Raw genomic sequence first — 61,811 nt, forward strand, 5'->3', positions numbered from 1 at the left:
CGCCGGGCTCCAGTCTAGGATCATCAAAAAATTCAGGAGTAAATGGTGGTGCTGGCCATAGCAGTGTGAATGTACCTAATGCCACTGAACTGACCCTAAACATGCTCCACATGGCAAATTTTATGTTATTTATATCTTATCACAATTACAAAATAATTTTTAGGCCAGGTGCAGTGGCTCATGCTTGTAATCCCAGCACTTTGGGAGGTCGAGGCAGGTGGATCACTTGAAGTCAGGAGTTCAAGATCACCCTGGCCAACATGGTGAAACCCTGTCTCTACTAAAAATACAAAAATTAGCCAGGCGGAATACATCTGTAGCCCCAGGTACTCCGGGGGCCTGAGGTGGGAGGATCATTTGAGCCTGGGTGGTGGAGATTGCAGTTAGCTGAGACTGCACCACTGAACTATAGCCTGGGTGACAGAGCCAGATCCTGCCTCAAAAAGAAAAAAAAAAGAACGAGAAGAGAAGAGAAAGAAAGAAAAAGAAAAAGAAAGAAAGAAAAAGAAAGAAAGAAAGAGAAAGAACAAAAGTCGATCAAATCCCTGTATATAGGGCGGGACTTGGGGAAACCCAGCTGCCTTTCCCCAGGGGTCCCCTGCACCTGCCCACCTAGTTGGGGTCCCCTGCACCTGCCCACCTAGTTGGAGTCCCTGAGTTTCTCATGGGGACATCTCAGGCCTTGCAGGAGGTGGATGGGCAGGATGGCAGGGCCAGGGGCCATGTGCGATGGAGCTGCAGCGCTTGGGCATCCTCTCAGCCACAGTGGGGTTGTGATTTCTGTCACTCAGAAGCAAGGTGAGCCGGCTCAGAGTGGCTGACAACCGAGTGTGTGGTTGGCAAAGGCGGTTACCAGGGTCTGTTTTACAGATGAGGAAACCGAAGGTGAGACAGGGCGGTGACTTACCCGTGGTGATCAGCTGGGCGGTGCCAGAGCCAGCGTCTGAGCAAGCCCCAGTCTGATTCAGGTCCTGTGATCTTCCCACGTCCTTGCAGTGACCCATCGGTGCCCACACGTGTGCATTTCTGTCTTGGGCACAGCCCCCCTAACCTCTGCAGGGCCCAGGGCTAGAATCAAGATGTAGACATGAGAAGAGGCAGGAAGGTGTGTGCAATCATCAAAACAGATGCCGGCCGGGCGCGGTGGCTCAAGCCTGTAATCCCAGCACTTCAGGAGACCATGGCGGGTGGGTCACCTGAGGTCAAGAGTTCAAGACCAGCCTGGCCAACATGATGAAACCCTGTCTCTACTAAAAATACAAAAAATTAGCCAGGCGTGGTGGCAGAGGCCTGTAGTCCCAGCTACCTGGGAGGCTGAGGCCTGAGGATCGCTTGAACCAAGGAGGTGGAGGTTGCAGTGAGCCGAGATCACAACACTGTAATTCAGCCTGGGTGACAGAGCAAGAATATGTCTCAAAAAAAAAAAAAAAAAGAAAAGAAAACAGGCCAGGCACAGTGACTGACGCCTGTAATCCCAGCACTTTGGGAAACTGAGGCAGACAGATCACCTGAGGTTGGGAGTTCGAGACCAGCCTGACCAATATGGTGAAATCCAGTCTCTACTAAAAATACAAAAATAGCTGGGTGGCACATGCCCATAATCCCAGCTGAGGCACGAGAATGGCTTGAACCTGGGAGGCAGAAGTTGCAGTAAGCCGAGATCGCACCATTGCACTCCAACCTGGGCAGCAAGAGCAATGCTCCATCTCAAAACAAAACAAAAACCAAAATAAAACAAAACAGAAAAAGAAAACAGAGGCAACAGAAGCAGAACCTCAGATGTCAAGATGTGGGTGTCAGTAGACAGATTATTTAAAAATAACTCAGCAACATGTTACTAAAAACAGGAAATGCAGTCTAAAGGGCTGTCTACAGCTCCTTTCTCAGGAGGAGAGGCTCCTGCTCCAAGCCTGCCGTACAGCGTGTGCCCTTTCAGGCAGGGCCGCCGCCGCCTGGGTCTTTGGTTCTCGTCCTGGTCTGGCTGTTTTCCCATGTACTGCTTCTGCTCTGGGACTGCTCTGGGCATTCCTCCTACTACAGACGACGATATGGTTATATAGGAGGATTCTATAAATCGGCACTAAATGTGTCGGTACCGCTTCGACTACAATACCTATATGATTATATAGAAAGATTATATGGGACTAAGTAGTTATAAGTATTAAGTATGATGATATAAGCTAGATATATGTAAGCAGTAAGTTATACTTCAGGCACTAATTCTATAAACTAATACCTGATTACATATGAAAGGTTATATAACGGAAATAGCTGAGTAACAACACTATAAGATATTCTTTTTTTTTTAGTCTTATACATGGAAATATTTTATTTTCTTAATAAGTTGTCGAATTTTATTCAATAGTAAAAACAGCAAATTTAATTTTGTGAAGCAAATTAATAAAAGAATTAAATAAAACTAGAAGTCAAAATCACAGTTCTTCAGGCACTAATTGCGTCTGGGGTCTGGACAGTTCTCCTTCCTTGGTGACCATGGCAGGTGTCACCCATAGACCTGGAATACATCGGTGCCTTGATTTCTCCAGAAATGTGAGAAGCCTTTAGAAGCCACCTAGTCTATGGTAGTTATTTTTTAAATAGCAGCCTTAATAGACTAAGACACCCTCCCACCTTCAACAGCTCCTGAGTGGACAAGCTTAAATGGGACGACTGTTTTCATGTATGTGGCACCAGGCAGCCCAGGGATGCCGGGGAAACCTCAGGGTGAGTCCCTTGGTCTCTCCTAGTGGCAGCACCTCCTGCGTATAGGGCAGTCCTCCACGAGCGTCTCGTGCCCCCCACCTCTCACAGGGTTTGCCAGGAATGCAGGCCCTGAGCACTCTCCCCATGTCTCAGGGTGGTTGGCCCTGAGAGTCCCCCAGGGACAGGGAGCAGCTTGCTCACTGCTTGCTGCAAACAGCCGACTCCCGTGCAGGGTTCCTCAGTGGTCATAGAAACCCACTGACTGCACAGTGTCCACCCAGGCCCACCCACATGGTACCTGTGGAACTTGGGGGCAAAGAGAGAAGACCAAACACACAGGTGAGCACCTGCCTGCCATGCCATGAATGACAAAGTCCTTTGCCTCTGACCCTGGAGTTTCATGTCCTCTGTCAGCTCCTGACGCAGTAACGGGCCCGCTCTTCCCTTATATGAAAGCTAAAACCCAATCTCAGAGCTGACACCACCCCCCGAGAGGGAAGCACTCTTTCCTGCCCCCAGACAGCCTCTTTGGCCACATGACATGCTCTGGCCAGTGGCGTGCGAGTGGAAGTGACACGTCCCAGCCCTGCATAGCCGCTGGGAGAGCGTGGTGTGGCTTCTCCATCTCGCCTCCATGTCCTCCGCATCAGGAGAATGGCATGTTCCAGAGAGCCAAAGCTCGCTCAGCCCGGACCCCAGAATGAAGGAGGCATCAGGAGCTGAGCCAGCCTGTGGCGGACGAGAAACATGAGTGGGAGGTGAAACTTGGTTGCTGTGACTGACAGAGGCTTGTGAGAGAGCTGACCAACGCGTCACTGATGACAGAAAGCCGATGGGTGTAGAAGGAGCTGTCCCCTGAGGATGTCTGCACTGAACTGTGTTACACCTGAGAAGAAAGGAAGCAAACCTGTCTATTTACTTTAAATTGTGTGGGCCGGATCCGTACAGTGCATGGAGCTAAGATGCCACCCCAAAACAGGCTGTTCTGGCATATTCACTATTTGGAATTCGAGGAGGTTGAAAAAATAACAGGGGCAAAAAGATCATTCTGATTTCTTTTCTGTTTCTTAAAAGCAGAAGATGGAAATTCCCATGGGAAAGATGCTCTTCCTACACTAGAAAGCTCTGATGCTCACGGATGAGAAGCTGAGACCAGTGAGCGCTGCGCAGCCCCTGATTAATCGACTCACCTTTCTAGCCTGCCCATGTCATCTAGCTGCTTCCTGAAACCTCACTGCTCTCTGTGCAGTTCAGCACCTGAGTGACTGAGTCTGCTTCTCTGGGTCTTCATTTCCTTCTGAGGGCTCCTGAGCCACATCCAACTTGAATCAAATACACTGGCATGATGACCTGTCTTATCTTGATTTAACTCTTGGGCCCAGCCAGGACCCCAAAAGGATGGAGGTGGTTGTTCAGCCCCTACATATGCAAACACATACACGGCTTCTCAGCGTCCTGGCCACCTCTGCTCTGCAGCACTGGGCACCAGGAGGCTGTAAGCTCCTTCCCACTCTCCTCTGCCCGCTGGCTTCCTGGGAGGCTCCTGCAGTGGACGGCATTGGTGGGAGATGCCAAGAGAAGAACTGATCTCACATTCTTGTCTCTGGGGATGTCTCTGAAAATGGCTGAATCCCATCTGGGATCTCAGCTTCCCAGGAAGTGGCAGCCCCTCTTGAATAGCCAAGACAGCAGGGGCCTCTTCTTGAACACCCCGAGAAGGTAGAGGAGCCCCCTCCTGCTCAGCCCCAGACAGCAGAGGGGACCCTGCCTGCTCAGCCCCGCACGGTCGGTCGCGCAGCAGCTCTGGTCTCCGGGGGCTGCACTCCTGGGCTCTGGAGCTGCCACAGGTCCGCACTCCTAGTGCCTCCCCTTCCTTGTTTTGCTTTTTGCCCTTTCTGACATAGTAACACTTCTGTCTGGACCGTCACCACCCCAGCACCCTCTCCCGGGGTGAGGGCACAAGTGGAGGCAGCAGCACCCCTCCTGGGCCCCCCTTTATTTGGGGTTCTGTGGAATACAGTGTGGGGTCTCCCCCTTCCTTCTCCAGCTCGTCCAGGCACCCGGAGCTGTCCTGGAGCCTGGGGAGTGAGGCCCAGTGCCAGGAGATCAGACTGTGCCAGGCTGGGTCCACCCAGGTGGGAGCCCAGGCTGGGTGAAGCTGTGACTCTGCCCTCACCCGGCCTTGGTGATAAAAGCTGTCACCGCGCTGCAGGGGGAGGAACAGGACGCCTCTGCCGGGTGCTGGACCGCGGTGCACTTCTGCGAGCTGCGCTTATCTCCCTGGGTCCACTTTGCCTTAGGTTTGGGGTTAAAGCTGATACGCAACCGGCATGAAATGAACAGCATTTTATGATTAAAGACAACTCGTACATGTACAATTGAGATACCGCTGCATTTGCGGGGATTTTCAATCCAAAATCGGACCACATGGAAAGGCTAAGCCCTCGAACCCCAACTGCGGGTCACCCAAGCTCGAGACCTCTCGCTGGTCCCTTCCCCTCTACCCTGAATCCAGCTCAGTCACACGCGAGCCCGCACGGAGACCCCCGCCGCGCCCGGGACCACCCCTGGCCCCGCCGCCCCCCACGACCATCCCGAGCCCGCTGCCCGCCCCCCAGGACCACGCCAAGCCCGCTGCCCGCCGCCCCCCGGGACCACCCGGAGCCCGCTGCCCGACCCCGCCGCCTTCTGCACAGGCGCGAGCCGCCTAGCTCCGCCCGCGGCGCCGAGGGCAGGCCGGACTCGCATATGTAATGAGGTGGGCGTTTCCTTCCAACTCTGACCCAACAGGGAGGCGGGGCTGGGGGCGGGACCAGGATGCGGAACGGGGGACAGCCAGGCCGGGAGTGAGGAGGCGGGAGGGATCCACGCGGGCGGCGGCGGGATTTGGCGCTGCGATCTCCGGGCTTGGCCTGGAGCGGGCGGGGAAACCAGGCGGGACTAGGGGCGGATCCGACGGGGCGGAGCGGGGCTCGGGATGAGGCCGTGGTTGTGACCCGGCGCGCTGCGGCCATCTTGGGGCGGGGCCCGGGGCGGAGACTAGCCCGAAAGGGCGGTGCCTCTGCGGCAGCGAGAGAGGCGGGGCCCTGACCTCGGGGCGGGGCCAGGGCATCTCGGGGCGGGGCCTGGAACTGGATCTGGGAGCCGGGAGCCGGGAGCGGGGAACCATGAAGCAGGGTGGGCCGCGGGCGCCATGAGCACTGTGGATCTTGCCCGCGTGGGCGCGTGTGTCCTGCAACATGCGGTGACCGGGAAGGTGAGGCCGGGCGGGCGCAGGACTGGGGGCGCCCTGGCAGCGAGGGGGTGGTGGGGCCGCGGGGCCGGGCGGGCCCGAGGTCGGCGGGGCGCGCCCCTGATCCCGCAGCCCTGCAGGCTGTGGAGCTGCGGAGCCTGTGGCGGGAGCGCGCGTGCGGGTGGCCGGGCTGCGGCGCTTCGGGTGCGGGGTGTGCGGCTAGATCGCCCGGGACCTCGGCAGCCTCGCGGGGCTCCTGGAGCAGCCCGGCGTGCGCCTGGTGGGCGTGGGGCCCCAGGCCCTGGGTCTGCAGGAGTTCCTGGACGGCGGCTACTTCGCGGGCGGTGCGTCCTGTTTCAGCCGCAGCGGCGCGGAAACTCTTATCTAAACTCAGGGTGTTCGGGTCCTTCTTGCCAAGCCCAGGCTCTTCTGTCTCCTGGAGCGGCCTTGATATGCGCACGGGTCAGCGTCCCTCCTCTCTTCCTGCCTCCCCGCCCCCGAGCTGGTGGCCCGGTGGTGCCCTGCAAAGACCTGGGTCCAGCAGCAGAGTCTGGGCGAGCTCTGCCCCGCCGGTTCCCCCTGTTGCCTCTGGGACTCAGCCCTCCTCTGAGGATGGGGGACCCTCAGCCCTGTTTTGCCCCTCCCGGCCCTGGGTGGGTGGGCTGGGCACGGAGGTGGGCAGAGGAACAGAGAGGGTCGGATGCAGGAGGGTGATCCTTGGTGGTGGTGGTTGGGGGCTGGTTCCGGGCCTGGGCACACACCTGTGCCTTTTGATTTCCAGAGCTCTACCTGGATGAGAGCAAGCAGCTTTATAAGGAGCTGGGCTTCAAGCGGTGAGTGGGGGCGGGCACCCAAGGGGTAGTGTGGGGTGGAGGGCCCAGGGGTGCCCACCGCTCCCTGCCACCTCCTGTCCCTGCTGCCCTCTGCGGTGCTGCCCCTCGAGCCTTCCCAGGCAAGGCAGCTCTGGTGGCACCGCCGACCAGTCCTTCTGCCAGGCCTTCACTGTGGTGTAACGAGCCCCCCATCCAGGTCTTGCTCTCGGTGTCCAGACCACCGGGCGGGGAGCCTGGTGCCCCATCAGGGGCCATGCCAGCTTTCTGGTGTCTGTGCCACGGGCGACCTCCCCTGCTTGGCAGCTGCCAGCTGAGCCAGATCCCTGGGCCCACCCAGCCTGGGGCCCCATCCGTACTCCCTGCACCCTCTGTGGGCCCTTGGCCAGCAGCCATTGGGCTGGGGGTCCAACCTGCCAGTGGGCTGGGCTGACTGCTGATCCAGCTGCCTGTGCCATCTCTGAGCCCTGGTGAGGTGGGTGGGTAGGGTGGGGTGGGGCATGACTTAGGAGCTGGTCTCATGGCTGCTGGAGCAGGCTCTGGGCCCAGGCTTTTCTGGAATCTGGCTGAGCATGCTGGTGTCTTCACAGGTATAGCAGCCTGGGTGTCCTCCCTGCGGCCCTCGGGAAGTCCGTGCGTGATGTAGCTGCCAAGGTTTGTGCCGGACGGGGGTGGTGGGAGCTCCCAGGGGCCTTCCCTCTAGGTCTGACCCAGTGTGGGTAACCCCCCAGATAGGCACCGAGGAACGAGAGCTAAGCAGAACCCTGGCACAGTTAGGGCTTGAGGAATATCTCACTTTATAGTGTTACTACTTAACTATTTCCTGTTATATATCCTTTACATCATCATGTATTAGTTTATAGAAATAGGGCTTGAAGTCTCCCTTTATATAATCCTGTATATATAATCATTAATAGTTGATAGTAGGAGTGCCTAAAAAATATTTCCCTACATATATATCTATAATTATATCTTAGTTCATAATCGGAGGAATGCCTAGAGTGGACACAGTGCAGAGCATGAATTAAGGAATAAGCAGCTTATAGTCGGAGGAATGCCCAGAGCAGACACAGTGCAGAGCATGGTTTAAGGGAAAACGGTTATACCAGGACAAGAATCCATGGCCCAGGCGGCAGCGTTCAGTGTCGTAAAGATACCCGCTGAACGGCAGGCTTGGGGCGAGAGCCACTCCTCCTGATAAAGGAGTTGCAGGACCCTGCTCCAGTTCTCGTGGAAGGCTGCCCTCAGACCCGGAATCCACCTTGGTGACTGAACTTCATCAGCTCTTGCTACTGTGCTGCTCGAAAAGCATCTTCCCACAGAAGCCACTGGAAGCTGCCAGAAGGTGGCGGTAACCCTGACAGCTCTGTCACTGCTGTGTGACTTAAAGCATCCTCCTATGAATCTTCTTAGAAGTAGTTTCCCATAGATAGAAGTATCGCACACTTCACCCTCTTCACTGCGCATGGCCCAACTTCAAGCCTCGGTGACCTAATGGGGGTGGACCCCTGACTGCACACGGCCCTTGCCTTCATGGGAACGGGGCCCTTGCTGCGCGCTGTCCACCTCCCGGCCTAGGTGAACTAATGGGGGTGGAACCTATGTTTTATTGCTCACGACCATATCACTGTCCTTAAAGATGAGTTCACTCACTGCCCTGCCCCCAACCTATACACAATAAATACTCAGGCTTCTGGACATTCGGGGCCTCGCCTGACTCCGCTTATAGGTGGCGTCCCCCCCTGAGTCCAGCTGCATTTTCTTTGTACTTCTGTGTCCTGTCTCTTTATTTCTCGGATCCTGTGCCTCAGCACAGCATAAGGCTCACCCCACGACCCTGTGGGGCAATCAGCCTTACATCTGGTTCCCAACGTGCCCTACAGCCCAGGCTCTGCTCACTCCTGGCAGCCCAAGGCTATTGGCATCCAGGGGAACCTGTCTGGGAACCTGCCACAGAGTGGAGGGCTGCCGGTGGTCGGCAAAGGTAGGTTAAGGGAGGGCCCAGCTGCTGCCCTAGGGAGGGCCTTGCTGCACTTGGTGGCCCAGCCCAGGCACTCTCTCTGCCTCGTCAGTCTCATCACAGCCCCACTCTGCAGCGGGCAGGTTCCGCATGTCTGCCGGGCTGGGTGGGGCTGCGGCAGAACGGCTCACTCATCGGGGTAGCCAGGTGGGGGACATGGCCGGCTAGGGCTGCCCCGCTCTCCCTCCTCCAAGTACATGGCTGCAAAATGCAGGCTGCCTCCAGGGCGCCCTGACGGCCTGCCTGCCACTACAGGCGGTGACACAGGCAGCCTCTGGGTGCTGACGGCCCCCCCGCTGCTACAGGTGGTGACATAGGCAGCCTCTGGGTGCTGACGGCCCGCCCGCAGCTACAGGTGGTGACACGGGCAGCCTCTGGGTGCTGACGGCCCGCCCGCTGCTACAGGTGGTGACACGGGCAGCCTCTGGGTGCTGACGGCCCGCCCGCTGCTACAGGTGGTGACACGGGCAGCCTCTGGGTGCTGACGGCCCGCCCGCTGCTACAGGTGGTGACACGGGCAGCCTCTGGGTGCTGACGGCCCGCCCGCTGCTACAGGTGGTGACACGGGCAGCCTCTGGGTGCTGACGGCCCGCCCGCTGCTACAGGTGGTGACACGGGCAGCCTCTGGGTGCTGACGGCCCGCCCGCAGCTACAGGTGGTGACACGGGCAGCCTCTGGGTGCTGACGGCCCGCCCGCAGCTACAGGTGGTGACACGGGCAGCCTCTGGGTGCTGACGGCCCGCCCGCAGCTACAGGTGGTGACACGGGCAGCCTCTGGGTGCTGACGGCCCGCCCGCAGCTACAGGTGGTGACACGGGCAGCCTCTGGGTGCTGACGGCCCGCCCGCAGCTACAGGTGGTGACACGGGCAGCCTCTGGGTGCTGACGGCCCGCCCGCTGCTACAGGTGGTGACACAGTGCTGCTGCATTTCGTCCAGAAGTCTCCAGGTGACTACGTTCCCTGGGAGCATATCCTGCAGGTCCTGGGCATCTCTGCAGAGGTGTGTGCCAGCGGGCCGCCTCAGGTGAGTTGGGCTTTGGGGGCACTGCCTGCCAACCCATGCCATGCCCCCAGGTCCCCTGGGAGGAGCTCTTGGCCTGGCTGGGGGCTGAGCCACAGCCTCTCAGGTGTCATGCCAGTTGTGCCCTGGGATGTGGGTGCCACTGTGACCCCACTTGCAGTGGGGCCAGGCTGAGAGGGGCAGAAGGGCAGTGTGGCTGGATGGACAGGCACTTCGGGGCTGTCCTCAGAGGTGGGGGCTGCACACAGGCGGGGGCCGACGGGCCTGTCCTCTCCGCCTTTGGGGGGCTAGGATCATCTGAGGGACCTGTCCTCTCTGCCTCGGGAGGGCTAGGATCATCTGAGGGACCTGTCCTCTCTGCCTCGGGAGGGCTAGGATCGTCTGAGGGACCTTGTCAGGCATTGCTGTGGTCCTGGTGGCTGGCCTCTTATGTCCTGAATGGAGGGGAGTGACCAACAGGTCGGGCTGCCTTGTGTCCCTCCTGTTCCTGTCCCCGCAGTGTGACAGAGAGTTGTGAGGGAGGTGAAGGTCTTGGCCTCCAGGATCCAGGAGGTGTCTGCTGCCCTGGGTGAGCTGGAAGTCAGCCTGGAAAAACGGTTCTGGCGCCGCCGGGCCGGGCTGTGGAACTTCGGATCCGCGGACAGCACCGAACCTTCGGCCTGCGGTTCCTGGGCGGACGCTGCTACGCCAGCTCCGAGCCCTGCAGCCCCCGGGGCCCCCGCCTTGCTCGCAGGGCAGCTGTGAGTCCCAGGGGTCACCATCCTGCTTTGCGAGTGTCTCTGGAGACCTTGGGCCTTCAGTTCGTGTGCCGCTCGGGAGGGAATGGGGACCTCACTGCCCTGTCACTCCCTTCAAAGGCGATGGACCCCAGCGCATGTCGGGGGAGGAGTGTGGGGTCAGGGCGAGGCTTCAGCGGGGCGGGGTCGGTGCCCGTGGCTGGTGGGAGCCACTCAGGAGAGTGGGTTTTCAGGGCAGAGATGGGCTTGATTCCACCTGTTGGGGCCATGGACCCTGGGGACCCTCAGGTGATGGGTCAGCCCGCCGCAAGGCCCTTTCCTGATGTCAGAATCACTGCACCCGCTGCGGATGGTCTCTGAGGCCTGTGGGGCAGCGGCCTGGGGGGTCTTGGTCCAGTTAGGTGTGTCCAGCTTCCTGGCCACCTTTCCTTGGGGGTTCCCAACAAGTCCCGAGCAGAGCCCCTCACCTCCCAGGCCAGACTCCCTGCTCAGGGCCCTCCCCTCCCATGCAGGCCGATGACAACCGCAGCGCTCCTGGCCCCCCTAGTCCAGACTCGGGGACCACTGTGGCCTCCTGCTGGTCTCCTAGTTCCCTTCCTGCCCCCAGCCCCACCCTCGAAGTGGCCATTTGAAAAAACGAATAGCAGGGACCACACCCCTGTGTGTTCAGCCCGTCCTCGGGCTTTCAGTTATACAGCTAGGACTCCCCGCTCCGGCGGCAGCTCCGTCGGTCCCCCGGCGCCCCAGCGGGGCTCTCCGCATCTGAACATGCGGTCCCTGGGGGCAGGCACTCGGGGGCACCCTGGTCACTGCTGACCCTGGACTGGACCCTGGGAAATCTGGCTAGAACCGGCCCCCTCCCACTCAGCTCCCAGCTGTCACTCTCCCCCCAGCCCCCGGCAGCCATCTTGCCCGAGGCCACTGCCACCCGTCTGCCCACCCTAGTCTGTCCCAGACAAGCAAGGCCTCCGATTTCTTTGAAGCATTTACTTAGCTCAAGTCTGAAGCTGTGGACACTGGGAAACAGTGCGCTTTGGAGGGTGGGCAGGGCACAGCGGCCCGTCTGTGTAGGGCTGTGGTGGGGCGCTGAGCCCCGAGAGCGTCTGTGGAGGGGGCTCGGGGCCAGCTCTGCTCTGGACACTGCTCATCCCGGGGTGTCAGGCAGGTGGCTGCACTGGAGGCCAGGCGCAGATGCCTGGCAGGCAGGCTTGGCACGGCCGGCTGGGGCGGGGCGTACGCTGGGTCTCCGCCGGCCGCACCTTCTGCACACAGAGGCCTCCGAGCAGCGGGTGGGCGTGGGCCGCGCAGCGCGGCCGGGCCTTGGCTACCACACGCGGCATCGCTCCCTGGGGTTCATGGGGGTGCCCTGGGCGCAGTGGAATGTGTCTGCGAAGGCGGCCAGGTTCTGCAGCGAGCCCAGCACCCTGTGGGTGTGTGGATGGGCAGGTGAGACTAAGCGGGACCATGGCCATCGTGTACAAGCCCGGCCATTTTTAGTTCCCCTTGACTAGAAACCAGCCCAGCGTCAGCCTGATGGCTCATGTCAGCATGACCAGAAACGTGCCAACCGCGAGATGAACTCTCTCTGACCAGAAACGTGCCAACCGCGAGATGAACTCTCTCTGACCAGAAACGTGCCAACCGTGAGATGAACTCTCTCTGACCAGAAACGTGCCAACCGCGAGATGAACTCTCTCTGACCAGAAACGTGCCAACCGCGAGATAAACGCTCTCTGACCAGAAACGTGCCAGCCCTGCAGTAAAACTTCCCTCACACAGAAACGTTCTGAGCCTGCCATAGGCTCTCCCTCCCTAAACCCTTAGACCCTCTTAGTCGGTCAGAGCGTGCTCCTGAAATCAGCGAGAACGCCCTCAGGTTCCTTCCCAAAGTAAACCTGGTTTTCACTGTGGAGCCGTTTTTTTGTGCTGCTTTTTTCTTTAACTCTTACAGGCCACCGGGGTGGGGGTGAGGGGGTCATGGCTGGCAAGAGGGGGGTGTGGGCATTGGGAGCACTTGCCTGTATTTCAGGGGACTGTGGACGTCCGTCTTGATGGACTGGATGGCAAACTCGGGCCGGTAGGACCCGCACCATACCTGTGGGCGTGTGGGGGGCGTGGTTACAGACCACAGGGGTGGGGTGGCTGGGAGGGGTGGGGGAGGGTCTCCACCATCCCCAGGCTGCCCCTTCTAGGGTGGGGTGGGGGGAGCCAGTGGGTGTCCCTCTCCTCCCGTCAGCACTGGACTCCTCTCCAGCTCCCGCCCCTGCCCCTCATGCTTTTCCCCCAAGGGGCCTCCCACGCGGGGCTCTCGTCCCCAGAGTGGGTCCTCCAGAGATGAGCTGGGAATCTGGGGACGGTGGGACCAGGACTGTGGCTGCCACCTGGGCGTAGTTGATGAAGAAGAGCTGCTCGTGGGTGAGAGCTAGGCCGGGCAGCTGCTGGTCCTTGCCGCCCTCTGCCATCCACTTGAGGTAGGCCTGCAGGCAGCGGACGGGAGCTGGGCTCGGGCCTGCCAGCCTGGACTCCAGAGCTCCAGGACCTACGCCTGTGGGGGTACTGCTCCTGCAGGGACCCTGTGCAGGTCCCCTTTGCAGACCCCGTGGGTGCTCGCTCACCACCTCAGTCAGGGAACCCTGAGCTGGGCTCTGGGGGGATCCCTGGCCAGGCAGCCCACTGCACAGTGCCCGTCCTGAGCGAGCCCCGGCGCCCTCATCCCCTGCTGGGGTCCCCGGCGAGCCCCGATGCCCCATCCCCTGCTGGGGTCCCCAGTGAGCCCCGACACCCCGTCCCCTGCCGGGGTCCCGTCCCGAGTGAGCACCCCATCCCCTGCCGGGGTCCCCAGCGAGCCCAGATGCCCCGTCCTGTGCGGGGTCCCCAGCGAGCCCCGACACCCCATCCCCTGCGGGGTCCCCAGTGAGCCCTGATGCCCCATCCCCTGCCGGGGTCCCATCCTGAGTGAGTGCCCCGTCCCCTGCCGGGGTCCCCAGTGAACCCCGATGCCCCATCCCCTGTGGGGTCCCCAGTGAGCCCTGATGCCCCATCCCCTGCCGGGGTCCCCAGTGAGCCCTGATGCCCCGTCCCCTGCCGGGGTCCCCAGTGAGCCCCGATGCCCCATCCCCTGTGGGGTCCCCAGTGAGCCCTGATGCCCCGTCCCCTGCCGGGGTCCCCAGTGAGCCCCGACACCCCATCCCCTGCGGGGTCCCCAGTGAGCCCTGATGCCCCGTCCCCTGCCGGGGTCCCCAGTGAGCCCCGACACCCCATCCCCTGCGGGGTCCCCAGTGAGCCCTGATGCCCTGTCCCCTGCCGGGGTCCCATCCTGAGTGAGCGCCCCGTCCCCTGCCAGGGTCCCCAGGGAGCCCTGATGCCCCATCCCCTGCGGGGTCCCCAGCGAGCCCCGACGCCCCGTCCCCTGCCGGGGTCCCCAGTGAGCCCCGACACCCCGTCCCCTGCCGGGGTCCCGTCCCGAGTGAGCACCCCATCCCCTGCCGGGGTCCCCAGCGAGCCCAGATGCCCCGTCCTGTGCGGGGTCCCCAGCGAGCCCCGACACCCCATCCCCTGCGGGGTCCCCAGTGAGCCCTGATGCCCCATCCCCTGCCGGGGTCCCATCCTGAGTGAGTGCCCCGTCCCCTGCCGGGGTCCCCAGTGAACCCCGATGCCCCATCCCCTGTGGGGTCCCCAGTGAGCCCTGATGCCCCATCCCCTGCCGGGGTCCCCAGTGAGCCCTGATGCCCCGTCCCCTGCCGGGGTCCCCAGTGAGCCCCGATGCCCCATCCCCTGTGGGGTCCCCAGTGAGCCCTGATGCCCCGTCCCCTGCCGGGGTCCCCAGTGAGCCCCGACACCCCATCCCCTGCGGGGTCCCCAGTGAGCCCTGATGCCCCGTCCCCTGCCGGGGTCCCCAGTGAGCCCCGACACCCTATCCCCTGCGGGGTCCCCAGTGAGCCCTGATGCCCTGTCCCCTGCCGGGGTCCCATCCTGAGTGAGCGCCCCGTCCCCTGCCGGGGTCCCCAGTGAGCCCTGATGCCCCATCCCCTGCCGGGGTCCCCAGTGAGCCCTGATGCCCCGTCCCCTGCCGGGGTCCCCAGTGAGCCCTGATGCCCCATCCCCTGTGGGGTCCCCAGTGAGCCCTGATGCCCCATCCCCTGCGGGGTCCCCAGTGAGCCCTGATGCCCTGTCCCCTGCCGGGGTCCCATCCTGAGTGAGCGCCCCGTCCCCTGCCAGGGTCCCCAGGGAGCCCCGATGCCCCATCCCCTGCGGGGTCCCCAGCGAGCCCCGACGCCCCGTCCCCTGCCAGGGTCCCGTCCCGAGTGAGTGCCCCGTCCCCTGCTGGGGTCCCCTCCGGGCCTCACCTGGTAGGCTTGCCGCACCCCTCCATTGTCAGCAATGTTTTCGCCAAGGGTGTTGAATCCGTTCACCTGCGCACAGGAGCCAGGATTGGGGGCAGCTGCGGCCCTGACTCCCCTCTCCCGCGGGACAGGGCTGGGGCCCGGGTCCCCTCAGCCTGGTGCTGGTGGCAGTGCTCACGTTCTGCCCCTCTGCCAGGTCCCAGGAGTAGTTGCCGTACTGGTAGATCATGCACTCCGACTGCTCCCGGAAGTGCTGGCTGGAGAAGTTACTCCACCAGTCCATCATGTTGCCGTTCTTGTCGAAGTTCCGGCCTGGGCAGGGGCAGAGGAGGGCTGCCCACACAGCCCTGGCCGTGCTGTGCCCGGCGTCTCCTGCCCCCACTGCAGGCAGCCCCACCACAGAGAGCCCACTGTCCTGAGCAGGCTGAGCCTGAAGAGTGTCTCGGGCTCCAAGGGGCAGCAGCTGTCTGGGGCTACACAGCCCCCCAGAGAGGGAGGCCTTCAGTGGCCTCCTATGCCACCCCCTGAGGCCAGGGCCCAGCACCTGGGTCCTGAGGTCTTGAAGGCTCCGGGGTTTAAGGGCTCCTTCTGTGATGCCCAAACTCTAAGCCCCAGGTGAGGGGAGCACGTGGTCCCTGGGGACATGGGGCTGCCCACGGAAGGTCCTGATGGCTGAGCCACAGGGGAAAATCAGCCGGGGCCCCTGTCCCAGGTAGGGTGGTCCCCCCTGAGTGGCAGAGGTCGGCATGGCTATGGCGGGGCTGGACACAGCCTGGGTGGAGGAGGCCGGGTCTGGAGAGACCCCCAGGCCGGGATCGGGGCTTCACTGCTGTGGTCCCCACGTCACAGGCCGAGGGAGGGAAGTGCCCAGTGCCAGGTGGAGTCAGGGTCACGAGCTGGAGTCCCTGGCTCTCTTCCTCTATGGTGGGAGTCGATGCCCCCATGCAGGGCCCCAGCCTGGCATTCAACGTCTGCCCTGCCCCCACAGCTCCCTGGGGACCTGGCCTTGGTGTCCCCACTGAAGCCACGAAGCAGTTGAACGGCCCCCCAGACCCCTTTCGGGCTCTTCTCCGTGGATGGGGAGGGCGCGTGTGGTTGGCGGGGACCCTCACCGCTGTCGTCGAAGCCATGCGTGATCTCATGACCGATCACCGTCCCGATGCCCCCGAAATTCAAGGCCTGCGGCTGCTCCTTGCTGAAGAAGGGGGGCTGGAGGATCCCAGCAGGGAACACTGTCCCCAGGGGCGGGACAAAGACCAGGCTGTGAGTGGATGCGTCTCCCGTGTGCCAGGCTCAGGGATGGCGCCGCCAGGGCTTCTGACATCCCATCCCACAGACCGGGAGGTAGAGGTCAAGACCCCTCAATTTACAGATGGGGACACAGAGGGTCAGAGGCTGGGCGGGCTCATGCCTGGCAGGCCCAGGACCCCAGTCCCGCCTCCTCCCACCTCCTGTGCAGTCCCTCCTGGAGCCACTCACGGGCACAGCAGCGAATGTTCCCCTGGGGGCAGCAAGGAGTGCCGTGGGACAGCGGGTGCCTGCTCCCCTTCCGAGAACAGGCTGGGGTGCCCCAGGAGGAAAGGTCGGCAGGGGTTGGCACGCCGCCCCTTCAGCTCTGGCACCAAAGGGCCCATGCGGGCGGGGAGGGGAGGAACTTACCGATCTGGTTTCGGTTTGGGGAGTAGAATGCATTGACCACGGCCGCCCCGATGATCCAGCTGTGATTGACAAGCCGGTCTCTGGGAGCCGCTTCTCCCGGGACCCTCTGGCCCCTCCCTGCCTCGATGGACCAGAGCCCACCCCAGCCACACTAGAGCAGGGGGCCAGGCCTATCCCAAGATCTGGTTTCTTCCTAGGGTCCCTGAGGAGGGGGAGACTTGGGCCCCAGAAAGCAGACTCCATCTGAGACGGGCCCAGTGACCGCCCCTCTGAGCTGCCACTGCACCCCAGCCACGCATCCAGTCCCCCCACCTAGCAGGTGGCCCTGCACGCCCTGCTGGCCACTCCCTGCCCCGCCCTTGCTGCGCCAGTGACGCCACTCACAGATTCGGGTCCACCTTTTCCCGAAGCTTCCGGAGGCTCCGCTGGGCGCCCACCTTGAGGCTCTGCAGACCGTTCTCAAAGTACAGGTGCTCCGAGAAGTTCAGCTGTGGGAGGGGGCCAGTCACTGCCAGGTGCTCGGCTGGACCCTCAGCGGGGCAAGGGGAGAGGTCCTGGGTGGTTGGGGAAGGACCTCAAGCCTTGCCAGGCATCCGCAGGTGGACAGCTGGCTGTGGGTGCAGGTGAACCCTGGCAGTGAGCGTTTACATGACTCCGAGCAAGTCCCTCATCCCTCCAGGCCTCAGTTTCCCCATCTGCACACTGAGGGTAGTGCTGGAGCCACCACCCTAGGGCGTGGTGAGGACAGTGGTGTTGGTGCCTGGGAGGAGGGCACAGAGCTTGGCACAGAGCTCCCCCCAGGCAATCTGGGCCTCATGTCCACGGTGTGCGGGGTGGTTTGGGACTGGGGTGGCTACAAGGGGACAAGCAGGCAGCAGTGTGTGTTGGGGGGCGCACGTTGGAGTACTCCTCGTCCAGGCGCTTGTTCCTCTCCTCCAGGATGTAGTCAGGGTGGCCAATCTGCTCCCGGATGCTCATGGCCTGAGTGGGGAGGAGGGGCCGGTCAGCGGCCGCCCCACTGCGGGAGGGGTCGGCCTGGGGATCTGGTCAGTGGCCGCCCCACTGTGGGAGGGGTCTGCTGGGGACCTGGTCAGTGGCCACCCCACTGCGGGAGGGGTCGGCCTGGGGCATCCTGGATGTGCTCTCCCTGTCCCGTGGGTGAGGGGCTGGGGGGCTCTAGGAGTGGGCCCCCACCTTGCAGGCTCTTGGGAGGTTCAATGGGAATAGAACATGGAGGGGCTCTGTCCAGCTGACTTAGAACCCAGCAGCCCTCCAGGGGTCCGGGTGGGGGTCCCAGAGGGGTCACTTGGCTGCCATCTGTCACTTGGGTCCAGAGGGGCTTCTGGTGGGTCTGACCCTCGCTCCCCAGGTCACTGCTACTCCGACTGGCTCCTGGGGAGCACTGGGGATGTCCCAGGCCTGGTTCCCACTCCCGCCTGCTTTTCCTCAGCTCTGCAGGGGGCAGGTGGTCCTGTCTGTGCCTCCCAGGGCAGCCCTCTCCCCGTGGGGGCCGTCGGGTGGGCCTGTCGGGGTGGCTCCCATGCCCGGGTCCGGTCGGGGCTGCCCGGCCTCTGCGAGCCGCACACCTTCTCTCGCGCCTTCTCCTTGGACAACTCATCCATCCAGCCCAGCTCATCCAGCGTCTCCACGAACACCGCCCGCACCTTGCCAATGAGCTCTCTGACCTGGGAGGCAGGCATGGCCCTCATGACCCAGATTCGCCCGGAGGGAAGGTGACCAGCCTTTGAGGGTTTTGGGGAGGTCTAGTCTGAGCCTCCCTGGGACAAGGCCCAGGGCCGCCCAGCTGGGAGCCTCTCGGGTGAGGTGTGGGGCGGGCAGGGGATGACCCCCCCTTCAGGGTCATCAGGGCCCTGGGGCAACTTGTACCACCTGTGCCTTTCCCAGCTGGACCCGCAGGGCCCAGGAGTGGGGCCCGATGGCAGCTGGGGTCGGGGGCACGGGGTTGGGAGGGAAGGGCTTCGATTGGCCTCCCTCTGTCTGGTGCACTGGAGCAGACGTGGCTCCCCCAGCCGCCCCTGAGCCTGGGTGGGGAGGCTGGGTGTCCCCGCGGAAGGCTGGCCCTGGTGGGCCATGGATGAGGTGCCCACCATGCTCTTGCTGTCTCCGGGGAAGGCCTCCCTGACGTAGAGGGAGCCCACGGCGCTCTCCATGTTGCTGTTGACGTAGCCCACACACTCACGCCAGCGCGCCTCCTCCACCATCGTGCCGAACAGCGCCTGGGGGCCACCGGCATCGCACAGGTACCCTCTTCAGCCTCCCCAGGCCTGGTGGGGTGCCCTGGGCTTACGTGGGGAGCAGACCTACCCATCCTCAGGCTCAGGGTACCCTGGGGCCTGGGGGTGGGGCGGATGGTCTCAGCCTCACCTCTGGGTGCTGCTGCAGCCAGGGAAGGATGGGGGTGCCATTGTGAGTAGGGGGGAACTCCCTAGATGAGAGCTGGGCCATTACCCTGGGGAGTTGGGGGTGTTCCTCCCCGGCCCCTGTCCTGGTTGTCTGGCTGGACTCTGCTCTCCAGGACTTCAGCTCCAGTCCCAAGGCACAGGGCTGGTGCTGACCCCGGAGCCAGGCCTGGGACCACGTCTCTCTCAGCCACCAGCTCCTAGGCCCTGCTCTCCCCATTGCTGAAGCAGCTGTGAGAACACCGCTCATCTGTCCCCAGGGGCACGAGACTCTGGGCCCCAGGCTCAGGCCAGCCCAGGGACAGCTGTGTCCATGGTCCTGCCACACCTCACGCTGCAGGATTTCCTGCCCTCCGGGAAGGGAGGCAGCCGTTCCTTCTCCCCAGAGCTCCTAGACTCAGTGCCCCCCGATGCTTGGCTCATAGATGTCTCTGACCCCCCATGGCAGCAGGAGGCTTGACCTGCCCCAGCTGGCCTGTGCCCTAGTCTCTCCATCGCAGTGGGGCCTCTGTCCCTCCCAGTACTCCAGCAAAGGTCTTGAGAGTCCCGACTCCCCTCTGCCCTTAGCCCCTATACCCAGCCCCTCAGCCACCGTGGCCCACACCTCCCCTGTCTGTCTGTCTGCCAGCGCCCTAGCCAAGCCTGCCACCTCCCCCGGTGACCACATCGGCCTCCATGCTGACCCTGCCCCCTACTCAGCTCACTCTCCCCAGAACAGCCAGAATGCCCCAGGGCCTCCCTGTCTCCACCCTCACCCCAGCCCCACAGCAGCCACAGTGACCACAGGAACAGGAATCGGACCGAGTCTCTGCTCTTAGCACCCCAGCGCCTTTCAGACGGGAGTACAACCCACACTGGTGGCTGCGGCTGGCAGTCACCTCCCCTCCCTCCCTGTCCTCTTTCTTCTCCTTCCTGGCCCTTGCTGATACCAGGTCCAGCCCCCTGGCCTCTGCCTGCTCTGGCCTCGGCCTCTGCCCTGGCCCTGGCTGTTTCTGCTCCTTTAGGTCTCAGATGTCACCTCCCCGGAGCAGCGCCCCTGCCCTCGTCCTCCCTGACACATCATACTCTGTGGTTCTGGCAGGGTCGAGTTCTGCTTCGTTGACTGCTATGGCCCACCCTCCACCGGGGTGGGTGCCTGGCCCCGCCTGGTCCCTGGCTGGGGCCCTGGTGTGGACCTCGGTGCTCGCCCACAGCATTTGCTCAGCACTGTGGCAGGGATGAGTGAGTGAGGGGCCGGGCTCTGGGCGGGGGCGGGCTTACCCTGCGGTAGTGCACTCGTGTGTCCTTGAACCTCTGACTCAGGCTGCCAATGCGGTCCTGCACCAGGCGCCAGACCAGGTAGTTCTGTATGGTCCTGGGGCAGAAGGCAGAGGGTTGTGGGGGGACAAAGGTGAGTGGTCTCTGCAAGGGAGGGGATATGCTTAGGGCCCCTGGCCGGCGTGTTCCACCCCAGAGTTACGGGTGCTGGAGGAAGCCTCCAGGACAACCATCTCCAGACCCAGCCAGTCTGCCCCGGACGCTTGGGATGCGACACACCTGTAATGTGAGGCTCCACTGGCCACGGAAAATTAACCCCTCCGGTCCCACGCCCGCAGGGCAAATGCTTCATAGGGTCCCCTCCTGGGAGCAGAGGCTGCGTTGCGGAGGATGGGAGAGCAGGGCCAGCGCCTTTGGGGCCTTCCCTGGGCCTCACCTGGCTGAGTAGGTGTCGAGGATGCTTCCAAGGTTGTGCAGGTAGGGGGTGCCGTACACCACCACCTCCTCATCCGGCAGCAGCTCGATGTCCACAGAGGATAGCACGGTTTGTATGAAGAGGGTCCAGTTAAATCCCTGCAGACAGAGGAGGCGGGGAGAAGGGGGAGAGAGAGGGAGAAACAGTTCCCGGGAATCTAAGAAAGCAAGCCAGCCCCCACTGAAGAATGTTCCAGGAGTAAGAGAGGGGGTGCCGGCAGTTGGAATCAGAAAAGGGGGGTGGCATGATCGCAGAACTTCCTACAGCTATAAAACCAGAAGCGATTGTGCAGATACACGCAGACGCTCAGTGTAACGGGCAAATTCCTAGAAAAACGCGACTTAGCAAAAATGAAAAAAAAAAAAAAAAAAGAAAAGAAAATATGAATAGTCTTCTGGGTTAAATCAATGGAATCTTTAATTTGAAAGATTCCCAGAAAGAAATTTCCAGGCCCATCTGGCTTTATCAGTGGATTCTATCTGATATTTAAGGAAAACTGCCATCTTACTAAAACTTTCCAGAGATGAGAAAATGCTTTTCGACTTGATTTATGAGGCTAAGAATAACCTTAATACCAAAATAAGAATATTAGAAGCAGAGCAAATGATAAGCCAGTCTTGTTTATGTTATAGGTACACATGTTCTAACCCAAATATTAGCAAATAGAACCTAGCCATACTTCTACAAAATGATAATACGTCACAGCCAGACTAGATTTATTCAAGGAATACAAGTTTGGTGTAACAGTTGAAAATCAAATCAGTGTAATTCACCAGGATAACTGAATCAAGGAGGAAAGTCAGGGACAGTTTCCACAGATGCAGAAAAGGCATTTGACAAAAAATCGGGGCGAGAGATCCAAGCTGGCTGACCACCAGCAGCTCGGGATTGTAGCTCCCAGTGAAAGCGCAGGGAACGAACGAGAGGCCGCCACACCTTCACGTGAATTCTTGCTGCTCACGCACCAGGAGATTCCCAGTGGAGGAGCCCCACGGGTCGCCAGCGCGACTCTTGTGACCGGAGAGGCGGTTTTGCCGGCGCCTCGGAGCGTCGGTTCTTGGTGCAGAGTCAGAAAAGCACCATCAATCTTAACGCACTGATTTAGTCGGTGCAGTGGGTTGCTCAGATTTCGGCGCTGAGAATCAACAAGTCGGACGTCCACTCAGAAACCCAATTACAAAGACGGTAAATACAAAGACCACAGATGGATAAATTTATAACGAAGGGAAGAAACCAGCCTAAAAAGGCTGAGAATACCCAAGATCAGAACGCCTCTCCCTCAGCAGGGGATCCCAGTTCCTCATCAGCAACGAATGAAGGCCTGATGGAGAACGAGTGTGTTCCAATTACAGAAGCAGGCTTCAAAAGGTGGGTGATAAGAAACTTCTGTGAACTTCTGTGAATTAAAAGAACTTGTTCTAACCCAATGCAAAGAAACTAAGAACTTTGAAAAAAGTTTTGATGAAATGTTAACAAGAATACACAATTTAGAGAGGAATATAAGTGAATTGATGGAGCTGAAAAACACAAGAACTTTGCGAAGTATGCACAAGTTTTAACAGCCGAATTGATCAAGCAGAAGAAAGGATATCAGAGGTCGAAGACCAACTCAATGAAATAAAACAAAAAGACAATATTAGAGAAAAAAGGATAAAAAGGAACGAGCAAAATCTCCAAGAAATATGGGACTATGTGAAAAGACCTAATCTACGCTTGATAGGTGTACCTGAAAGTGATGAAGAGAATGAATCCAAGCTGGAAAATATGCTTCAGGATATTATTCAGGAAAATTTTCCCAACTTAGTAAGGCAGGATAATATTCAGCTCCAGGTAATACAGAGAACACCACAGAGATATTCCTCAAGAAGAGCAACTCCAAGGCACATAATCGTCAGATTCACCAGGGTTGAAATGAAGGAGAAAATACTAAGGGCAGACAGAGAGAAAGGTCAGGTTACTCACAAAGGGAAGCCTATCAGACTTACAGCAGATCTCTCAGCAGAAACCCTACAAGCCAGAAGAGAGTGGGGGCCAATATTCAACATCCTTAAAGAAAAGAACTTTCAACCCAGAATTTTATATCCAGCCAAACTAAGCTTCATATGTGAAGGAAAAATAAAATCTTTTGTGAACAAGCAAAGCACTCAGAGATTTCATCACCACCAGGCCTGCTTTACAAGAGCTTCTGAAAGAACCACTACACATAGAAACGAACAACCAGTATCAGCTTTTCTAAAAAATACCAAAAAGTAAAGAGCATCAACATAATCAAGAATTTACATCAACTAATGGGCAAAACAGCCAGCTAACATTAAATGCCAGTATTAAACTCACATATATTATTATTAATTCTAAATTTAAATCGACTAAATCCCCCAATCCAAAGACACAGATAGGCCAAAAAAAAAAAAAAGCCAAGACCCATTGGTATGCTGCATCCAGACCCATCTCACATACAAGGATACACAAAGACTCAAAACAAAGGGATGGAGAAAGATTTACCAACCAAACGGAGAGCAAAAATAAATAAATATATGAAAAGTAGGAGTTGCAGTTTTTGCTGATAAAATAGACTTTAAAGCAACAAAGATCAAAAGAAGCAAAGAAGGATATTACATAATGATGAAAGGATCAATGTAACAAGAAGAGCCAAAGATCCTAAATATATACGCACCCAATACAGAAATACCCAGATATATAAGACTTATTAAGAGACTTAGACTCCCGCACAATAATAGTGGGAGACTTCAACATTAATATTAGACAGATCAATGAGACAGAAAGTTAACAACGATATCCAGGACTTGAACTCAGATCTGGAACAAGTAGACTTAATTAACATCTATAGAGCTCTCCACTTTAAATACACAAAATATACACTCTTATCAGTACCACATCACACCTACTTACAGGTTTAAATGAAATATTGGTGGGCTGCTTGTTAAAAAAAAAGGCATTTGATAAAATCTGCCATCTATTCATCATAAAAACTCTTGGCAAAGTAAAAAGAGAAGGGGCCGGGCACGGTGGCTCATGCCTGCAATCCCAACACTTTGGGAGGCTCAGGTGGGCAGATCACCTGAGACCAGGAGTTCAAGACCAGCCTGGCAAACATGGCGAAACCCTGTGTCTACTAAAAATACAAAAATTAGCTGGGTGTGGTGGCGCACACCTGTAATCACAGCTACTCAGGAGGCGGAGGCACAAGAATTGCTTGAACCCAGGAGGCGGATGTTACAGGGAGCTGAGATCACTCCACTGCACTCCAGCCTGGTGACAGCAAGACTGGCTCAAAAAAAAAAAAAAAAAAAAAAAAAAGGAAAATTCTATAATCCGATAAAGGAAATGTATGAAGCCGCCGCAGCAGCAAAAACAACTCCATAGCAAACATAAAATTTATTCATTTATTGATTGATTTATTTTTGAGACAGACAAAAATTACCACACCTGGCTAATTTTTGTATTTTTAGTAGAGACGGGGTTTCACCATGTTGGCCAGGCTGGTCTCGAGCTCCTGACCTCAGGTGATCCACCTGCCTCGGCCTCCCAGAGTGCTGGGATTATAGGCGTGAACCACTGCGCCCAATCAAACGTAAAATTTCATGCTAAGATGCTGCGGGCGTTTCTTCCAACGTCTACTGTTGTGACGTCAGCGTATGCTCAAAGTTCTGGGCGGCCCAGTCAGAGCAAACGTGAAACAAAGCCGGTAAGAACTGAAAGAGAATAAATAAAAACGGACTGGGCGGGGTGGGGGCAGGGGGGTCATGCCTGTAGTCCCAGCACTTTGGGAAGCCAGGGTGGGAGGATTACTTGAGTCCAGAAGTTTAAGACCAGCGTGGCCAACACAGAGAAACCCTGTTTCTGCCAAAAAAAAAAAAAAGAAAAAAGAAAAAGTCTGCCAGGGTGTGGCGTGGTAGTGTGTCCTGTAGTGCCAGCTCCTCTGGAGGCTTGAGCCCAGGGGGTCAAGGCTGTAGTGAGTGGTGACCGGGCCACTCCACTCCAGCCTGGGTGACAGAATGAGACACTGTCTCAAAACAAAACGAAAAAACCCAAAGCCCCCTGTTGTTTTTCACAAATGCCATGTTTCTGTGTATTCTACAAATAAGACTAAGACTGGCTGTGTGCAGTCGGCATTTCCACATACAACAGCAAATAAGAAGGTAAAGAATGATTCTATCTATAGTAGAAAAACCAAACACCCAGGAATATATCTAATAAATTATGTGCAAGAACTTGGCGTCGAAAACGTTAAAAATTATGAAGAAAAACTGAAGCATAAATGGAAGCATGTACCAGGTTCATGGATGGGAGACTCGGCCTAGCAAAGATATCAATCTTCGCCAAATTGATACAGAGATTCAAAGCGATTCCTCTCCAGTTTCCAGCAGGGTGGGTGTGTGTGTGTGTGTGTGTGTGTGTGTGTGTGTGTGTGTGTGTGTGATTTTTATTTTATATGAAAAAGCAAAGGACCAAGGATGATCAAGACACTCCTGAAGAACAAAGTTGACACACGTACTCCGCTGAGTGTCAAGACATTGTAAAGCCGCAGGAGTGATGGTGGAAGGGATTATCACTTGGACAGATAAAGAGACCAGTGGGAGGGAAGAGAGTCCAGAAATACACATATAGGCCCCCGCATAGGCTCACAGGGGCAGCTGATTTATGACATGGAAGTCACCCAGACCAGGGGCTCACAGGGGGTTCTTTTGAATAAACGGCGCCGATTATCTGGAAATTCATAAGAAACAAACAATTCCTGCATCACTCAAAGTAGATTGTAGACCTAAGCAAGCTTGAGGGTAGGCAAAGAGTTCTTCAGCAGAACACGAACAATACAGACCAGGAGGAAGAGCTCAGCACATCTCTGCTGAGTCAATCCATCGGACCATTCAGTAACCTCCTTCGAAACAAAGAAGCCCTCATGGGAGGAAAAGGGCAAGCTGCCCGTGGGGAGAAGGTTTGTCCGCATAAGTTCACCAAGGCATCACATCGAAAACAGGTAACTAATAATCAACGGGAGAAAGACCGCTCGATAGAACCAATGGGCAGGACTGGAACTCACGTTCCAGCAGGGACCGCATTGGCCGGCTGACGGGAGGTGGCGTTCAGCGTCATCGGCCTTGGGGAAAGTCATGTGGAACCCAGCTGAAACCCCACTACCCAGGCCCAGAAACAGCGAAGGTGAGAACGGACACCGCCCAGCCTGGGTGAGGGTGTGGCGCCGGCCACTACCGGGGAACACCTGTCCATCCGGGATGACTCTGGGGAGAGACAGCGCCTGTCACTTGAACAGATGTGCGCGCTGCCCCCGGCAATTCCACTCCTGCCCACTTGCCTGCCACAGGCACGCACAGGGGTGGGCACCACATCACCCGGAAAAGGCCCAGAGACAGCACAGTGGGACACGAGTTGTCGGATGTTCAGAGTCAGAGGCCGCTCAGCCATCGAGAGGCCACGGCAGGGACGGGCCTCCCTCCAGGGAGAAGTCGGGGTCGTCTTCTCCAGGGAAGGAGGCGGGCACAGGGCTAGGCAGGGGCATGTGGGGGCTTCAGGGGTGTCGGTGGTGATGACGTCTTGATCTGAGCGGTGGTCGTGTGGACGTGTTCACTTCAGGGCGATTCTGAAGACCATAAACACACTGTAGCCAAATGTCCCCAAACCCTGGGCTCCCGGATACTTCTGGAACCTGCCCCTGTGATGTCTCCACGGCAACCTCAGGCCACCTGAGCTCTCTCCCTTCCATATTTAGTCTGTTTGCAAATGATGTTGGCTCTACTTCCAAAGTCAACCGCGAAGCCACCACGGGCACCCAGCCTTGGCAGAGCGGGGTCCCTTGCATGGCAGCTTCCAATCGGCCTCTCTGCCACCTGCCCCGACCCCTTCACTCACTCTTACTGGTGAACCAGGTCACCTCCTTTCACACTCCTCTTGGGCAGAGTCTGAGACTCTCCAGTGGACCCTGAGGTCAGACACGGGGTCTCCCACTTGACTTCCTACCTGCTCTCTCTCCAGCCCCAGCGCTCACTAGCCAGGAGCCCCTGCCGCAGACCCCTGGGAATTGCTGTGTGAGCCACGCTGGCCCCAGGTGGCCATGGCCCTTGGTTCTCTGCAAGGCTTCACCTCCTGCCTGCTGTCCTGCTTGAGCTCATCTGCCCCCTTTCCCGCTTTCCTCTCTCGCCCTGGAACGTAGGGGGCGAAGACTGGCCCCACTGCGTGTGTTCTGGGAGTGACGGGCTTTGGGGCCGGGGAAGGTGTGTCCCCGCAGGCCAGCCCTGGGGACCCGCACCCATTCAGGGACCACCAATGCTCTCGGCCGAGGCTCTCCACAGAGTCTGTCTTGCCCTTGGCGAGAGCTGTGGCTCCAGACACTCAGGGACATCCTCCGGTTGGGGGGCAGGGGTTTGGACCCCCTTCTGCTCTTGCCCTCCCCCCACTGACTTGGGTGTCCTTTGCGGCAGCCACACACTGTGTCTCCCGGGGACGGAGACCCTCGAGAAGGCCCACTGCTCTGAGTTGTCTGAGAGCGTGGGGGACTCGCCCCTTCCCAGGCTGAGCTGCTCCTCTCCAGCCCCCACCTCAGATCACAGGGCGGGGCCTGGCCTGGGCACTGGGGAGGAGAGCTCCTGAGGGGGTAGCCAGGGGGAGCTGCTCCATCTGGCAGGCAGGACCAGGAGCCGGCACTGTGCTAAGGTTCTGAGTGGGACCCGGGGTCCGAGAGTCGTGGGGGGGACTCTGCACACCCCCAAACACCAGCAGCCCCCGAGGCCTCCACCCTGCTCAGGAGACCAGGGTCATCGCAGCACCACACAGATGGGTGACTCTGCCCAGGATGGCGCAGTGGGCGCTGCTGTCCTGCCCGGCGCTGCTCTGAGCAGCATGTTGGTGATCAGTTACAGGGGCTCCCTGCTCGGGATGGGGATGTTTCTGAGCTTAAATTCAAGGCAAGGTGCCCCCTCAGAGGGCCGCTTCCACGTCCCCCACGAGTCCCCACCTGGTCAACACCAGCTTCCTGGGTGGTGTGGGCCTCACCTTCAGGCCAAACTGGCTTTGCAGCTCCTCCAGGCCCATCCGGTGGTACAGGGCGATGACATCATGCCTCTCCTCCTGGGGTACCGTGGCCTGCCAGGGACAGGGGTCACACAGGTGGGCGGCCCAGATGCCGCCTGGGGCTCCCTGCCAGCTCGCTGCTCAATCCCCGCCCGCCCGGCCCCTCACCTTGGCCAGCCACACCACCTGGGGCTCCCTGCCAGCTCCCTGCCCGATCCCCGCCTGCCCAGCCCCTCACCTTGGCCAGCTGCGTCTCCAGCTCCAGCACCTGCGCCATGTCCTCCCACACCCGGCGGCTGTCTCTGGGCAGGTTCTCGTCCTCCCTCAGCATCGTGGCCACTGACACCATGAGCTGCAGGTACGCTTCCCGCACCTGGGCCAAAGGACGCAGGGCGGGGCTGGGCGGGCTCGGCCACCATGGCCCCCGGGGCCTCTGTGGGGGTGGAGCAGGCGTAGGACATGGGGCAGCCCGGATGCTTGTCCACCCACCTTGGCCAGTGGGCTCTTGGGCGCACAGAGTGCCGAGGGGAAGCCTCTCAGACACGTGACCCGTGCCCGAGCCTCTGGCTGGGGGGACCCACCCCTGAGCTGCTCGGGGACTAAAGTGTGGGGGGTTCTGCATTTCGGGGACGGGGATGACTGTTCTGCCTCATGGAGCTGCCGCTGGGCAGAGATTGTCCCCGGGCCTGGCCAGCGTGTTGAGGGAACGTCTCCTGGGATGATGGCAAATGACAGGTTATGTCTGCCCGCCCCGCCTCAGTGCCGGGCTCACTGCCCAGGTGCTCCCTACACCAGCGCTGGGGAGTGAAGCAGGTGGGCGACGGGAAGGCCAGCCCGAGGGGTGGGGGGCCATGGGGGGTTCGGTGCTGCAGTGAGGCCCCACCCACCTTCCGGTCGCTGCCGCTGCTGAAGTAGTACTCGCGGGACGGCATGCCCAAGGTGGGCTGGTCTATCTGGAAACACAGAAGCTGTGACCCAGTCCAGGGGCCCAGAGTCCCCACAGCCTGGCTGAGGCGGGCAGCAGCCACCTACCCCCAGGACTGTGCCCCGTGGACCAGCGCTCTGCCCAGGAGCCGGTGCTGGACTTGGGAGCCCAGGCCCTGCTCTGGGCGATGGTGGGGGTGCTGGGTGGGGTGGGGTGGAGGGGCCCGCAGCATCCACGGCTCCCCCAGAGCGGGGTGCGTATTTGTTCCGTGTGCTTCTCTTCGGCCTCCAGCCCGGGGCCGGCAGTGGCTCCGCGAGGTCAGGCCGCCTGCCCTGGCCCCAGCCCTGCCGTCCAGGAGCCCCCGCCCTGCTGACCAGAGCCGGGTTCTGCTTTGACCGCCCGCTCGGCCTGGAGGCTCCACAGGAACTCCACAGCCCACGGCGTGGACAGGCGCGGGGAGCCCACCTGACCACCTGGCCTGTCCCCCTGCTGTGCTGCCAGAGCCCCAGCCAGGCTCGGGGGCCCTGCCCACCCCTGCCCACCGGCGCGGCGCGTACGTAGATGACATGCCGGCTGGAGTTCCGGTCGTCGTTCCAGACAAAGAGGTCGATGAGGACGCGCCTGTTGAACTGTGAGTTCATCAACGCCAGCTGCCGCTCCAGCTCCCACGTGAGGCCTGGGGAGGCAGCGCCCAGGCTGGAGACAGGCGGCCCTGGGGTCCCAGCCCGGCCCCTCATCAGTGAATCTGGCCTCCAGAGCCAGGAACACAGGCAGAGGGTGGGGAGCTCACCTGTGGGCCTTGGGGGCTGGGGCATGTGAGGGACACTTTCTCTAACAGCCCGCAGGAGCAACAGGCGGGCCCCCAGGTGATGGGCTGGGGTTGGGCACAACACCGGGTCCTCAGGGCTGCCAGCCACGTGGGGTGCCACTCCTGCTCCCGAGAGAACGGAGCGCATGCTCAAGAGTGGGGAGCCCTGGGGCCAGGGCTGGCTGGGGCCTGGGAGTTGATTCCTCCTAGGGGGGTGGGAAGGGCGCCCCTCTGCAGGGCTGGATGGGACTGGCCACGGACCACGGCCTCTCCAGCATGGAGCCTGAGCCACCTCCCAGGACCCTGAGGTGGCTGTGGCTGGGTTGGGCCTCTTGGGGCTTCCGAGAGCAGGCAGCTGGGGGATCGGGGTAGGGTCCCCTCCTGGCAGGCCTCGGCCCCAAGGAGCCCTGGCCGGTGTCCTCTTCTGTCTGCCTGGGAGGCTGCCACCAGGACTGGCCTTACCTACGGTCTCGTTCCACTCGTCCATGGCCACCGGCCAGCCTCCCACCACCTCCAGGGTGTGGAGCAGGGGCTGAGCGCCTCGCCTCTCTATCACACCTGAGGAGGGACGCAGTGGTCACTGTCCCAGCCTCCCCGTGGCTCACGCACCATGACACAGCCCTGGGGACGCGGCTGGCCGGGGCAGGCGCACACCGTCCCATCGCAGACCAGCATCACGGCAGCTCTGCAGCGCGGGAGGTGGAGGCTCAGACTGGACGCGGGTGCGGAAGGAGACCTGGGGGCTGATAAAAGCACACGAGCCCCGGGGGACAAAGAGGCTGACCGGTGGAAGCCCCTCGGGCCTGGGAGCCGGCCAGCAGGTGAGGAGCCTGGAGAGGAGGGGAGGCTCTGGGTGCAGGCCAAGCCTCTGTGAGGACTCGGCGGTGGCACCGGGCATGCTGGCACGGGGCGCGGGGTGGCAGGGGAGCCCTTGGGGCCCGTGTGTGTTCTGTGTCTCAGCTTAGCACGCTGGGGCCCCCACAAGCAGCTCAGGAGCACCGCCCTCAAAGATGAGGTGAAAGGTGGGGATGTGGAGGGAATCACCGTGGGAACAGGTGACGGCCACCCAGAGGGAAAATCGAAGCGGGGCAGGTGCCCCGTCAGACCAGAGGCCGGCAGGGAGCGGGAGGGCTTCCTGGTGGCACAGGGGAGACCTGGGTGGGCAGAGTGGGGGCCGCTGACCTGGGGAGGCTGTGGTGGGCTCACTAGAAGCCAGGCTCCTCTGGGCTTGGCTGGGGCCCTACGCTGGAAGCGGGGACAGGCATTACAGGGGAAGCTGTCAGTTAGGAGTTGGGTCCCTGCTGTTTTGGGCTGGATGCTGTGGGCAGTGCCATCTGACCCCCTGGGCTGCCCACTGCGGATAAAGGGCTGGGTTCCCGGCTGGGCCGCAGGGTCCTGAGTTGAGTTCTAGGTTTCCATATGGTCTGGCCCCTGCCCTTTGTATATTTAGCCTCTCAGGCCAAAAATTAAGTAAAGGTGGGGACACAGGACATTGTCTTCTTGGGGATATTGGGGGTATGGCCCAGACTGGGGGCCTGACCTTGTTTCCATGGGGAGGAGACAAGCCCAGTGTACCCAGGCAGGGGGTCTCACAGAGACACCCCCTAAAGCCAGGGTTGCCGTGAGTTCCACAGTCAGGTGGAGGCTCCACAAGACACCCCGGGGAAAACAGCCAGCTCTGAACCCTGGTGCTCAGCAGAGGCGCCGTCTCTCTGCAGCAACCACAACCACAGGCTGGGCCTGCACACCCCTAAGCGGGGGAGTTAAAGGGCGCTGGGAGGGGGTGCGTCAAGCACGTGAATTCCTTCAGTGGGAACCGAAACGTGGACAGTCTGTCCCCCATACCACACACACACATCCACATGCACACACACATGCACATGTGACACATACATATTCACATACACACAATACACACATAACGCATACACACATACACACAACATACACATACACACATACACACATGTACATGCAGCACATATATACACAATACACATACATATACACACACGCACATACATGCACACACAACACACTACACACATGCATATACACATACACACATATACACATACACACAAGTACACGCAGTACATATATACACAATACACATACATATACACATACGCACATACATGCATACACAACACACACTACACACATGCACACAATACACACATATACACGTACACACAAGTACACGCAGTACATATATACACAATACACATACATATACATACATGTACATACATGCACACACAACACACACTACACACATGCACATACACACATGCACACAATACACATATACACTATAAGCAATACACACATACATGTTACAACACACGTGCACACAATGCACATACATGTACACACGTGCATGTATATACATATATGCATACACATAACACAATACATATACGTGCATACACAACACATGTGCCCTCATAGACACATGCACACATGCACAAACCACACATATACATATACCCAGATACATGCATACGCACATATGCATTATACACACATATGTATGCACATATACACATAACACACACACACTCATGCATGCATGTACACACACACACACACACACACACACACACACGCAGTCTTCCTGCAACCTGGAACGTGTGGCCTGTGCTGGGCTTGGGGTGTGAGTGAGGTTGCAGGCCAGCTGGCATGACTGTGAGCCTGGACCCAGTGGCTGGGTGTGGGGTGCAGCACACAGGCCCTCTGGCATGAGTCCTGAAGGCATCCTGGGGGCAGCCATGGGGTCCTCGGGCTGTGCCAGGCCCTGCCCCGGTCCCCACCTCGGCCCCTTCCTGACGACCCCCACTCACTCTCGTTCATGCAGGAGCGGTACAGCGTCTTGGCCTTCTCCACAGCGGGCCGGTCCTTGGCCGTGGAATTCTCCAGCACCGCTGTGGGCACAGGAGAAGGTGGGACACAGGCCCGACGAGGCCTCAGGGGCCAGGTCACGGGTCCCCACACCCCTGCAGAGGCGAGAGGCGGCTCCCCAGCTGCTGGGCCCTTATTCCCTCTCCTCTGTGCACACCGGACCAAGGAGGAAGCAGACACAGGGGCGAGACACAGCCAGGCCCAACTCCTGGCCCAGTGCCGTCCCGTTGGGCGTCACCCGCTGCGCCCCCGCCGGGCTCTGCCACCTTTCAGGATGACCTCCAGCTCGTCGCGAAGGATGTCGAAGATGCTGTATCTCGAGTTGGTCTCGGGGATCACGTGGTGCCGCAGCCAGCCTCCGCAGGCGAACTGGTAGAAGTCGTCACACGGTTCTGTGGTCGGGTCCATGTTCTGGAGGATCCTGGCGGCTGCTCGTCCCCATGGCATGGAGCAGGGAGAGGGGAGACCGAGAGAGTTGTGGACAGCCCCGGAGACAGCCTGGTCCCTCGGGAAGGGGCTGCTGTGGGCCCCGGGAGAGTTAACCACCCTCTCTGAGCTGCAGAGACGGAATCACCCAGCCTGGGTTCGGTGCTAGGGTTTTCACTCATTTTTTTTAGAGACAGGGTCTCACTCCACTGCCCAGGCTGGAGAGCAGTGGCATGATCAGCTCACCGCAGCCTTGAGCTTCTGGGCTTAAGCGATCCTCCCACCTCAGCCTCCCAGTAGCTGGCATCACAGATGTGTGCCACCTTGCCTGAATACTTTTTAAAAAAATTTTTATTTGTAGAACTGTCGTAGCAGGGCCTGGCTGCTGGAGGCTCGGGACTGGGGACCCAGCGGGTGCCAGACGCCAGCAGAACACCAGCTCCCCCCACTCCACAGCGAGTCCGGCCCATGCGGCTCCACAGCCATGTCTGGGAGCTGCTCCCCTGGGCCTTGGACAGGCCCTGTGCCCGTGTCAGCCAGGAGCCCCCAGCCCCAGGGCAGGCTGCGGAGGGCAAGGGGGCGGGGCTTACCTGCCATCACGCAGCCGGGGGTGGTGCAGATCTCACTCCCCTCCTGGGACTCGGGGATCCCTGCGGGCAAGGAGCAGCCTGAGCACTGGAGCCGCGGAGAGGGCGGGGCAGGACTGGAGCGGGTGTGGGCGCGGCAAGCCCCGGTGGGTGTGGCATGGGGCCGGGCATAGACTGGGGTGGGCGGAGCAAGGCCAGGGTGGGTGGGGGCATGAGGGCGAGGCCCGGGTAACAGGGCATAGGCTGGGGTGGTGTGTGGCGTGGACCTCCACTCTCCATCTCCCACTCCCGTGGGTGGTCCAGCCTGGCAGCCCAGGTGGCCTGGGCCTGAGGCCTTTGGGGATGGTGAGCTTCGTTCTTCGTCCTTGACCCCTGCAGGGACCTGGGAGTCCCATACACCCTCTGCCTCTGTGGACCCCCACAGCCGTCCCAGGCCCCACGGGCTGAAACTGGCCATTCTCCCTCCTGCCTTCTGCCTAGCCCACACTCACCTGCTGCTAGGACCAGCTCCTCCAGGCAGCCTGCCCTGCTGCCCTCTCTGCACACCCTGCGTGGCCTGCCTCACCCCTGTGCCAGCTGGTGGAATTGAGTGTGCCAAGGCCACGTAGGAGTTGGGCGGAGCGCCCAGCAGATGCACCCGGCTGTGGTCCCTGCCCCGTCTCTGCCCAGGCCCCTCCTGCGGCATGTGAGGGTTGGGCAGAACCCAGCCTGGCGCCGGCTCCCTGCCCCTCCACGGAGTCCCCCGCCCCGTGGGAGGCCTGCGCCCACCTGCCAGGGCTACTTTGGAAGGGGAGACCAAGGCTACCTCGGGCTTTTCGTTTTACAAAGTTCCTCTCCTCCTGTAAGGAGCACAGCCGGCTAGCAAGGTGTGGCAGCTGTTTCCCTGGGGAGAAACGCAGAGCTCAGCCGGGGCCTCCCTGGAGTAACCCCCTGGCTGCTGGGTCCTCCCTGGGGCAGCACGCTGTTTCCCCACGGTGCTGGGTGCTGGGTGCTGCAGCCCCACCCCTGTAGTGAGGGCTGGTCCCCGGGGCATCGAGACAGGAGACCCGCAGAGGGCATGCAGGGGCTGCTCCACTGGCCTCCCGCTGGGCTGGAATGGGGGCGGTTTGCCCTGCCTTGCCAGCCCCCTTTCAATTCTGCCTCCACCCACCCCACGGTCCCGGATGTCCCAGGGCCTGGAGGGGTCCTGAGGGGCTTTCTCCTTCTGACAGCCTCCTCTACCTCAGGATCTTCCTGACCCCGGCCAGGCCCACACAAGGTGGCATGCTCCTGAAGTCCCACAGGGCAGGCTGGTTTAGAGGGACAGGGCCCCTTTGGAGGGGATGATTTCCTGCTGACTGATGACCCTCAACCCTAGCCCCGCACCCTCACTGTCTGCTGAAGGTGCCAAGCCACCTTCTCCATGCCCCTCCACTGCCTGCTGGGAGGGGCCAGCCTGGTCAGCACCGGGGGCTCCTGGGATGGCTGTCAACTGCCTGGAGAGAGGCGTGGGAGAGGACGGAGGGCTGGGGAGAGGAGGGACCCCAGGTTCAGAGAGTTGATAAGCCAGGCCTGGCTGCCCTCAGACCCGGCTTGGGGCTGAATTTCCCCTGCAGTGAGGCATTCAGAGGACTGAGTGGAAGGCGGGCCCCACCTCAGCAAAAGAGTGGATTAGAAGGGCATCTGACCTCCGACCAAAGTGGGGGCAAGGACGGCAAGGGCTTTCTGCTTCTGACTGGGATGTGGAAAGTTGAAATTGACTGTGGCCCCCACCCTAGCCAGGAGAGCAGGCTGGAGAAGCCACAACATGGGCACGTTTAGAAACCCACGAGCATCGAGGACACGGAGAAACCAGCACGAATCAAATTCCAGAGAGGAAAGAGGCCATCCCAGGAGAGGAGAGGTCGATGGCTGCTCTGCGTCGGGAATCAAAGCATGAGGAGTGGCAGACATGCCAGGCAAGGCCGTTCAAGCGTGGCAGGATACGTCTGTACGTCCAGCCACTTGGGAGGCTGAGGTGGGAGGATTGCTCGAGCCCAGGAGGTCGAGGCTGCAGTGACCTGAGATTGCCTCACTGCATTCCAGCCTGGGAGGCAGAGTAAGACCCTGTCTAAAAAAAACCCAGAAAACCAAAAACCAAAAAAAAAAAAGGCTATGAGCTACACGCTGTCTGATTCCAATTATGTGACATTCTGGAAAAACGAAACTTTAGATGAGAGATAGTGAATCGTGGCTGCTAGGAGTTTGGGGCAATGGATGTTGGATCGATGAAGGACAAGGGGCTTTGGGGGGCAGTGAAACAATTCTATATGACACCGTGATGGTGGATGGTGAATGCTTTTGTCAAAACCCACAGAACTTTATAGCACAAAGAGTAAACCTTACTGTACGCAAATTAAACAATCACTTAGACAGCCAGGAGATCCCAGGATGAAATGCAGAATGAGACTCGAGGTATATGACAGACGTATTAAACAATCTCACTGAAATGAATAGGGGAGTAAAGTGTTGACCTAAGTAACTTTTAGAAACGAGTAGAGTCTGTGAGACTAAAGGCAAAAGAAACTGGAGGTAAGTGCTGTACTCCGGTTGATAGGGCTGTTCTTCATGGGATCCCAGCTTAATTCTGAAACCACCACTCATGTGTACTGTAATGGAAAACGTAAGAGGACAGCAGGTGGCTGGGTGATTGCTGCTGCAGTGAGAAGTTACAGGGAAAGGAAAGAGGTTGGAAGGAGCCGTGCGGTGGTGGAGACATCAGTGTGAGCTCATTTTTGGCTTGATATGGAGGCAGATGGTGCATATAGAAATATTTACAGAGATGGGTGTCTAGAAACAGACACATTCCTGTGCTCTGCCAGGTGAGCGAGGCCAGGACTGGCGCTGAGCAGTGAGTACGACCTGGCCCTGGGTTTCTGCTTGTTCGTTTTTCAGACACCACCTTTTCCTAGAAGCTCTTGGTTTCTGACACCATTATCCAATAAAACGGGCTCCTTGGAAAATGGTCGATTATACAACTAGGACAGGAAACATATGGGATGATCTTGGGGCATGTGGAAGTGCCAAAAAGCAAGAAAGGGCTCTCTCCCCAAAACTCACCCCAAATTCACAGTAATGGGGATACGCAGAAGGTCACAGAAGCAGCTGACAACTCCCAATGGCCAGAGTTGGAACAATTTGAGCAACGCAATATAGTAGTGGATTATAATGCAAAGTATAAAATAAATTATTCACAAATCATTGAGCAAATAAATAAATGAGGGAGAACAGACAAATCTCTCATACAGAGGAATTCCAAATGTTTGATGTAGATCCTCTCCTCTAAGGATGTGGAGCATAGCTGCCCGCTCCTCAGGTGTGACTGAGGAGCACACAGTGACTTCCTTTCCAAGACTGCACTGTGAAGAAGGGAAAAAAGTAACATTCAGTGCAGAAACCAGACACCACCTCCAGCCAGGCAGTTAAGGTTCACATCAACAGTGGGAAGTCAAGTCATTGAGGGTGTGCACCTGTGACCTGTGGCCTTCCTCTCCAACATGAGTGACCCCAGTCCAATCACGAGAGGACCATTAGACTAATTCCAACTGAGGGTCATTCCACCTGACCAGTAATCCTCAAGACTGACAAGACCATACAAAACAAAAACAAACAGGAAAACAAAGAAAGTCCGTGACGCCATCACAGCCACGAGGAGCCTGAGAAGATGTGGTATTCTGGGTATGATCCTGTGACAGTAAGAAGGCATGAGGGGAAACTGGAAAATCGGAATTGAGAATGAACATTAATTAATAGTAACCTATCACTATTGGTTTATTACTCATGGCAAATGTATCATGCTAATGCAAGATGCAGATAATACGGGAGACTGGGTGTGGGGTGTGTAGGAATTTCTGTACTATCTTTGCAATGCTTCTGCAAATCTAAAATTGTTCTACATTTTTGAAACGTTAGTGAAGGAAATCTGAACAGAGGATCTCAGACCTGTAGGACAAAATTAAATGGCTTAACATATATGTAACTAGAGACCCACAGAACAGTCTTTGAAGAGATAATGGCCAAGACATCTTCAAAGTTGGTAAAAGCTATAAATCTACTCTGAGAAGTGCAGTGTATCCCAAGCTGGGGAAATACAAAGAAAGTCATACCCAACAGCATCATAGTCAAACTGTGGAGGACTAAAAGAGAAATTCAGAATTAAAACTTCAAGAAATACTTAAAAGCAATCAGTGGGGCAGGGCATGGTAGCTCATGCATGAATTCCAGCACTTTGGGAGGCTGAGGTAGGTGGATTGCTTGAGTCCAGGAGTTTGAGACCAGCCTGAGCAACATGCAGAAACCTCACCTCTACAAAAAAAAATACAAAACAAAAATTAGCTGGGCGTGATGGTGCATACCTGTGGTCCCAGCTATTTGGGAGGCTGAGGTGTGGGGATCGCTTGAGTCTGGGAGGGGGATGTTCCAGTAAGCTGTGATTATGCCATTGCACTCCAGCCTGGGCAACAGAGTGAGACCCTAGCTCAAAAAAGAAAAAGAAAAAGCAGAGGAAAAAAAAAGACATATTCAGGGGAACAATAGTAAGAACGATGGTGACTTCTCATCAGAAACAATGAAGGCCAGAAGATGATGGAATGAGCTCTTCAAGTGCTTAAAAAAAACCAATAATACACTACCAGCTTAGAATTCTATATCCAGCAAAAACATATTTCAAAAGTGAAAGTGAAAGAAAGGCATTTTAGACCAAAGCCAAAAGCATTTGACTCTACCAGATGCGTACTGCAACCGATGTGAAAATGTCCTCACTCAGAAGGGACACAAAAACGGTGGGAAGACCAGGTTGGTGGGCAGGAATGAGGCACATGGGGAAGGTTAAAGGGGGAGCAGCAAAGTGTTATTGGCGACCCAGACCCAAACAGTGCCTTGAGTTCTTTCTTTCCCATCCAGTCAGATGTATCCAGAACAAATCTGGATAACTAAAGATGCAAGTTGGTGCCTCCTTGATGCCTGCATCCCTCCTCAGCTGCCCCTGCTGCACTCCCAACATGGGATTCCCTCTGACCTTGTTGGGGGGCCAGGGGAACCCCCACGGAAATTCACCAGATGCTGCAGGTTAGGGGCTGCCTGAGGATGCAGTGAGCTCCTGCAGCAATGTTTTCAACATGAAGTTAGACGAGCGAGGCATGTTTTTACCCTTAACTTACAGTGTCTCATTTAATCAGCACAAGGCAGGCAGATCACTTGAGGCCAGGAGTTCGAGACCAGCCTGGCTAACATGGTGAAACCCTGTCTCTACTAAAAATTCAAAAATTAGCTGGGTGTGGTGGCACACACCTGTAATCCCAGCTACTTGGGAGGCTGAGGTGGGAGAATTGTTTGAATCCGAGGGGCAGAGGTTGCAGTGAGCCGAGATGGCGTCACTGCACTCCAGCCTGGGTGACAGAGCAAGTCTCCATCTCAAAAACAGAAACAAAAAAGAAGCTTGTGAGTTTGCCCATCTCTACTTTTCTTGGGAAACCTGTTGGGGAGGCAAGATCATACACCCAAGGTCACTTTCCTGGGGGGAATGGCAGGGTTTGGACCCCTAGACTCCATACTGGTGTTCAACATCTCTGTTCTTCTAAGAGAATAAGCAGAAACAGTGCGACCCTCTGACACCATGGCTGAGAAGAAACAAAGTCTTACCCTAATGTGAACTATGATCACTGGAAACACCATCACAAACTCTCCAGAAGCATATTTTTTCTTTTTCATAATTCCAAAAGGAGCAGCTTTCCTTAATGCTCCATGGACACAGGGTCTTCTCTTTATTCTTTTATATTTGCGTGGATAACTTCTGTAATAGGCCACTCATTTTTACATAGGCTTTCTGCATTTTAAAAACTATTTTTGACAACTCCTCTGAACATTTTCTTTTCCTAAAGCTTTCTGAATTCCTTGATTTGAATAACACCCCTGCCATGGTTTGGATATGGTGTATGTTGCCCCACGGAGTCTCATGTTGAAATGTGAGACCCAATGTTGGGGGTGGGACCTGGCAGGAGGTGTTTGAGTCCACTGAACGGCTTGAAAAGAGCCTGGCACCTCCTCTCTCTCTCTCTCTCTCTCTCTCTCTCTCTCTCTATCCCTCCCCTGCAGTATGACCTGCCCACATGGGCTCCCCTTCACCTCCCACCATGAATGCAGCAGCCTGAAGTGGATGGGAGCCATGCTTCCTGAGCCGCCTGCCGAACCGTGAGCCAAATCAACCTCTTTTCTCTGTAAATTTCTCAGTCTCAGGTTTCCTTTAGAGCAATACATATGGACGAAAACAATCTTGATTTAAATAATTTACATTTTTAAATTTCTCCTCTCTTCTCAATCCCTCTTTCAGAAGGAAAAAGCACCCAGAACTTCACAGAGCGAAGAAAGAAGCACCCTCCGCGGAGAGTGGGTGATCACAGGCTGGCTGCTCTGCAGTTGTCGGCCCCGAGTTTACGGAACGGTGTGGCCAAGGAAACCTTTCTCCGAGAAGCCAATTTAAAGAATCTCCAGGCTGCTCATGTCCCAAGGTTCCTGATGGAAACAAACCCATGTTCTCTGGAGGAAACATTTCTCAGCCCAAGTAACTCAGGAGCCCCATCGATAAAGCCAATCTGAATATGTACTTACATGTTCTAAAAAGAAAATCCTGCATTAGTGAGGGACACCAGCAACACTGGAACCCAAGCGATCTGAGCCAGAAGGCGTGGGGGACGGCACCACGGGCCCTGGGGCCCGACCCCTCTCTGCATCCGTGCCTCGGCCACGTGGCTCCACAGCTGCTCCCACAAAAGGGGCAAATGATATTTTTGCTTCTGTCTTGTGACTGTGGGTGGCCCATGTGACTTGCTTCGGCCAGCAGAACGAGGTGGGAATGGCAGTGTTCCCGTCCTGAGCCTGGGTCCTAAGAGGCCCTGCATGTTTTCACCTGTCCTTTGGATTTCTTTCATTGCCAGGAGAGGGGTCTGCACTGGCAGGCTTGCTGGCTCTCGTAGGAGGGTGACATTCACACAGACAGAGCACCCCAGCTGGGCCCGGCCTAACAGTGGAGGTGCCTCACAATGAGTCACTGCTTTACGCCAGTGAGTGTTGGGCTGGTTTTTAGGCCCCAGTTGCTAACATAAAATAAGTATGTTTGAAATGCTTTAAAAATAATCAAAACTAGGCCAGGTGTGGTGGCTCACGCCTGTAATCCTACCACTTTGAGAGGCCAAGGCGGGCAGATCACTTGAGGTCTGGAGTTTGAGACCAGCCTGGGCAACATGGTGAAAACCTGTCTCTACTAAAAAATACAAAAATTAGCCAGGTGTGGCAACGACCTGCAATCCCAGCTTCTCAGGGGGCCGAGGCACGAGAATTACTTGAATCCAGGAGGTGGAGGTTGCAGTGATTTTAGATTGCACCACTGTACTCCAGCTTGGGCGACAAAGACTCTATCTTAAAAAAAAAAAAATCAAAAACAGGAACAAGGAACAATAAAAAATCAATTTGAAAAAGAATGCATTGTAAATTCTAGAAATAAAACCACATAGTCGTTGAGATTTAAAAAACAAAAACTGCTACCAACCCAAAAGGCTGAATTGGGCAGCGGACGTAACAAAGCAGAAGAGAGACTTAGTGGAATGAAATGTAGTTCTAAAGAACCGACCCAGAAGGCAGGACAGAGTCAAAGAGGTGGAAATGATGGAAGAAAAGTGGACAGACAGAGGACGGGGGGAAACGGAGCGCACTGCAGCAGAAATGTGCAGGGGGGGAAAGAGGGCGCGGGGGACGGAACACCCAGGAAGACAGTGGGCCGTTTTCTCAAATCACTCAACGCCATCGGCGCTCAGCTTCAGGAATCACAACAAACCCACAGCAGGATAAATGCAAATGATGTCACAGCTAGACAACTCGTGGTAAAAATTCAGGGAGGAAAGATCGTTCACCCCACAGCGGAATGGCAGTTAGACGGCCAGCAGCCTTCGGAACAGCAGCAAGGGGAGTCATAAGACGTGGGAGCTAAACCTTCAAGATACTGAGAGCAAATGACAGCCCAGACTCATTTAACCAATTAAACCATCACTGAAGGAGGAGTGCCAGGTGAAGTTCTGTTCACGTAGACGAGAGCTAAGAGCTGACTGCCGATAGATTATTCTCAGGCAGGGCTCCTCCAGCTCGTCTGATCACAAGAAGGGCCTCGAATGTGTGTGGGATTCAGAGATCTTACCCTATAAGCTTCCTGCTCACTCTGCTTGGGGGCCATTCAGGATTCCCAGGTCTGACGCCGTTCGGGGCCAGTTACGGACTGACCTCGCGTTTAAAGCCCTAACTCCTCATGTGACTGGAGACAGGGCCTGTGAGGGGGTCTGAGTATCAGCTCAGCGGGCAGGGCTGGTGGGGTGGCATAACCCAGCAAGGCTAGTGCCGTCATGGGAAGAGGCAGACATTCCGGAGCTCACTGTCTCTGTCCACCGTGCAAGGGTGCAGCAAGAAGGTGGCCATTTGGTAGACCAGCGTGTTGAAGTGGAAACACATTTTTAAACAATAAAATAAAATTTAAAGAAGCGTGTGGCCTGTGGGAAAAGAGTGTAAACCAGAAATAAACTATGCCTCCCAAGCGGCTGAGGGACCCTCCCCTCAGCCAAGGGCATTCCAAAGTTCACCTGAAAAACTAGTTCAGGCTCTAATGGGAAGTGGGGGTTGGACATACCTCCTTGTAACCCCTCCCTTTGGAATTCAGGGACAGCTGACCAGCATTCACCTTAAAACAGACACCTGCCAGGTGGGGTGGCTCGCACCTACGATCCCAGCAGTTTGGGTGGCTGAGGTGGGAGGACTGCTTGAGCCTAGGAGTTCGAGACCAGCCTGGGCAACACAGTGAGACCCATCTCTACAAAAAATAGTAAAAAGTAGCCAGGTGTGGTGGTGCATGCCTGTGGTTCCGGCTGCATGGGCAGCTGAGGTGGGAGGATCACTTGAGCCCAGGAGGTCAAGGCTGCAGTGAGCTGTGATTGCACCACTGCACTCCAGCCTGAGTGACAGACTGAGACCCTGTCTCAAAGGCAAACAGAACCAGAGACCTTAAGACTGAGAGTCTTAAGACGAAGTCTGATAAGAACCACAATCTATTTTCTCTGAAGCCTGCACCTGGGGGTTTCACCTGCATAATAAGGACCCTGGTCTCCACAATCCCTTATTTTAACCCAGGCATTCCCTTCGATTGGTTCCAAGTCTAGGTAAACTCTCCAGCCAGCTGCAACCAGAAAACCTTTGACTCTACCTGTGCCCTGGAAACCCCTACTTGGACTTGTCTCACCTTTCCGGACTGAACCAATGTCCATCTTACACATATTAATTGATGTCTTACGTCTCCCTAAAGTGTATAAAACCAAACTGTCATCTAACCACCTAGGGTACGTGTTCTCAGGGTCTCCTGGGGCTGCGTCAAGAGCCATGCTATTTGGCTCAGAATAAATCTCTTCAAATATTTTACAGAGTTTGACTGTTTTCATCGACGAGAGGGTCTGATTCAGTTGGCATCCAGATCTTGGACTTCACAGCCTCCAGAACTATGAGAAAATACATTTCTGTTTTAAAGCCACCTAAGCGTTTTGTGGCTGTAGCCCAGGCAAACTGAGGAAGGACCCAACATCTGGATTTGTAACAATTTCCCCAGGTTATTCCAATTATCAAGCAAATTTGGTCAACCCTATTCTAAACCAGTGCTTCCCAAATGCTCATGTGCAGAAGAATCACCTGGGGCTCTTGCTAAATACCGACGCTGGGCCCCTAGCCTTGGCTGGACCTTGAGTTTCTGAATTTCTAACAAGCTCCCAGGCGATGGCTGACGCCATGGGTCTGTGGACCGCACTTTGGGTAGGAGACTCCAAAGTATGTATTTCAGACAGAAGAAAAATTATTTCATAAGAACTGCCCAAGAGGTAAGAAGAAAGCTGAATAATGGTATTTATGAGAATATGGGAATATCTGGGTTAACGCTGAGTGTATTAAATAATAACGTGGCCAATCAGCAGTAGGTAAAAAGCAAGATAGAAACCAAGTTCCTGGCCAGGCGTGGTGGCTCACGTCTGCAATCCCAGCACTTTGGGAAGCCAAGGTGGCTGGATCACCTGAGGTCAGGAGTTCGAGACCAGCCTGACCAATATGGTGAAACCCCGTCTCTACTAAAAATACAAAAATTAGCTGGGTATGGTGGTGGGTGCCTGTAATCCCAGCTACTCAGGAGGCTGAGGCAGGAGAATTGCTTGAACACGGGAGGCAGAGGTTGCAGTGAGCTGAGATTGTGTCACTGCACTCCAGCCTGGGTGACAGAGTGAAACTATGTCTCAAAAAAAAAAAAAAAAAAAAAAAAAAAGATGAAACCAAGTTCTTAACAGAAAAACATATGAACAAGATGGGGTAGTGATGCAAAGAGTTAAACTGTACTAAATGCTTGTATTGTTTGGAAGAAATAATGGAGATATTGATGAGTTTAATATTTAAGATAAATATGCCCATAAAAATTGACGGGAGAGACATTCTGCTTTTTGCCTAGGACACTAAAATCTACAACTGAATGTCATTTCCTTCCTAACAAGAAAAAGCCAAATAATCTACAAAAAGCACAACATTTTGGAGCCCATCCAAGACCTGAGGTCAAAGACAACAAGGGAAATGGAATTTCAGAGTGACAAGCTCTCCGAGGAAAGACCAGGCCATTGGCTATTTCACCTTGACCAAGACCCGACGGTAAGAGACGTGCCAAGTGAGTCAGAAGAAGCCGTCTAAAATTGTTCACATGTTCTCACAGGCCAAGTGCGGCTGGCACATGAGTTTGGAGTAGCCAGGAGCTCTCACCATGGAGAGTTTTTCACTCACCGCAAGCTCTGTCCATGGCCCTTCCCAGGCGCCTGTGAGAGAGCCTGGGGCGGGACTCAGGAGGCTGGGGAGAGCCTCCCTTGGTGGCCCAGGGATGCAGGCAGGGACCCGCTGCGGCTGAGGCATGAAACTATGCGCACCTGGGAGGGAGCAAAAGCTTTCAACCACTGAGATGGGGGGAACCCCTCTCGCCCGCGGGGACCGGGCCAATCCCCCGCTCTGTAGGAGGGTCAGGAGTAAAACCTCTCCCCGTGGAAGGGCAGGAAGTCCTTGTGGGCCCAGAATCCTAGACTGTCATCAAGACGTGGTCTTCTGTCACCGGGGGAGGGGTGGGCACCTCAGGCATGGGGGAAGCTTGGTTGACATGGGAGTGGGGTAGGGATGCCAAGAGGTAGATTCCCAGCCCAGGTACCCCAGGCCTGCCTAAGCCTGAGACTGGGCCGCGGCACCAGAGAGCCCCCACCGCCAGCACGAACTAATGCTGGCCAGCAACAGCAACAGTGGCCCAGCACTGGCAGAGGGACCCGGCTATGGAGGGGATGCCTCTGTGTCATGGGCATCCAGGCTGCCGAGGGCCAAGGCTAGAGCAGGGAGGAGGAGAGAACTATCTGGTCCCCAGGCTGACTTCTCTAAGCACAGGGAGCAGGAGCTCACTGCCGCGGAAACGTGCGTCTGTGCTGAGAGTAACAATGGCGGACAGGACCCCCAGCGCGACCCTACCGGGAGGCGTTCAGTCCCTCACGCTCAGGCGCTGACGGAAGAGGAGGGCGCCTAATTCTGTGTATTAGGAAACCTCCTGCCGCTACCATTTAAAAAAGCCCCATACGCCGAATGCAAACATTTAAACTGTTCATGAAACTCCTGTTGAATCGGTCAACCTACTTTATGTTTCGACAAATATCAGAGTCTGCAGAGAAGCGTCTCAGCGCCTCCCCCAGCTGCGTGGGGACGATCCTGCGGACAATGTGGAGTGTGCACAGTGCCAGCGGGAGCTCCGGTTCTTACCAGCGAGCCCCAGGCCAGTGCGGACGCTGCTCATCTCCGGCTCTGTTTGCAGGCGTCCGTCCCCACACTGCCATAGGGAACTACCCGAGACTGGGCAGTTCCTGAAGAAAAGGGGTTTCACCGACTCACAGCTCCTCAGGCTGTGCTGGAGGCGTGGCCGAGTCCTCAGGAAGTTTACAGTCACAGCAGAAGGCACAGGGGATGCGAGCGCATCTTGCCATGGTGGAGTGGCGGGGAGACACGCGAAGGAGGAGGTGCCGCTCACTTTCACACGACCGGATCGCACGAGAGCTCACTGTCACGGGAGCGGCAAGAGGGAAGTCCACCCCACCGTCCAGTGCATCCTGCCCGGCCTCTCCCGTGGCACGTGGGGATTACAGTCGGACAGGAGACGTGGCTGGGGACACAGAGCCATAACGCATCGTTCTGCCCCGGCCCCTCCCAAATCTCAGGTTCTCCTCATACTGTGAGACCAATCGTGCCTTCCCAACAGTCCCTCCCCGAAAGGCTTAACTCCTTCCAGCACTAACTCAAAATTCCGAGTCCAAAGTCTCATCTGAGACCAGGTATCTCAGGCCTGATGGGCCGATTTGGATTTTGGAGGCAGCACATGCCTCCCGTGGGTGTGTTACTCCGACCTATTTATCAAGTGACCCGAAAGGCTGCCAGCTTTGAGTGGGGTCCAGGACAGAGGCTGTGCAGCAGGTCCAGGCTGCGGTGCCAGCTGCTTTGCCACTTGGGCATATGACCCAGCAGATCCAGTGGTGCCTGAGGTGCCAGCGGCAGACGGGGATGCTGTGTGGAGCCTTCGGCGGCCCCCAGAGGTGAATCACAGCGATCACACACTGATGCATGGGCTGTGTGGAAGGAGAAGTGGCCGGGTGTGCAATCACACACTGATGCATGGGCTGTGTGGAAGGAGAAGTGGCCGGGTGTGCGATCACACACTGATGCATGAGCTGTGTGGAAGGAGAAGTGGCCAGGTGTGCGATCACACACTGATGCATGGGCTGTGTGGAAGGAGAAGTGGCCAGGTGTGCAATCACACACTGATGCATGGGCTGTGTGGAAGGAGAAGTGGCCGGGTGTGCGATCACACACTGATGCATGAGCTGTGTGGAAGGAGAAGTGGCCGGGTGTGCGATCACACACTGATGCATGGGCTGTGTGGAAGGAGAAGTGGCCGGGTGTGCGATCACACACTGATGCATGGGCTGCGTGGAAGAAGCGGCCGGGTGTGCGATCACACACTGATGCATGGGCTGCGTGGAAGAAGCGGCCGGGTGTGCGATCACACAATGATGCATGGGCTGGAGCCAGTGGTTTGGCTGGATCATCAGGGACTTGGAAGAAGTATGATTGGAAAATTGGTGACAAAGAAATATGGGGAAGAGGTGTGTGGATGGACCTCTCTGAGTGGTCAAAAACTATGAGCCTGGGTGTTAATCAGAATCTGGTAATGCCTCCTCATGATCTAAACTGTATGATAAAGCGAAGTGTTCACGGACCAGGTTTAGACATATGAGGGGTACATACTTCGGCCTGGGGGCTGGACTTTCTGTAAAGGGCCAGATGTAAATATTTGAGGCGTAGGGGCCACAGGCATGCTTCATCTCACCTGTTCCAGAAGGAAAGTAGCCATAGATTGTACATAAATGAATGAGTGTGGCTGTGTTCCAATAAAACTTTATCTACAAAAACAAGCAAGGGGCCAGATTTGGCCCACGGGCCATAATTCGCCACCCCTGTACTAGAAAATAAATACAGTTGCTTTGGAGGAGCAAAATTCTAGGATGGACATGGGACTGTATTTCTCACTGTCGTTTTGTAAAAACATTCGTTTTATGAAAGAAGGTTTATCTATAACTTTAAAAATAAATAACTAAAACAAAAAATCTAAGATAACTGTCAAAAAGGTAGAAATAAAAATCTTCTAAGTTAGTTGAGGGAAAATAGAGGAAATAATGACAGGCTGATCCCAAACAAGGCGAGAAAAGAGAAGAAAAGCATGAGGAGCACAGAGAAACAGTAGACATTTCAGTCAGCTGGCACATCCTCCGAGTAAAAGAAGACAGACCCCAAATCCAGCCATACGCCATTGCAAGAACCACATCTAACGCTAACGACACGAAATGTTTCAAAGAAAAAGAATGGGAAAAATAGACAAAGCAAATGCTGATGAGTAGCCAGTACGCACGTCAGACTCCATAGAATTTAAGGCAAAAAGCCTCGTTATAACAGAAATGGTGACTACACAATTGATTACATGCGGTGAAGGGCATATTAACTCCGTATGTGCATCTAAATAGAAGATTTATTGCATTGATGAAGCTGATTTTATAACTCATACCTGAATTTGCATTCACATAGTAATATAGCCTTAAATAGGTAAATTAGGTAAGATTTGATATAACTACCAGAATGGGTGATTCTTTAGTGCAAGATTTTAACATGTACACGTCAATACATTATTTCAAGAAATCATTCTCTTGATCCTTCAAAGTCTATTGTGGGGAACAGTCCCGTGTGAGACCCCTAAAAGGCGTGAGTCTCACTATACGGTGAGTTTGATCCCAAACACAGTTTCCTACTGGAGGCAGTCGAGCTATCCGGAAATATAGGAACTGAAAGATGAATGATCAGTTTCTAATATCAACCACAATATCGTTTGGGCCTAAAACTATGCGTTGCTGCTAGACCAAGTAACCCCCTACCAGCAACCGGTTCCAGCTATGACCTTTTTATGACTTTAAGAATAAGTTTTAACCTTTACTTACCTAACTGCCTTGTACCCTAGATAATGTTTTGATATAAACAAGTCTCCTGAATAATGTTTTGATATAAACAAGTCTCCTGAATAATGTTTTGATATAAACAAGTCTGTGGACAATGTTTGGATATAAACAAGTCTTGTGAACAATGTTTGGATATAAACAAGCTTTGAGAATGATGTTTGGATATAAACAAACTTTGTGATTGTAGAAAATTTTGTTACTTTTTACAACCATTGATCGCATATCTGACTTCTCTATTGTATAGGCCATGTGAGGCATACATTTACATTCCTCTTACTATGACGTAGACCAAAGCCAAGAAAGTGTATTTATTCTTGGCATTTGAAAAATAAAATTTGCTGTTTAGGCACAGCCTATCAGCCCTCCAGACGCCTCGCTTTCTCTCTCTCTGTCTTTATTATTTTCCCAGGCGCACTCCCTCTTCCAGGTATTGGGACCCTCTTGCAGGTCGAGAGACCCCCCGGGCAGACGTGCCTACCCGTCCGGACGGTCCACGACAGTCTATCATTCTTTTGAGATCAAGAGATGGAAAAGGCAACTAGATAGTAGACTTGATTTATCTCGCAGGCACTGTCACCCGGCGTTTAGTGATGGAGCCTGTTCCGCAGCACAGAAGGGTTATTTATAAAATTGATCAAGTGTTAGCCACAAAGCAAGCCCAGCAAATTTCAAAGAACCACATAAACAATGGCGCAGACATGGTTTCTGACAACACAATTAAGTTAGGAATCAATAATTTTAAAAAGGTAACTAAAAACTCATGTCCGGAGATTAAAAAGTTTCTAAATGACTTACAAGTCAACGAAAAAGTCTTAATGGAAATGAGAAAATATGTAGAAATAAATGATGATAACCGCTTAGAAAACCTTCCACAAATAACCCTAGACTGAGGCGGAGGTCAGCTGTGGGGTCATTCCTGGTGGGGGGCAAGGGGTCTTGACGGGGAACAGAGGGCCCTGCCACTCTGGAGGGAGGGGGTCAAAGGCCGGCTTCAGCTTTGGAGTGGGTGGAGGCAGACTTTGCTCCATGGCACCAAGGGGCACTCCCAGGCACTCCCAGCTGGGCAGGAAGGGTCTCTCCAGGAGGGGTGGGCTCAGGCCTCTAGGCAGGGCCCAGAAGAAGAGAGGGTCCCCCTCCTAGCCCACAGCTGGGGGTGTGTGTGATGTGGGGGGGGTTCACCTCTGTTTTATGAAAGTTGGAAAGCAGGTGTTTTGAGCCCAGCAGGCTCTGAACGGGGCTTCCCTGGGTTCCGGGCTCCTCAGGGTGAGCGAGCCTTTCCCTCCCCCACCACCCACCGCCATGGAGGTAGCAGGGCCCCTCTCTCCCAGGCGGAGACCCTGGAGGGCCAGGAACGGCGGCCTGGGAGCGGCCACACTGCACACGGGCCCCGCCAGGCAGCCCCGGGCCGGGGATCCCTCCACACCCACCGTAGCACCCACTTCTGCTCCACAGAGGCAGCCTCCCGCGGGATGGATGGGCGGACCCAGGCCGGGCGGAGGGCTCCAGACATGAGGGGCGTTCTAGTCACACAGGCTGGGCGCCCCGTAGTGGGATCTGGGGTGCGCGGTCCCCCGTGGGCTCTGAGTCCCCTGCCTGCCCGGGCCGGAGCACCCTGCACCTGTCCCGGGGGTGAGCGTTGCTCCAGATGCGCGCTGCCCAGACTCGGAGGGACTAGGGCTGGGCCTGCGGAGGGCCTGGCCGGGGCGGCTGGAAGGTGGCAAGGTCTGCGGGTACCTGGGAGCCCCTCACCCGAGAAGGGGGAGCGAGGGAGGGGCGGGGGGGCTGTTGTTCCTGGGACGGCTGAGGTCCCCTCGTGCAGCCATGGCCACGCCTCCGTCTCCCCGGGACCCCAGCTCGGCCCCTCCCCTGACCTGACCCGGCCTTGAGCGGGGCGGGGGGCGGGACGCCCTTCGGATCTCTCCGCAGGATGGCAGCGGGGAAGGGGGTGCCAGGTGCGTCCGGCAGGCGGGAGGGACACGAGGCTGCGCGGCCAGGCGGGGAGGGGCGGGGGCCGGGTCTGCGCCCTCCCGGGAGTTCCGCGAGGCGGAGGCGGAGGCGGGTGCGGAGCCGCAGAAGCAGAGCGCGCCAGTCCGAGCCGGGGCAGAGCTTTCTGGAGGGGGCTGCGGGCTCCGGCGGGGGCAGGCGGACCTGGCAGCAGGTGCAGCGGGGCGAGCGCCAAGAGCGGGCGCGGGGGCGGGCGGGGACGGCCCCCGCACTCACCTCTGCGGTCTGCGTAGAGGACGCCCAAGGCCACCAGGGCAGCGGTCACCAGCAGCAGCAGCAGCAGCAGCCCCCCCTCCAGGAAGCCCGGGCGCTTCTGCCGCGCGCGGCCCGCGCTCTCCACCGACTTCTCCATCGGCAGGGCTCTGGACGGGAGAGCAGGGAGGGCGGAGGAGCCTGCGGCCCAGGCCAGGGAGAGGGCCGAGGCGGGAAGGGCCAGATGCTGGCTGGGAGTAGGCGCTGGGTGCCTTTGCAGCACTCTGTTCCCGTCTCCCTCTCCAAGCCCGCAACCCCGACCCTGGGCGCTGGGCCCCGGGACTTCCCACGCCACCCCTGGGCGGGAGTCTCTGAGTGCATGGAGATTCTGGGACTGAGATGCTCCCAGCTCGGGGTCTCAAGCTGGACCCAGGAGGCTCAGCTCCTGGGCAGTCAAGGGACCCCCCTGCAGTGCAGCCGGTCTGGGCTCTTCATGCTGGGGTCCTGGAGCTGCGGGCCTGGATGCTGGGTCAGGGGCGCTGTCGGGGAGGCCACTTGGGCTTCCAGTGTCCCAGCCCACTCTTCCTGCTGGAGCCCAGCAGCCAGTGACGGGCGAGACTAGAAAAGCCGGTACCCACACAGGCAGTGACACCGTGGGCCGGGAAGGGGCCTGCAGGGCCAGGCAGCCTCGAGGCTCAGCCCTGGAAGCCACCGGGCTGAGGTGCAGTTCTCATCGTCCCCTGAACTGTGACTATGGAGGGGACCCCTCCTGGAGCTAGCTGAGCAGTGGGCAGCAGTGGGTAGCACCGGAAGACACACAAGGCTGGGGACAGGCTGCTGCTGTAGGCGGGACAGGGAGCTGGGCAGGCAGGGCTGGGGGCACAGGACACGGACTCAGAAGGCTCCCAAGGCTGCGTGCTCCCATGAGCATGTGAGTATGCATGTGAGTGTGAACTGGAATGTGCACATGTGTGCAAATGAGTGTGTGCACATGGTTGGGCGTGTGCATGTGTATGACTGTGTGTGCCTATGTTCTGGTGTATGATTGTGTGTGCCCACACGTGTGTACGTATTCCGGTGTGTGCATGTGTGACTGTACATGAGTGCACATGTGCATGTGTGTGACTGTGTGTGCATGTGTGCATGTGTGTGACTGTGTGTGGTGTGCACGTGTGTGTGCTCTTGCATGTGCATATGTGTGATTGTAGGTATGCATTTGTGTGTGTGCTCTGGTGTGTGCATGTGTGTGACTGGGTATGCACATGTGTGCATGTGCTCTGGTGTGTGCCTGAGTGTGCACATGCACATGTGTGTGCCTGTGTGGGTGTGCACGTGCGTGCTCTCATATGTGTATGATTGTGTGTGGGTGTGCACGTGTGTGTATGTGCTCTGGTGTGTGCCTGTGAGTGTGCATGTGTTCATGTGTGTAACTGTGTGGGTGTGCACATGTGCGCTCTGGTGTGTGCCTATGTGTGTGTGTGTGCATGGGTGTGACTGTGGGTGTGCACGTGCACGTGTGCTCTGGTGAGTGCCTGTGTGCCTATGTGTGCATGCATGAATGTGTGTGACTGTGTGGGTGTGCATGTGTGTGTGCTCTCATATGTGTATGATTGTGTGTGGGTGTGCACGTGTGTGCATGTGCTCTGGTGTGTGTCTGTGTGAGTGTGCCTATGTATATGTGACTGTGTGGGTGTGCACATGTGTGCCTGTGTGTGAGTGTGCACATATGGGAGCACATGCATGCGTGTGCACATCCCTCGCTGGCACTCAGAGCCCTGCCAGGAAGCTGTCCAGCTCTGGGGAATCCGCTGGGTGCTTTGGGCTCTAGCGCTTTCGGTGGTCACACGCAATCACCTGCTGTGCTGAGCCCCAGGCCGAGGCCTGTACCAGGCAGTGTGGATAATTTGGGAGCAGCGAAAGGAAGCCAGGCGCAGTCCTGCCTGTGGGCAAGTCAGGGACTGGCTGCTGAGACTGCCGGCTCCCAGGCTAAATGGGCTTCTGCCTCACCCCTCAGCTGTGGCCTTGCCTGGGTTCTAGATGTCCCTTAACCTGTCTGGGTGGCACGACCAGCTCATTTTGGCGACTCCTCCAGGGCTCCCTGACCTCTGGCTGTGTGAGGAGTGGGGCGGGGCCCTGGGCCTCCCTCCTCTCCTGTTCCCTCCCTGTGCCCTTCCTGTCCCCTCGGCCACCTCTCTCTCAGTCCCGGGCCCTGCGAACGGTGGCATTCACGTGTCGGCACACTGTCAGACACTTCCTTTGATGGCCTGGGCTGTGCCTCTTGACAACCCCATCCCGCCAGTGGCTGAAGCTGAACTTGGGAGTCGCCTGCACCCCTCGCCTGCCTCCACGCCCCGCTTCGGTCCTCAGCCTCCGAGGGCATCCCACTCGGACCCTTTCTCCCTCCTGCGCTCACCGCCTGTTCCAGGTCCCACCACTTCCCCTTGAGGGGTCTGTCTCCCCCACTGGTCCCTGGATTCCTGCCAACGTCCCCTTCCCATTGGGGCTGCCCCTGGCCTGGCCTCAGGTTCAACTTGGGGAGCCTCAGCCCCTCCCCTGCTCTGTCTCTCTAGGGACTCCTGGCTCCGCCGCTGCGTCTCCTCTCTACTTCTGTTGCCCCCTGGGAATATCAGCTCCATAGGGGTGGGGGCTCCCTCTGTGGGGCTGCCTCACCTAGGCTGGCACCCCCACCCCAGAGACCTCAGTCAGCCTCTGGCGGGTGTCTGAATGCATGAATGAATGAATGACGAATGAATCAATCATTTGGACAAGTCTGAGCTGGGCTTCCACGCGCTTCTTACTTTGATGGGAATTAATGAACCTGCTGTGCATTCTGAGTTCATTCTGTCCTGCAGGCACCCACCAGCGGCTCCATGTGCCCCAAAGGCACACCCGAAATAAACACCTTCAAATTGAGCCGAGGGCCCTGGGGCAGGTATGGAGTATCCGCTGAGGGAAGGCCCTGTGGCTGCCTGGGGACACTCGTGGCCTCTTCATGTTACTAAGGCTGGGGGATGGTGGGTCCTTTGGGTAAAGGAAACCATATGCCAGAGAGGGCTGCCTGCCTGGCACCTGCAGGATGTCCCCCTCGCCTCTCGAGAGGGGCTGGGTGCTTGGAGAGGGTTTCAAGGCCCAGGACAGTGGGCCAGGCGCCCTCCTTCAGCACAACTCACCTCTGCTCACTCAGGAGTGCTGCTGCCTACAGGCAGGCCCCTGGAGACTGGGTCCCAGTGGCTTGGAGTTGGGGTGAGCTGGGCCAAGCGGGTGGATTTCCAGGGACCGGGATGGGAGGACAGTGGCTTGGGGCTGGGTTGAGGCTGCCTGCAGGTTTCCAGGCCTCCTTTGTGATGTAGGCGTGGGCTTCCTGGAGGCATGACTCCTCACAATCAGGTTCCGCTGCGGCTGTGGAGTGGGGGGAGGGGCAGAGGGCAGCTTCCTGGCACCCGGCTGCCCTGCCTCATGGGTGCCCTACTCAGGGCTTCTGGGCCCTGCCTCCCAAGCCTCTCTCCTCCCTTGCGTTTGTCTTTTGATCTGTCGGTCCAAACGGGCCCCAGGGGCTGCTGGAAGGCCAGGCCCTTCTCCCCCTCCATACCCTCTGCTCTGCCCGACCACCCAGTGAGGGGGTTACAAAGGCCCCCCCATGAGTGTTCTTTACCTTCAGTCTCCAAGGAGGATTTTGGGTTCTGGGGGCCTTGCCTGGAAGCCTACAAGGGAAACGGGTGGTCCTGATGGGGTGGGCGCTGGCTGCCAGGGTGTTACCCACGCAGGGATAGTAGCCCGGGCTTGGCCGCCTCCCTCCGTGTATGGAAAATTCATGAGGTTCAGACCTCAAGCTACAGAGGGCGGGCAGCCCTGGCCGAGGAGCTGGCAGACGGGCTTTGTGGCTTGGGAGGGGTCCCCAGTGATCAGAGCGTGACCTCCACACCCAGCCCTGCTTGCAGATGGGGGTTCCAGGCAGAGCAGGCCCTTTATGATTCTCCGGGCCTGATGAGGTTCCCAGCTTCTGTTTCAGAATCTCTGGAACGAGTCCTCCTGCCCAGGGCCTGGTATGTGTCAGGGTATCTGGGTGGGGCTGGGCCACAGGGCCAGGGGTCCCATGGCAAATTCCCCCTGTGGCCTTCCCGGCTGGATCTCCCACACTGGTGCTGCTGGCAGCTTTGTCCCTAGCCCTTCAGTCTGGGCAGACCTTGGGGGAGAAAGGCCTGGAGCTGCAGTCAGGCTGGGATCCCATTCCAGACATTACCCCCCAGCCCGGGAAGGCGCTCCCTGGGGCCTGCTGGCTCTCCTGGCAGCCCCTGCCCTTAAGCCCAGCAACCTGCCCGGGAGCTGCAGTCTGGCCTGGAGGCTCCCTGGGCTGCTGGCCCACACGGAAACAAGGTCAAGGGGAGCCAAGCAAGCAGCTGGGGCCACCCTTTCTGGGGAGCTGGGAGTGGGCCACGGTCCAGCCTGGATGGAGGCTCCTGCCCTGGGGAGAGGCCAGAGCCCTTCCAAGCCCACCTGCCTCACAGCCCTGGAGCCACCAGGCCCTTTCTGGATGTCACAGTGTCCCTTGTCTCCAAGGTACAAAGCTGCAGAGGGAGAAACAGACTCGGGAGCCTGGCCTACTCTCAGCAGGGGCTCCCTGGACTCCGGACCCCGCAAGGCCGGCCCTATGTATGCTCCTCCTTTCTGAACCCCAGACCTGTCCCAGCCCAGCAGCCCCCACCTTGAGCCAAGGCCACCTGGCGACCTGGGCTGTGAAACTTGGGATCCCTTATTCCCAGATTCTCCCTGCTTCTAGGTGAAAGCAGGAGGCTTGGGTCCTGGCCTGGTACCTGCCAGCCAAGAGAGACAGGGACAGGAGGGGACGGGGCCAAGGGGCTACAGAGCCCGAGACCTAGCCCAGTCACACGACACTCACGGACTGGCCGGTGCCACAGCAGTGCAAACCCAGCCCCCCAAACACCCGCACAGATGGCTGTCCCCCAAAACCGCACAGATGGCTGTACCCCAAAACCCGCATACATGGTTGTCCCCCAAAACCTGCACAGGTGGCTATCTCCACAAACACCCACATAGATGGCTGTCCTCCAACACCCATACAGACAACTGTCCCCCAAACACCCGCACAGATGGCTGTCCCCCTAAACACCCACATAGATGGCTGTCCCCCCAAACCCGCACGGATGGCTGTCCCCCAAAACCTGCACAGGTGGCTGTCTCCCCAAACACCCATACATACAGCTGTCCCCCAAAACCTATACAGATAACTGTCCCCCAAACACCCGCACAGATGGCTGTCCCCCAAAACCCATACAAACAACTGTCCCCCAAACACCCACACAGGTGGCTGTCCCCCAAAACTCCTACAGATGGCTGTCCCCCAAACACCCGCACAGATGGCTGTCCCCCAAAACCCACACAGACAACTGTCCCCAAACACCCGCACAGACGGCTGTCCCCCAAAACCCATACAGACAACTGTCCCCCAAACACCCACACAGACGGCTGTCCCCCAGAAACCCACACAGATGGCTGTCTCCCCAAACACCCGCACAGATGGCTGTCCCCCAAAACCCGTATAGACAGCTGTCCCCCAAATATCCGCACAGATGGCTGTCCCCCAAACACCCGCACAGACGGCTGTCCCCCAAAACCCGCACAGATGGCTGTCCCCCAAAACCCGCACAGATGGCTGTCCCTCAAACACCCGCACAGACGGCTGTCCCCCCAAACACCTGCACAGATGGCTGTCTCCCAAAACCCATACAGGCAACTGTCCCCCAAACACCCACACAGATGGCTGTCCCCCAAACACCCACACAGACCATCCCCCCATACACCCGCACAGAGATACCTGCCAGACCCTCTCCCCAAACACCTGTACAGACTGTCCCCCTAGACACTGGCACAGACCATGCCCCACAAACACCCACATCGTCCCCGCAGACACTCGCATAGCCAGAGCTCAGCACCTCAGAGGTGGACGTTCATCCTGTCTCTAGGGGAGTTGGGGGGAAGTGGGTGTTCCCTGCCTGTCTTGCTCTCGGCGTAGCTGTGGGACGTGGCGATCTGGGGAGCAGCCCCAGCTCAGGGGTTTAAGGAAGCAGGTGGGACGGGGGTTGTCGAAGTTCTTCCTGTAGCAGCCCTGGGGTCAGGGTGTGCCTCGAGGGCACTAGCCTTTGTCCACACTGCTGTGGGGGCTGCCTTCTTCCACCCCGATGCATCCATCTGCTGTGGGGGCTGCCCTCAGGCCCTGCAGATGCCTGCCTGTGACTGCCCCACACTCTTGGGCTGGGCTACTGGTGGCAGGTCCTGTGCTCTGCTGCAGCCCAGCCATGCCCAGTGGGATCAGAGCCTCTCCTCCAGGTCTGCCCAGCTACACTCGGGAGGCATGAGGTGCCCCACTTCGAGAAGACATGCACAGGTTGGAAAAAGGTTGCCGACGTTTCTGAGGCACGCAGGGTGCTGGGACCACAGCCAGGCCTCTGGGGTCCCCCACCTTCCTTGCCAGCTGCCTTCTGAAGTCAGGCCCTGGGGATCCAGGACAGGAGGGAAGGGGCCTGGTGGCTCTGCTGCCCCAAAATCGGTGTCATTGAGCCACCAGCCCATCCCCAGTAGCTGGAGCCTCTGCTCCCTCACCTGTCAACTCCAAAAGTCTGAGACAGGTCTCAGTCAATTTAGGAAGTTTATTTTGCCAAAATTAAGGATGTGCGCCTGTGACAGCCTCGGAAGGTCCTGGTAACCTGTGCCCAAGGTGGTCAGAGCACAGCTCAGTTTTATACTTTAGGGAGACCTGAGACATCAATCAACACACATAAGATGAAGCTACATTCTTCTGAGTTTCTGATTAGCCTTTCCAAAGAAGGCAGTCAGATATGCGTCTATCTCAGTGAGCAGGGGAGTGACTTTGAATAGCAAGGGAGGCAGGTTTGCCTTAAGGAGTTCTCAGCTTGATTTTTCCCTTTGGCTTAGTGATTTTGGGGGGCCTCAAGGTTTATTTTCCTTTCACTTTCTTAAAATTTTTTTTTTCTTTTTTCTTTTCTTTCTTTCTTTTTTTTTTTTTTAATGGATTTATTGCAGAGTTGAATGCAAGCAAATGTGTGCACAGTGCCAGGCAAAGATGTGGTCAAGATTCACCTGGGAGAGGAAGGGGGCGGGTGCAGAGGAGTGTGGCCACCTGAGCTGAGAGGCTGTGTGGCAGGGGACTGTTGTCACCGGTGCCCCGGCCAGGTCACTTGTCTGAATTTTGCGGTTGCAGCCTCCATGATTCCCTAGAGCTGTTTTTACCCAGAGCTAGTGAACAATTCTGCACACTGAATTCACGCTATTAGAATCACTGTGTGGCTTCTGTCTCACAAGCAGACCCCAAGTGACACATAAACTTGTACTTAGGAGGGTACCCGGAGACAGACCCTCAAAGTGACAGAAGACAGACCCTTAGAGTGACACAGTCAGGTACCTCTTTGGTCACTTTGCCAGCCAGATACCTCTGGCTGGTGATGCCCCCGCCGGGGCCTCACTTGACCATGCTACCGGCTGCGGGAGGTGGCCTGCCCATCCAGCCTGCCTGGGCCACACCTGGCTTGTGCACCAGCTCAGCTTGTGGCTGGGCTGGGTGTGCCCCAGTCCGCTTGTGTTACAGTTTGTACCCATGAACAGTGTTTCCCAAGTGCTTGTCCCATGTCCAGGAAGAATGAGGAGATGCTGCCAATCGAAGGGTGAGGAGGGCAGAGAAGAATTTTACTGAATGACAGAGCAGCTCTCAGCAGAGAGGCGGTGTAGGGGTGTCCCTCACCTGAACTCAGGTTACGGGTGGAAAGTCTCATACGTGCCAAAGCACGAGACTGAAGCCTCGGCAGGTTCCTGTTTAATAAATGCAATATACAAAGAAGAATCTAGTTAGGAATAAGTAGCGTGAGTGATTAGATATCAATCTTATTAACATGAAGCCTTGATTAAAGCCTTCTTGGACTTCATCCATGATTATCTAGGAACTTCTAGTTGCTGTGGTCAGGGACAGATGGGGACACTACAGAATGTGGCATGAGGCAAGAGCATTAATATCTGTCAGGCGTCGACTGGTGGTGCCCAGCAGAGATGACCTGTGGAATGCTGCAGGCCAGCCCTCTGTCGCACCTGCATCAGGGTGGCTGGAGGGCACCTAAAATCTCTGCATCAGTGCCAGTGCTTGGGGAGGCAACCGCTGCTCAGCAGACCTTAGAAGGGAACATCCCTGTCCTCGGGTAAGTTGGAGAACACTCTACGCCCCCAGGCTCTTGTGGAAGGGCTGCTGTCAGTCAGCCTGACCGCAGCCACCCGGGAGCCCAACTGTCTCTGTGTGGTGCTGTGTCTGTGGTTACAAACTGTGTCTGCTTTCACTCCCTACTTCTGCACCCGGTTCCCCTTTTGTAGACGGTAAGAATTTGCATAGTTCTTAAAGCCTTTGTTCTTACTCGATAGGCATAACGTAAAGGGCTGATGCATCGCGCTGCTCCCCACTTCGGCTCCTTGCAAGCCCTGAGCCCCTGGTTCCTTCGACATGTGATTTGCTTGAGCCTGTCAGTAGCTGTGGAGGACTCACCCTACTTACCCTGTTTTGTACCCAGTAAAAGTCACAGTGTCCAGGCACTGGGCCACTCCCGGTCTCCGTGTACTGGTGGTAGCGGTCCCCTGCACCCAGCTCTTTTTCTCTCGATCTCGGTGCATGTGTCTTTATTTTATGGTCTCTCGTCTCTGCACCCGTAGAGACCCAGCGGGGCTGGACCCCGCACTGCCGGTTTCTCTCCCAGCGTGGCTGGGTCTGGGGCTTTTACGGACTCAGAATGGGGGAGTATGTTACTGAGTGGCTTTCTGGTCGTGCAGAAAAAGTCTTAAACAAAAGCACCCCTCAAAGGTTGGCACGACGTGCAGAAGACCAGTTAGGAAGGGGTGGGGCCATGTGAAACGGGAAGGGCGGGGTCAGCCGGAGGAAAGCATGCTCAGTGCCTGACAGGCTCGCAGTCTGGTCTGAGGGTTTGATTTGTAGCTCGGTGTTATGGTGAACCCCAAGTTTCTCTTCAAAGAATCAGTGTGTCAGTATGTTCAGCTCTCTTATTCTTTACATCTCTAAAAAGTTTAACTTCCTTGTAATTCCGGTCAACAACCTTCTCCGAACCGAATGTTCACCTCTGTTCCCCCTCCCCCACCAACCCCGCTCCATCCTGAATCATCCCGGTCACCCGGTCACCCGGTCACCCCCGGCTACCTGCTGCCTGATGCGCCTATCACCGCCCTTCCTGCCAAGACACCCACCCTGCCACTCCAGCTCGGACACTTCCTCTTTTCAAAATAGCCAATCAGATTAGTTTGTGCGGTCTGACCCTAGCCAATAGGAGATGCCACGGCCGTAGGAATGACCCCCCGTTGGGCATAAGTACCCCTCCCCACTTGTCCAAGGGTGCGGCAGCCACCGTTGCCCCGTCCGTGCACCCTGCGCCCTTCTATAGAAATAAACTGCCTTGCTGAGAGGACATGGCTTCGAGTGCTGTTTCTTTTGTGGCATCGAAAGTTTACTTACGACATTGGCTTTTAGGCTTTAACCTGTGTTTGGCGTGGACGTGGAGTTTCGCTGGGAACCTGCCTGTCTGCCCAGGATTCGTCTGTCTCCCGTCACTATCGAAAGGTGAGGTCTGGGGGTTAGCTTAGCGTGCTGGTTGCTTGGGCTGGGCTGCAGGCCTGAGCTCCTGGCCAGAGGGATGGGGAGGCTCTTTGCCCACAGAGTGTGGGAGCTTCACGGTTAACCAAGTTGTCCCGCGTGCTGGCCACGAGGCATCGGCAGAATCGAGGGCCTTGGGAGCCCAGGTGCTGCTGCACGAGGCTGTTGCAGCCACGAGGAGGGCACCACCGCGAGGGCTGCGGGGGTCCCCTGGGTGTCCAGCGGCACCAATAGGAAGGAGCCACACGTTCAGGTCTCAACCCAGCTTAAGTCACAGCCGGAGCGTCAGGACTGCCATGGCCACAGAAGAGTCCCTTGTTCCTTAGAGGTTCGGGGCTGCTGCTGCTGCTGCTGAGACTCAGACGCACAGTTTAATTCTGGGTGTGTGACTGCAGTGTGACTCACACTCACAGTGTCACCACTGAAACCTGGGCACCGAAACTTGGACACGCAGTTTAATTCTGAGCGTGTGACTCTAGTGTGAGCATTCACCTCCTCACCGCCGAGACCTGGGCACTGAGAAGTAAACTCCATGCACAGTCTACTTCTGAGCGTGTGACTGCAGCGTGAGCAGTGCATTCACCGTGTGAGCATTCACCGCCTCACCGCCGAGACCTGGGCACTGAGTGAGAAGGAACTGGACGCTGAGGCTTGGAATGGGGATGTCCTTTTGGGCTCAGATGAAGCTGGGAATTGTGAACCCCCTGGTTCTCTGAGCCTCTCCTTCCAGGGGAAGCAGCTGGTCCTCCACAGTCTGAGAGTAGCCTTTATTTATTTTTTATTTTTCGCTGGAAAACCCTGTGGTAAGAAATGACACTCGTTCTCACGAACCGCCAGAGCCACCCCGTTGCCTCTAGAACCTCACCCTGCTCCCAGGGAGGGGAAGGGTCAAGTACAAAGCCTGACGCAGGAGGAAACCATTGTAACCCCAAATGTGTGTGAGGTGTCTCGAATTCACACGCCGATTCCCGGGAACCACATGGGAAAGGAGGGCGCGCCTGAACGCAGCCGGACGGCTTGGCGCTACTGATGCGGGTCCACTGACTAGAGGTTCCGAATTTAATGCGCTAGCTCACGTTAGCGGCTGAAAATGACTCTACCAGTTTACCTGGATGAATGAAATCTGGATTTACTGGTGGTCTCCGGTTACTGAGCGTCCCTAGTGTCACGTCGAGGCAGGAATTGTGCAAGGCAAGGGCACACTTCCCTCTGGCCAGGCCTGATTTCTCTCCACCTCCAGCTGAGCACTGAGGAAGAGGCGGGCCGCGGACCGCCCAGCCAGGGACCGCCCAGCCGGGGAAATGCCCTCCAGGTGCCACACCCAGGCCTCAGGGACAAGCGCATCCACACCGTCCTGGAACCCCGCTTCGTGCACTTGAAGGGATCCCCACTGAGCATGGAGCACGCCGAGGGGCTGCGGATTGTGGGTGTCTGCTGAGTCTTGGAGCAGCTCCCTCAGGCAAGGCCAGGGCTGGACCCCAGGAAGGATGGGATAAGGGGAACCGAGACTCTCCCCCTGTGCTCAGGGCCAGTGTCAGGGCGGAGGTGGCGGGCCGGGGAAACGGCTTGTCTTTGTCTGTCTGGGCTGCCCCAGCAGAATGGCAGAGACAGGTGGTTCATCAGCAGACATTTTTTCTCTCAGTTCTGGAGGTTGGAAGCCCAAGACGAAGGCGCCAGCTCGCTCTCTGGTGAGGGTCCCTCCTGGTTCACAGACAGCTTCTCGCTGTGTCTCCACGTGGCGGAGGGGCTCAGGAGCACTCCAGGGTCTCTTTTACAAGGACATGAATTCCACTCGTGAGGTTCTACCCGATCACCTTCCCAAAGGCCCCGCTTCTGATACCATCCCCTTCAACACATGAAGTTTGGGGGGACACAGACACACAGAGCACAGCAA

General features: G+C 57.2%; 2 protein-coding genes across 2 annotated transcripts; one reads left to right on the forward strand and one right to left on the reverse strand.

Annotated features, from left to right (window-relative positions):
• The first annotated feature begins 5,821 nt into the window (after positions 1 to 5,821).
• On the forward strand, positions 5,822 to 12,453 carry PRXL2B (peroxiredoxin like 2B). Its single transcript, XM_074379950.1, is given in 9 exon segments — positions 5,822 to 5,959; positions 6,076 to 6,112; positions 6,115 to 6,279; positions 6,717 to 6,768; positions 7,356 to 7,419; positions 8,674 to 8,749; positions 9,691 to 9,809; positions 10,306 to 10,546; positions 12,100 to 12,453. Coding segments are annotated over 8 exon segments (594 nt in total). The 5' UTR covers positions 5,822 to 5,896; the 3' UTR covers positions 10,324 to 10,546; positions 12,100 to 12,453.
• On the reverse strand, positions 11,516 to 50,404 carry MMEL1 (membrane metalloendopeptidase like 1). The gene is made up of 22 exons (XM_074381467.1): positions 50,269 to 50,404; positions 33,398 to 33,457; positions 32,648 to 32,809; positions 32,324 to 32,404; positions 29,940 to 30,035; positions 29,227 to 29,345; positions 28,632 to 28,697; positions 27,983 to 28,117; positions 27,727 to 27,816; positions 20,659 to 20,795; positions 20,226 to 20,319; positions 18,654 to 18,782; positions 18,132 to 18,230; positions 17,443 to 17,526; positions 16,930 to 17,033; positions 16,546 to 16,604; positions 15,999 to 16,118; positions 15,065 to 15,198; positions 14,890 to 14,955; positions 12,925 to 13,020; positions 12,562 to 12,638; positions 11,516 to 11,967 (listed from the first exon to the last, which is right to left on the reverse strand). Exons 1-22 carry the CDS (start codon positions 50,402 to 50,404, stop codon positions 11,868 to 11,870), a joined length of 2,244 nt encoding a protein of 747 aa, XP_074237568.1. The 3' UTR covers positions 11,516 to 11,867.
• Positions 50,405 to 61,811: the final 11,407 nt, after the last annotated feature.

The sequence above is a fragment of the Saimiri boliviensis genome, chromosome 11, assembly GCF_048565385.1.
Source record: "Saimiri boliviensis isolate mSaiBol1 chromosome 11, mSaiBol1.pri, whole genome shotgun sequence".
Taxonomy (NCBI): Eukaryota; Metazoa; Chordata; class Mammalia; order Primates; family Cebidae; genus Saimiri; species Saimiri boliviensis.

Coding starts and splice junctions, on each gene's coding strand:
- MMEL1 (XM_074381467.1), bottom strand. CDS start 50,404: ATGGAGAAGTCGGTGGAGAGCGCGGGCCGCGCGCGGCAGAAGCGCCCG. Junction 20,796..27,726: donor AAAGCCAGTTTGGCCTGAAG/GTGAGGCCCACA, acceptor CTCTGTCTGCAG/GGATTTAACTGGACCCTCTT. Junction 16,119..16,545: donor CCCAAACCGAAACCAGATCG/GTAAGTTCCTCC, acceptor CCCTGGGGACAG/TGTTCCCTGCTGGGATCCTC.